The sequence below is a fragment of the Dendropsophus ebraccatus genome, chromosome 9, assembly GCF_027789765.1.
Source record: "Dendropsophus ebraccatus isolate aDenEbr1 chromosome 9, aDenEbr1.pat, whole genome shotgun sequence".
Taxonomy (NCBI): Eukaryota; Metazoa; Chordata; class Amphibia; order Anura; family Hylidae; genus Dendropsophus; species Dendropsophus ebraccatus.
Genome location: NC_091462.1, coordinates 76,551,312 through 76,623,400, shown reverse-complemented (window position 1 = coordinate 76,623,400; position 72,089 = coordinate 76,551,312). Strand labels below are relative to the sequence as shown.

At 42.2% G+C, this 72,089-nt stretch overlaps 1 protein-coding gene across 1 annotated transcript; it reads right to left on the bottom strand.

Annotated features, from left to right (window-relative positions):
• Window positions 1-14,632: 14,632 nt before the first annotated feature.
• LOC138801797 (uncharacterized) lies at window positions 14,633-69,278 on the bottom strand. The gene is made up of 4 exons (XM_069984894.1): window positions 69,087-69,278; window positions 19,976-20,070; window positions 18,339-18,485; window positions 14,633-15,521 (listed from the first exon to the last, which is right to left on the bottom strand). Exons 1-4 carry the CDS (start codon window positions 69,276-69,278, stop codon window positions 14,633-14,635), a joined length of 1,323 nt encoding a protein of 440 aa, XP_069840995.1.
• Window positions 69,279-72,089: the final 2,811 nt, after the last annotated feature.

The window sequence follows — 72,089 nt, the reverse complement described above, 5'->3', positions numbered from 1 at the left end:
GGTAGGAAGTAGAGGAGGGGTTGGTGTTTGAGACACTATTAATAAAAAAAAAAAAACAAAAAAAACGTTTATTCAAATTGAAACTACAAATCTACTTATTCCGTGGAAGGCAGTAGGTGCTAAAATGGTTAGCAGGGGGAGCATGCATGGATGCATTAAACATTATTTTTAGGTATTTTTGAAAAATAAAAAATACAGTCTTTTGAAGAGATCCTGAAAATTGAATGAGGACACTTTTAATGCGTTATTGAGCACCTATGACATGGCAAGTCTGCTAGTTCATGTCATGTGTCCAGCTTTGACACCCAATAGTTGAATGGTGCAGAATGATCTGGGACGTCGATGGTGCAGCCTGCTACATACTCCCTCACCATCTTCCAGAACTTGCCCCTCTTTTACATCCTGGGATGCGTATTGGTATGGTTAAGCTCACACTAACTGCATCGGCATTCACCATCTGGGTTCACTACTCAAAGTTTGTTAAAACCTCACATACTGTGTGTGAGCCATGCCCAGTCCTTGTTAGGGAATTCTGGCAGCTGACTGGCAAACCAACAGACATGTTGCAGCTGGTACTCTCTGATAACTCTCTGCTGCTAGCAAACCTTGGAATGTAGAATATGAATTTCCAGCACATGACCACATCACACAAGAGTAGGTGACCTGGCAAACCAAATTGCTGTGGCAGTGTTTTCAGGGTGGCCCAATCACTGGGAGATTTTAAGAAATGGGCATACACACACACACAATGCACTTTGTGGAGCAGCTCAGGCAAACCAGAGCATGCTTTTAGAAATTCTGAACCACAAGATTGAAAATGTGTGTGAGGCATGGAATGTGTATGAGGTTGCAGAGCTGCCACCAGTTAGCCCACAATCCTCAGGGTTGGTAGGATGTGCTCCAACACTGGGTCCAAATCGGCCCTTGCCTCTACCACGTTTACCTAGTGTTCTGTAAGGGAAATGTAGAGACCCTGGCCACAAGCACTGGTCCATGTATCGGTGGTTAAATGGACCTTCCCTGAAACTGCGTAGGTCAGGGCAAGGGTGATATTCCACATGCTGGTGGAAGGCTGGTATGGCACAGCATAAAAAATAGTGCTTGCTAGGAATGGATCAAGGGATGACTGTCTCCATGAGAATACCTCAGTTTTCACTAGCCTATATGGCAACATCTCCACAGAAAAGAGATGGCTATTCTCACGTTTATTGCCTGTGCATAAGGGTGGGTGGTAGCATATTTTTGAGAGAGCTGAATGCTGGGATTAGGAATCCTGTTGGATTATGCAGATGACACTGGAGACCACGTGTTATAGGGGGGGGGGAGATAAAAATGGCTGATTCCCGGGCAGGTGAAGGGCATGAGGTGCACATAACTGTGTCCAAGGAGGGGGTTAGGACAGCACTGCCAGCACTTAAAACAAGGAAAGACGCTCTGGTGTCACACACAAGTGCTGATTGTGGACCAAAGCCTGACGGCCAGAAGAATGTAGTGTGTGGAATGAGCGCAGCCCCTTTCCTCTCCCTTGGGACCCTCCACCATCTCCTCTCTTCAGGCTACCCCATCTGCTCTACGTACTGCTGCTGTCAGTCGGGACACAGGAGGAATGGAGGGAGAGGGGCTGTAGCCTGCACAGTGAGATTTTGGAGCAGCTCCTGGAGCTGTAGATCTGACAGCATGTGAGCTGTACCATGTGCTTTCTGTGTGTACATAAAGTATGTATGTGAATCTGTGTGTATGGTGTACAGTATGTGTGTGTGTGTATGTGTACTCTCTAGGCATATAAGTAATGTGCACTTACTTATATCTGTATATAATGTGTATGTTAGTACAGTGCATGTGTGTACTATGAATACATATACATAATGTGCATATTTTGTACTAGACTCTTTGACTCTTTGTACCAAAGAATAAAAGCATTTTCTATACTCTGGAAGCACAGACAAATATATTTAAGGTGTTTTTTTTTACTGAAAAGCATCTAACAGTGTCAGCAGTTTGGAACATGAATTACAGCTGACAGACTCCCCATGCCCCCTCGGGTCTCTCCCACAGCCACTGGAAGTCATTTTTGCCCCCTGCTCCTCCAGCTACAATGTCACAGATCGGCTCATGGATTGCCTACTCAGCTACTCAGTGACTGTAGTGGTGTCCCACCCCATCAGTCAATTCATTGGCTATTCATCAGCCGGCCTGTGAGGAGCTGCAGGAGGTCACGACTGTTGGATATTGTTAAGGAAGGACTTAAGAGGCACAGGAACTGGTAAGGATGCTTTTCTTATTATGTTCCTGAATCCCCTGCCTGCCTGAGGTTTGTTAGTCTATGGGACTTTTCCTTTCAAAAACCTAAGTGGAACGCTGTGCTCTGACAAATGCTGAGTGCTGAGTGACTAAAAAATTACTAGCAGTGAGCTAGCATCGCTGGTCACATACATAGCTCTGTGCAAAGTTGTTATAGTAATGTAAAAGGTTTTCCACTGGTTATATCTGGTGTATGTACGATGGGCCCCTGGATCCAAATTCCCTGGTGGGCCCAAGATACCTCAGTCTAACACTAGACACTGGTTAGACTCTATAACATTGTTGCTATACTGTATGGCAGATGATTTTTTTGTGATTTGCTTTCCAAAAAGGCATAAAACTAATTAAACAAACAAACATTTTTTTTAAGTTTTGCATAATAGTGAGTATATCTCTGACAACAAAAAAGTTTAGAACAGTATACAACGGCATACACTCATTCAGCACCACTAGACTATCAAACACTTGAAATAGAAGAAATCTTGAGAGTGCACTCACCATAAGGGTACAAACCCACTTGACGTATTTGTTGCGCGAATCAGTCTAAACCTATTCGCGCAACAAAATACGCAAGTGGATAGATCTCAATAGACTTCAATGGATAAGAAAAAGCGCAGCGTGTTGACGACGTATTTTATCGTGCACTAGGTAGCTGCGTATGTTGCTGCGTTTTTTTGTTGTTTGTCGCGACTGATTAAAGTTTGTTCAAGAACGTCATGACGTACAAACGTCAACAACGTCCCAGTGTTGAGAGGATCCTGAGGAAGAAGGAGCAGGTCTGTCCCCCTGAAGGCTGAGTTTAATCTGGACTGCGGCAATGACGACGACCTACAGTAGGATGGGGATAAACGTTACCAGGCTGATATCTTTGGTAAGTGTATGTGTTTTCTGGTGTATGTAATGTGTATCTATGTGTGTACCTTCTTTTGTCGTTTGGTCGGGGGGGGGGTGCAATTTGTTTTGGGGGGCTATGTTGGTGGAGTGGATTATGAGAGGCAATTAGTACGTTTGTGTGGCGGTGTGAGCAGGCACACCGATTATTGGGGCTACCTTGGCGATCAGGTAAGGCATGTAGAACGTGCTGACATAGTTGGGGCTGCTATTTTTTTGCCTAATTTTACTCTTTCGCATGGAGCATTAACTGGCGCCGTTTGGTCTGAGTATGTTTATTGTTTCTAATTTGTTGGCGCCTAGTTGGTGTGAACCGCTGTATATGTTAATAAGCTGCTCGTATGATTGCAGCCCAAACAGCACAAACCGGAGCGCCGTTAGTCCTGTGCTGCTGGCTGCTGAGGGGTTAACAGAATTCCTTTTGCAAAGCTCCAATTCCCCCTCCTCTCTCAATCTCTGTGACTGCCGCGGCGCCCCCCTCCTCTCCCCCCGGCCGCTGATCATCGCTGTGTTGCACTCTGTGTCAGTTTCCCTCACTAACAGCAGCGGTGCCCCCCTCCTCTCCCTCTCTCTCCTTTCCTCCCCCGGCCGGCACAGCAGTGTGGCATCTAAAGCACAAGTGTCAGGAGATGAGGGGGCCGTGAGTGAGGGAGAAGACAGTGCTGTGGCGATGTTCTGCAGCCGGGGGAGTAAAGGTGATAGGGGGAGAGGAGTGGGGCGCCGCTGCTGTCACAGAGATTGAGAGAGGAGGGGGCACTGGCGAAACTACCGCCATAGCTGCTGCAGGGGGCCCATGACGCAGGTCCCGTGCTCCTCTTGACCCGGCGACTCCTTTCCCCAACACAGGGGGTGACCGCATTAGTAGTATATCGCACCCTGTGCGCTCTCCCCTTGTATATGTCCCCCCTGTGCTCTCCCCCTGTATATAGCCCACCTGTGCTCTCTCTCCCCCTGTATATAGCACCCTGTGTTATCTCTCTCCCTGTATATAGCCCCCCTGTGTTCTCTCTCCCCCTGTATATAGCCCCCTGTGCTCTCTCTCCCCCTGTATATAGCCCCCCTGTGCTCTCTCTCCCTGTATATAGCCCCCCTGTGCTCTCTGCCCCCCTGTGCTCTCTCTCCCCCTGTATATAGCCCCCCTGTGCTCTCTCTCCCTGTATATAGCCCCCCTGTGCTCTCTCTCCCCCTGTATATAGCCCCCCTGTGCTCTCTCTCCCTGTATATAGCCCCCCTGTGCTCTCTGCCCCCCTGTGCTCTCTCTCCCCCTGTATATAGCCCCCTGTGCTCTCTCTCCCCCTGTATATAGCCCCCTGTGCTCTCTCTCCCCCTGTATATAGCCCCCCTGTGCTCTCTCTCCCCCTGTATATAGCCCCCCTGTGCTCTCTCTCCCCCTGTATATAGCCCCCCTGTGCTCTCTCTCCCCCTGTATATAGCCCCCCTGTGCTCTCTCTCCCCCTGTATATAGCCCCCCTGTATATAGCCCCCCTGTGCTCTCTCCCACCGTATATAGCCCCCCTGGGCTCTCTCCCCCTGTATATAGCCCCCCCTGGGCTCTCTCCCCCTGTATATAGCCCCCCCTGGGCTCTCTCCCCCTGTATATAGCCCCCCCTGGGCTCTCTCCCCCTGTATATAGCCCCCCCTGGGCTCTCTCCCCCTGTATATAGCCCCCCCTGGGCTCTCTCCCCCTGTATATAACCCCCCCTGGGCTCTCTCCCCCTGTATATAGCCCCCCCTGGGCTCTCTCCCCCTGTATATAGCCTCCTTGTGCTCTCTCCCCCTGTATATAGCCCCCTGTGCTGTCTCTCCCTGTATATAGCCCCCCCTGTGATGTCTCTCCCTGTATATAGACCCCCCTGTGCTGTCTCTCCCTGTACATGCCCCCCCACCCCTGTGCTTTCTCTCCCTGTATATGCCCCCCCCCCCTGTGCTGTCTCTCCCTGTATATAGCCCCCCCCCTGTGTTGTCTCTCACTGTATATTGCCCCCCCCGTGCTGTCTCTCCCTGTATATAGAACCCCCCCCCCCCCCGCCCCCCCCCCCCGTGCTGTCTCTCCCTGTATATAGCCCCCCCCTGTGCTGTCTCTCCCTGTATATAGCTGCACTGGAGCGGTCACTAGAGGCACTGGTGCTAGTGTGAGGAGACTCATATGTTTACGGTCAGAATCTGTGAATTTGTGGCTTTTTAGAAGGAGATGGAGAATTAAATGAAAAGGGATGAACTTAGATTATAGAAGACATCCCCTGTCTGTCACCTGATATGACTGTACTGTAATTTATATGCTGTATTGGACCTGTGTACAGCTGGGTGTGCTGATGGCGTAGTGGTTGATCGAGAGGGGGGGGCATCTAAAGTTTGCTATGGGGCTCACCCATTTCTAGTTACGCCCCTGGGAGGGGGGATAGGAGTTTTGCAGAATTAATGATGTTAACGCCTTAGCAGTCAGCAGCACAGGAATAATATCGATCTAGTTTGTACTGCTGGCTGCAATCATACCAGCAGCTTTTATGAGAGGCCATACGTATGACGCATACTGTGGGGATAACTAGATCTCAGTTACACATTCCCAGGCCCCGGCCCGGGAAGATGCAACAGTGACAGGGGCTGTGTATGATGCCAAAAGAGGCGTGATTACATCGAATGAGGCGCTAAATGCTTTATCTACATTAACGCCAACATGACTACATTCCTGTAGTTAACATATGGCGGGGACAATATCCAAATGTGATTTTTGGGGTGTGTGTGGCAGGGACCGACGCTACAGATATGTGTGTGAAGTGTGTTAGACAGTGCAGTAGCACTTATTATTGCCTTAACATACCTTAATATTGGTGATTGGTTCCCTTTAAGCCCTGACTATTGTGCAGTGTCATAGGTAATATGGGGCCAGAGTATGCTGTAGTAATGTGGGCCAGGGGCCCCGGACCCTAGGTGCAAACATGTGGTCAGATACTCCCATTGTGGGGGGCACTAATAGTGGTGAGTATAGTTGTATGATAAATTTGCCCTGCACAAAAACCCGCTCCCCCCTCGGTTGTCACCAGCCAGTCGGCCCACTACCAGTGTGATTGTGCCTGTGGCCATCCATCCCGCGTGTCGCACTTCAATTCCCCTGGCCAGTTGCTGCTTTCCTCCATTACAGCCTTCAGCCTGTCACCCTACAAACTGGAGCTACTTCCACATGCTCCTCCTCCAAATAGGCTGTTTCGGGTTGGGCCACTGATGTGTGACTGGCATCTCTGCCTATAATTATTCTGCCTTTCACCGTCTATTTGGTTTGGATGATGGTTGCGGAAGGTATGTCTGTGGAGTGACCTGTCTATGATGTTGTGAGAAAAGCTCACTGCCTGTGAGCAACATCAGACGCATGTACCCAGACACAAGTCATTTTGTTCTAATTAGAACATCCAAATGACACACCAACATTCATTATATGATAATGGAAGGGTGTTGATGTTATGTTTTATTATCGAAAATCCCATGATAGTAAAATAAGATGTTGCCCATATTATCGCAACGGTCATTTGGATCCTCTCATCACATGATGTTATAAGTAAAATGTTTAAATTTTTAAAAATCCAGTCCACATTAGCCACACGCATTCTTGAGGAGTAGCATGTATTTATTTGTGTGCTTGCTGACTGAGTCTACATGCAGTCTATAATGGTGTTCTATTTATAATCTGGTTGTTTAACAGGTGGAAGGGTGTCCTTGTCTGTGGGACCTCACACACCCTCGATACAATGATCGCCATCTCAAACATGATGAATGGACACGCATAATTCGCTCTCTCTATCCTGAACTGGATACTTTGCAACCACGTCTACAAAAGCAGATATGTGAGTATTTTTTTATCCTCTTGAGAATACCAACCACCCTGACCTATAATGGATAATGAGATTATTTAAAGGGGTAGTGCGGCTCTAAGGGATTTTTCATTGAATAACACTCTGTACAAATTTTTATACAACTTAGTAATGTATGTTATTTGTGTCAAGCTGCCCCTTCACTGTGTCCCCCCACCCCCGCACGTGTACCCGGAAGTGTTGCTGCATTATACATTACCTGATCAGTGCTGCGCCCTACCTCATCTTGTTCCACAATGGATTCTTTGGCCGTCCGTACAAGCTCTTCAATCTTCCCAAGTGCCGTCGACCCTCTGCCGCTTCATCCGATGCTCAGCCGAGATTTGCAGAGCATAACTGTGCTCAGCCAAATGCGGCTGCATTTCAGATGATGCAGCCACATTATCAGCCGCTCAGCAGTAATTGGCTGAGCACAGTTATGCTCTGCCAATTGTGCCAGAGCATCGGGTGACGCGGCAGAGGGTGGACGGCATTCGGGAGAGTGGCAGCTTTTCGCCGGTCGTCATAAGAAAAATGAACAAACTCAAGATTGGAGATGGTAGTCGGCACGAGACAGGTTATTATTGCCCAGCACACATCTGGGTACACGAGTGGGGGTGGTGGAACACAGAGAAGGGGGCCCTTCACAGCCATAGCAGACATTAAAAAGTTGTATAACTTTGTAATGTGTGTAATTCTGTGATTAATTCATTACTGCCGCACAACCCCTTCAATAATTTGTGGTGTGTTTTTGTAGAATAAATTTTTAATTTTTTATTATTGGTTAGCTCGAGATGTGCGTAACCGTTGGCGTTCTGTACGCGATCAATTTCGCCGCCATGACAATGATCTAGGACGAAGTGGAACATCTCCCAGTAGGCGGCAATTTGTCCATTATGATCAAATGTTGTTTCTACGTACGGGAAGAGAGTTGCGTGAGTAAGTAGTATGTGTGTAATTTTCTTGAAAAAAGGACATTTCACATCATTTACTGCTAGTAAATGTTGCTATTGCTAAGAATTGCATTACTGCAATGCTGAAGTTTTTTTTTTTTTTTTTTTTTTACATTGGCCACTAATATTTAATAAAGAATTTTTTTTAGCAAAATATTATGAACTAATTTGCTTGTGATAAAAATTAAATTAACATGTAAGGGTGTACATAACTCATCAATGGAGCAAATATAACCTCTTAGGCCCCATTCACACGTCCGTGTCAGTTTTTACTGTCAGGAAATCCTGATCAGGAGACCTCAAATGTCATCAGGATAGTATCAGGATTTCCTGACAGTAATCCGTTTTTACCATCAGGAAACCATCTGGAAAAACCTTCAGGATTTCATGATGAGATGGTCTAGTATGCCAACATAAATCACAGGTACCCACACCGCCCCTAGTGTACATGGATGGCCACAGTCTGCAGAACTACAACTCCCATCATGGCCTGCCAGCAGAGCCATTATGGGAGTTGTACTTCTGCAACCTGGATGGCCACAGTCTGCAGAACTACAACTCCCATCATGACCTGTCAGCAGAGCCATGATGGGAGTTGTACTTCTGCAAACTGGATGGCCACAGGCTGCAGAACTACAACTCCCATCATGGCCTGTCAGCAGAGCCATGATGGGAGTTGTACTTCTGCAACCTGGATGGCCACAGGCTGCAGAACTACAACTCCCATCATGGCCTGGCAACTCCATCAGAGCATGGTGGGAGTAGTAGTCCTAAAGGGGTAATCTCACCTGTCCTGGATCCTGCTCTGTCCGGGGAGCGAGGTTGAGGTCCGGGCCGAGTGCAGTGCAGAGATCCGGGCGGCGGCAGCGGTCGGAGGTCCGGAGCATGCGGCGGGCCGGTGGTGAGTTTCCGGGAGGGGGGGGGTTCGGGCGAGCGGGCGGGCGAGCGAGCCGGGCGGGCGATCGGAGCTTAGCGGAGCGGAGCGTGCGGGCGGGCGAGCGGAGCTTGCGGGCGAGCGAGCGTGCGGGCGGGCGAGCGAGCGGAGCTTGCGGGCGGGCGGTCGAGCGGAGCGGGCGGGCGAGCGAGCGGAGCGGGCGAGCGGTCGGCCCCGTGGTGAGGTCCTGGCTCTCTACCATTCCGGAATCACGGGCACTTTCCTGATATACATCAGGAAAATGCCAGTGATTCCTGCGCTCCCATAGACTTCTATGGGGGCGTCCGTGTCGGATTTCCGGACGAAAATAGGACAGGATCTAAAAAATCCGGTCCTATTTTCCAGAACGGACACCCTTCCGGAAAAATCCAGAAGGGTGTCCGTGTCCAATGTTAGCCTATGAGTCCGGAAATCCGTCCGGATTTCCTGATAGGAAATCCGGACAGATTTTCCGGACGTGTGAAGGGGGCCTTACAATTTCATTTAATTATTAAATTTTTACTATATTTCATTGCTTCTTTAGTGTTTGTTATACGACAAATTTAAAAAAAAAATTAACTTTTTTTTATACAGTCCCTATCAAAAACTAAAATCTTTCAAAAGTAAGCCCAAAAATTATGCTTTTTCAGATATGTTCATTACTACATCACACTAAAACCCTAAATTTTGGATAATATAAATCCATGAAAAAAACTTAATAAACTTGTTGTTACACTAATTAATCCATACTCAATAATGGTTCTCTAATGTTTTACTGTGAGGACCCATTTCAGGGCAACATTAAATGTATTTGGAAAACATAATGGCCATCATAATTTTTTTCGCTACACAATTTAAAAACACATAGAGTAATGATAATGTTTTGCCCAAACAGGACAGAAGGTAACATAGCTCCCACTGAGACGGAGGTGGAGGATGTGCAGCTAACTTCATCTGGCTCTGCAAGTGAGGCAGCAGTTTCCAATGAGGCGATAGCTGGACCATCTACTTTTTCCACCCCCACTGGGAGCCAACCTCCAGAGCGTGGTTCTAGGTTCTCACGGTCAAATGCATCAAGGACCAGGTCCACTTCAAGACAAAGTTTACCGCGTGCTGTGGAAAGAGAGACACTAGAGTTAATCCAACGTGTCGAAAAGGAGGATCACTGGGATCAGATCGGCTCTTCCTTAGCTGCACGCATTCGCCAAATGCCAACCCATCGGCAATGGGTTTGTGTGCCTGCTATTTTAGAGATGATGACCTTTTATGAGAGCCCACATCCTATACCAGAAAATGGTGAAATTATCATTGGTTTAAAAAAAATCTTTTGCCCAAATCTTACCCCAAGTGGTTACCACTATCCACATTTTTATCATCATCCTCCAAACACTAGCATTCCACATAGTGGACATAGAGCACCAACAGACATCTTGACCCATCGTGTTGAATCAGAAGAAGAAAGTTTACTCAGGTCAGGGGTTTCATCCCAGCAAAGCTTCTTAAGCTTACTAAATACACCTCCTAGCACCTCCACTCCACTGACCCAGAATACCTACTCCACTACAAGTACAGAAGTAGCGCATCGCCAAGCCACTAATGCCACCCAAGAGCATTACCCCCATTTATAAAATGCTCTTTTAGCAAATACACACTGCCATATGTTTTGCCACTATTAAAAATGCTCAATAACATTTAACACTATGTGCAACATATTTCATACACACTTTGTGATGGTTGATACACATGATATTTGTGGAAGTATGTCGCCCTCATGTCAAGAGTATTTTTTTATTTTTTGTACTATTTTCTTCAAGTTAAACATTAAAGTGGTTGTCCGGCGATAAAAAGATTATTCACAGAATAACACACATTACAAAGTTATTCAACTTTGTAATGTGTGTTATGTCTGTGAATGGCCCCCTTCCTCGTGTCCCACCACCCCCACCCGTGTACCCGGAAGTGTGGTGCGCTATACATTACCTGTCACGTGCCGACCACGGTCTCCGATCCTCAGCAGTGACGCGGCCACGTCATCAGCTGCTCAGCCGCGATTGGCTGAGCACAGTTATGCTCAGCCAATCGCCGCTGAGCTTCGGATGACGCTGCAGAGGGCGGCCGGCACTCGTGAAGATCCGCCAGCATCCCGAAGAAGACGTCACTGCTGAGGATGGGAGACCGTGGTCGGCACGTGACAGGTAATGTATAGCGCACCACACTTCCTGGTACACGGGTGGGGGTGGTGGGACACGGGGGATGGGGCCATTCACAGACATAACATACATTACAAAGTTGTATAACTTTTTAATGTGTGTTATTCTGTGAATAATTCTTTATCGCCAAACAACCCCTTTAATATCATAATTCCCCAAACAAAAATGAAAATAGTGGGAAAACAATGGTGGAGTTGCTTGTTTACATTTTTGTAGGTAAAATGGTGCAGTTTAAGATTCTGCCAATTTTAAAAAACTATGCTTCCATGTTGGACAGTTACCATTTTTTTGTGTAAAGAGTGCTTTGTGTAATTTTTCTACTTTGTTAACCCATACTGTTGCCAATGTCAAATGATATGCTATTGGTTGTATTAGCAGTACCCTCAGGAAAGTATGTTGAAAATCCTTAGGTTTATATTACACCCATGCCGCCTAGAGTAATGCTATGTTCAAGCCTCACTTCAACATAGTTCAAGACGGTCTAGTAGACATTCTCACTTTCCACAATCCGTTAACCGCAAGCCCATGTTAAGGGCCCTATTACACCTAACAATAATTGACCAAATGGGGCCCATTTTGCCAAAGTCTGTCTATTATATTTTGGTGAAATATGGTGCGTTTAGACAGAAAGATTTATCTGACAGATTTTGGAAGCCAAAGCCAGGAATGGATTTCAAAAGAGGATAGATCCCAGTCTTTCCTTTATGACCTGATCCCTTTTTATAGTCTGTTCCTGGTTTTGGCTTCAAAGATCTGTCAGATAAATCTGTCTGTGTAAACGCACCAATAGAGACAACAATCAGCCACTGATGAACGGGTCATTGGCTAATTGGTCATTTATGGCCTGATCTTAAATCCTTGTTCACCCACGGCCCAACACTATGGTTAAATAGGTGTGTGCAGCGGGCGAACAAAGATACAAGAATAAGCCACAGCAGAATACATTACCTGTCAGCAGGGTTTCTTCTCAGCGCTTTCTTCATCCCCCGGCCCTGACCAATCTATATTCTAAATGGTTGGTCAGCTGATGCAGCTCTCAGCAAATCACAGGCCGGAAAATCCATGGACTGTGATAGGTTGAGTGTGGCCTGTTATCTGACCAGCCTTAAGAAATATAGAGCGCCTAGGACCCGGGGAGGAGATTGAGCGGAGAACAAGACCTTCATCCAGATAATGTATTGCTGCAAGGGCTGCAAGGACATTGACAAAGATGTACATGTTGCCCTTCTTCAATAATCATTCGGACGTGGAATTGGCCCAAAACAGAAGGGCCCATTTAGGAGATCACCACTCTTTAACATTGTTGCTCTGGCACTCGGCCCGTGGAATAGGGCCCTTAGGTAGTACATGAAGGAACGTGGGCAACCCTAAAATGGAGGTTTGACATTTGGTGCATATGTGCATGGCCATGAAAGAGCACATTGTGGCCAGAACACATATTAAGACAATTGTGGATTTTTAACCAACATACAACTTATAATATACAACCCCGGTGGCCTTTAGCACTGTATGTTTATAGTTGTTAAATATGTTTACCTGTATTTAAAGGTGGTCGTTTTTTTTAAAATGAATGAATGGTTTTTTTTTGTGTTCCATTTCCAAAATGTTATGGTTGCCAATAAAAGAGGAATGTAACCTGTTGACAATTACAGTAAAAAAAATAATTTATGTTGGCTGCTGTATATTGGCAATACATGACAACTACAATTTATAAGTGGTAAGGTGTGAAGTGGCCTTTTGTACAGCAAAGTTTCTATTTTTTAAATAAAAAGTTTTGCAAACAATAAAGGTGTCGTGGCTAAATTGTTAGATTGCAGACTTTAACAATGTTAGTGGACAAACATGGATTCTAGTAGCGTAAATCCATTTACTTACTAAGGTACATGGGCACGACTGGTGTCACATTTCTTTTTATGATGGTGGTTTTAATTAAACAAAAGTTTAGACTTGGTGGTCACAGAAAATGTTTGCAGATAGTCTCCCTAAAAAAAAATAGCAAGTCATATTATGCTGTACTGCTGTGTGAGTTAATAGCAAACACACTATAAATTTATTATGATGACCATACCCCTTAACGACAAAGGGCGTATAGGTACGCCCTATTGCCGGTAAGGGTGTTCAGAGCAGGGCCGCGCAGCGGCCCCGCTTGGAACCGCCACGGTCCCCGGGTGCAGTGTGTAGGCCGGGGACCGTAGGTATTAGCGGGCACGGTTCGATCGCCGTGGACGCTAATACAGTAAGCAGATGCAGCTGTCAAACATGACAGCTGCATCCGATTACCGGGTACTGCGTCTCTCCGGTGTATGGTGGCGGAGATCGCTCCTATGGGATGTTATCCAGGAGGAGCGATCTCTGTTTCTGAAGCTGGCCAGAGACCGCTCCAAGATGGCGCCGCCCCCGGCTCGGCATTCGTTTGTGTCCGGCTGCAGCAGCCGAAAGCAAATGAGTACCGATCTCATGGATCTCTGCAGCATATCTATGCTGCAGAGATCTCAATGAGAGATCGGAGTGTATATACTAGAAGTTCCCTATGGGGCCTTATAGTATATGTGTGAAAAAAAAATTATAGTGTTGTTGTCAATAAAAAGCCCCCTCCCCTAATAAAAGTCTAAATCACCCCCCTTTTCCAAGGTTATAAATAAAAGTAAATTAAAAAATAAATAAACAAACATGTTTGCCATCACCGTGTGCGTAATTGCCCGAACTATTAATTAATCAAATTACTGATCTTGCACGTTAAACGGCATAAGTTCAAATCTAACCCCAAGTTCAAAAATGTGCATTTTTGGTCGCATCATATCCAGTAAAAATTTAATATAAAGCAATCAAAAAGTCGTATTTACGCAATCAAGGTACCTATAGAAAGAACACGTCATGGAGCTAATAATGACATCTGACACAGCCCCATAGACCAAAGGATAAAAGCGCTATAGGCCTGATAATCGTGTGGTTTTAAGTAACGTATAGTTCTTAACAACGGTTTGATTTTTGTACAGGCCATCCAATACAATATAAAATATACATGTTAATATATCGTTTCAATTGTAACGACTTGCGGAACATACATAACAAGTCAGTTTTACCCCAGGGCTAATGGAGTAAAAAAACACATTTCCCTCAAATAAACAAAATGGTTTTTTTTTCAATTTAACAACACTGTGAATTTTTTTCTGGTTGCGCAGTGTACTTTATGCAAAAAATTCAGCCTGTCATTGCAAAGTTCAATTTGTGATGCAAAAAATAAGGGCTCATGTGGGTCTCTAGGTGGAAAAATGCAAGTGCTATGGCCTTTAAATGCACAAGGAGGTAAAAACGAAAAAGCAACAATCGAAATTGGCTCTGTCCTTAAGGGGTTATATATATAAATATTTGCACTTAGCTAAGTTTAATGTAAAATGTTTAATCAACGTATGTTATTACCTTAATTATAATAGATGGTCTATTTTATGTTTCCCAAGACAGTATGATGCTTGATGGGACGATCATCATGCGATCTTCTTGGGCCCCCTTGTGCAGAAGCGACTACTCATCACCAACACAGGTATATTGCCAGGGCACGGCACCTTCAGGGGACATGAAGTAGTCAGCGTAACGATCCCGAATAGCTACTCCCAAATTGGATGGAGATGGAAAATCCCAGTTGACAACATTATCAATAGTGGCTTGCTGGTTCTCCATTATCTCATCAGTTGTTTCAGGACGAGTATAATTGTGGAGAACACAGCAAGCCTTGATAATGTTGTCAACTGTTCTCACATCCAATTTGATTGTAGTACCCAGGATCCTCCACTGACTACTCATGATCCCAAAGGTGCATTCCACAACTCTACGTGCTCTGGCCAGCCGAAAATTAAAAATTCTTTTCCTGGTATCCAGTTCCCTTCGTGGATATGGGCGCAGCAGGTTTGGTAATAGCGGAAATGCTTCATCCGATATCATCACAAACGGTACTGGATCTGTGGAGCCAGGCAAAGGTTCGGCTGCTGGGAGCTGATCGCCCGCTCGGAGAATTTGCAGCCCAATCTGTGATGTTTGCAGCACCCGAGAATCCCCAGTACTGCCATAGGCACCAACATCGATGGCAACAAATTTGCAGTTTGCATCAGCCACCGCCATCAGGACCACTGAAAAATATTTTTTATAATTGTAAAAGCGTGATCCTGAGTGCGGTGGCTGTTGCACCCTGACATGTTTACCATCGACTGCACCTAGGCAGTGTGGGAAATTGGCAACAGTCTGAAAGCCTGCTGCAACCTGCCGCCAAGTCTCCTCGGATGGGCTCGGCATCACCCTGGGCTGCAATTTCTGCCAGATGACGACGCATGTACACCTCACAATTCGCGAGATGGTTGTTACACCAACTCGGAATTGGAAGTGCAGGGATGCATAGCTCTCGCCTGTGGCTAAAAAACTGTATGGAATGACAGAACAGTCAGGTGGAATAGTACAGAAGACATACAACATAAAAGAAAACAAAAAAATTATATATTAGTGTTTGCGTTATCTCTCGGATTTTATCAATATGTATGTGCTTAACTATTATAAATACATTTCAAAAAACACAAGCCCCACAGATATGTGAGTCTGTATCCCTAGCTACTATAAAACCTAAAGGCCACAGGTTATAGTTAATAACGCTTAAATGATAACATAACAACGATCCCATGGTTATAAAAACTAGCCAATTTATTTCATCTCTTTGTCGTGTACATAATGTTGTAATGGAGAAAAAAGCAATATATGTCTTTTACCATTTTGACTGTGCTGTATGTCGTGTTGTAGCTTATTGTTAGTCTAACTATAGTATGCGAACCCCAGATGGTCAGTTCAACTGGTAGAGGGGGTACGCAGGAGGTTGGGCAAACATATTAATTATGTATTCCAGTGCATGGACAGTACTATCAAGCAGACTTGTTCAGCCACTTTGAAATACGGCAGATTTCTCATACATTCCCCCATCAGCATTCCAGTAACATTCTTTAGGGGCCAGAAGAAAGATTGTGAAAGTCTGGGTGATCTGGGTAAACATGCTCACCAGCGCAATGTGCCCCTGCATCAGCTGAATCATAAAATGACGGTATCACTAAACTGGTGATGGGATTTGACTAAGCGTGTGGGGTTGTGAGAGTAGTATAAACTGGGAGGTGTAGGCCAGCGTTAAGAAAGTTGCCCAGACAATGAGCCCTAAGGCATGTAAACTCCCAGTACTGGCCATTGGCAGGAGTGGAATGTGGTGGTGCAGGAGATAGGGCAGTCGCGTAATCCATGCCTGATGGACCTTATTGTGCCTGTTGGTCGTTGGCAACAGGGCTTCCCAATATTCTGTCCAAGCACATTGCACTCCTGTCACAGCAATGGATGGGGGAGTTATATGCACCATCATTTATTTCCACCTTTGTTCTCTAACAGCATTTAACTATCTGGTCGTACCACTCTCACTTCCCCCCATGCTTTAGCCACAAGAATCTTCTCCTCACCTCCACTTGCTCCCCCATCATCATCTTCCATCTCGCCCTCATCTTGTCCCCTCTGGCCCCCACCAATCAACTTGTCTCTGGCCCACACCATCTCATTCTCTATTATCGAATATCTAAATTTAATCCCTTCCTCTTCTAAACTTTTCCCCATCATGTACATAAAAGAATTGTTCCATATACTGTCCTCTCTCCCTTTACTCACATTCTATAGGACCCACCTTATTTGCTTCTCTAACCCATATCATTTTATTGTAAATGGCAACATCATATTGTCCTCTCACCGCCTTTATCTTCTCTTCTCTACATCATCTTCTCCTCTTAACCCCATCTTTTAAAATAACCCCTCTGCTAGTCTTCCCCCTTCACCTCCTCATCATATTTCTGGCCACAGGATGAGCTATTTGTCTATATGCAGAGGTAGCGACTTTCATAAAAGATGGTTTGTCACTAACTAGCATTTTGATATTCACAGATATTATGCTTTTTATTTACTATACTGTTGAAAAATATCTGCTTATTACCGAGTAGAGTTGTTATCTGGCTACATAAATGGAGCCGACTTGAGTACATGGTGTGAGTTTTATGTCTACATGGGGAATATGTTCATGGCCAAATGGATTGTTGTATCTATACTAAACTGTGTTTTTTATTGTAAAGCAGGGGAACATATCCATCTCAGTGTGATATATGCCACCTAATTCTCAGTTACCCAGATGACTGACTCCTGTTCTGCTTATCTGGGCACTGTGCCGTCTTAAATTCTGTTTGGTTGAGTGTGCTGTCAATGAGGCTATTTCCAGAAAAGGTGATAGAAGTAAAGGATAGGTAAGTATGTGCAGTTTTGCAGTGACATGACTAGTCACAATAGCTTTCTCCTGTTTATTTATTCCGGACACACATGCAACTCTATGCGCGTGAAAGATGATTTATGAAATGCCAATGATATTAGCTGTGACAATTTTTAATTTGTGGGTTTGGGGGGGGGGGGGGCAACTAGTATTTTACATGCACAGCAACGGCATATTTAGTTGAACTGATCTAGCACCGACATTTATAGCAACAAGAGTGACTTTACAACCTTGCATTGAATGTAGACCTGCATGTGTGGCCCGGATAGCTGCACCACCAATGCCCTGCAGCAAGAGTACAGGCCCATGGTGCTTCCAAATGCACAGATAACATAAAATTATAATTAAATCTGTTAGTAGTTTATTCACACGGACAGACTCGCAGCGAGATTCTCACTGGCAGTACAACATGTCCTGCCTGTTCCCACACACTACGTACTTGCAGCAGCCTGAGCGACCGCAGCAAGTATGTAGTTGAACCGTCCTTAACCCCTTTTAGGTTCTGGCTGGCTTCCCCGCTGTAGGCATACATTAACTCTCCTTGCTGCACGAGTACGGCATCCTGGTATCTCGTCTGGCCAAATAGTGTGTTGCCCAGCCACAACCACTAATTGGCCGAATGGAAGAGCAGAACACCAGACCCCTGCAGCGAAGAGAGGTAATGGATGCGTAAAGCGGGGGAGCCGGGCAGGGGCTGAAGGGGTTAAGGATGATGAAATTACTTACTCAGTGCAATCGTTCAGACGTTAGCTATTATGTAGTGTGTGGAAACTGGCAGGACCTGCTGAGGCCGCAACGAGAATCTTGGTACAAGTCTGTCCTTGTAAATATACCTGTAAGAATAAGGCAAAAAATTGGAGGCAGATAAACTGTCATCAACTCCAAACGCAAATGTCAACTAACCGCAAGGTGATGAGTAGCCTTTCCTCTGCACTAATAGCTCTTCTCATGGGGGTATCCTCAAAAGTCAGATCCACTGCCACAAGTTGTAATAAAGAGTCAAATTGGGCCACAGTAAGCCGGCAGAAGGCCTTAAATTTGTCTTCATATCTATAGTAGAAAGTATTTGCGTCATCAATTGTGTGAAAAATAATTTTTATTATGTGACCGTCTTAATCAGAATAAGCCAATTTGTGTCAAAAGCTAAAACTCATATTTTTTACAGGAGTAATAAAATTACTGGGTTAGCTACAATTTATAGAGCTGTAGTTTACAAGTTATACCTTCATAGGCACACAGCTCAAACTAAATTTGTTGGGTCGCTCCAGTTTTAATTTCAAAATCACTTAGATTACTAGTGTTATTAACCAGAATATTTGGTAATATTGAAATTAAATAAACAGCTTAAAATAATTTTGCCATTCACTAATTTTTTTTTTTTTTTTTAAATAAATCAGACATCTATTGTTTTGACCTTAGGATAATAAAGTACCAGCTTTTAAGAACTTGATTTGTTGGTTGTGACAGATATTCACGAATGCTTCAGAATAACTTCTGACTGGCCGGTCAGCTAACAGAGTGCTCAGCCAATCACAGGCCGCGGTGGTCCCGTCCTGTGATTTGCTTAGCGCTCCGTCAGATGACCAACCATTCTGACGTTTGACAGCCAAAGACCCGGGGACAGAGCGGAGGAGAAGAAGGCTGGACAGGTAATGTATTGCTGCTGCTTTTCCTCCTCAAATTGTCGGTCGGCCACCGGGCACCGATATTCAACCGTAGTGATGCGCGATCGGGGAACAATGATTTTAGGTCTGCCTATAAATGAACGATCAGCCGATGACACGATCATCAGCTGATCGTTCTCTCTATTTCACCGAACGATAATCAGCCAAATCGGTCCAAAAGGGCCCTATCCGGCCGATTATCATTACTGTGGAATAGGGCCCTAAGATTGCTAGGAGGATGGTTTGTACACATATTTTGATTGCCTTCAAAAATCTTAGAAGCCTAGCTTATCAGTATCTGTTGGCTATATTAATTGAATGACCATAATGGTTAGCTGTGACAAATATGTCAGCCCCATCGCTCAAGTGTGGTGCGCCATACATACCTGATGATTGGAAACCGTTCCCCTCAGCTATTTTCGGGTAAGACATCAATTTATGTAGATGTGGCAACCTGCTTCTGCGGTCCCTCCTGCCGTCCCACCTCAGCCGCGTCATAAATGTCCACAACCACAATTGACTAAGGCAGGTTATTGGGAGAAAATGGTGGCAGAACAGCTGATGACGCTGCAGATGGGGGCCAGCATGCAGAACAGCAGGAGTAGGGTGACGGGCATCCCCCTGATTACATCATTGATAGAAGACAGGGGTGGACACGCGTCAGGTATGTATCGCATAACACACTTCAAGTTACACGTGCAGATGTGGGGGTAAACCGGAGAAGGGTGCATTTAACAAATGTAACGTAACATTATACATTTGTATAACTTTGTAATGTATGAATTTGGAATAAATTGGTGTGCGTCACACTGAACCTTTAAAATTTGTAAGCAATTATTCTTGTTTATGTTTACGGGGAGAATAATTGTCACATACCGTCGTAAATCTTGATACAGATTGGTGAATACACCAGTCTGCTCACGATCCTGTAGAATTGGGTGAACCCAATATCGGTGTCTTTTTTTTTCCCTCTATCGTGTGGAAAAAAGATTACCATTACCATTTGCGTGCACACACACATGATATATAAAAATATACAGATACGAATATGTGTATACATAGGTATAATGGGAATCCCCCCCCCCCCCCGCTGTTGCTTTCCCAGTATTATATGGCCCCCACCCTGTTGCTCCTCCAGTAGTATATGGCCTCTCTCTTGCTCCCACAGTAGTATTTAGCCCCCCTGTGCACTCTCTCCCCGTACTATATATAGTGGCGGATTAAATGTGACATGACCCCCCCACCCCACCCCCCGGTAAATGGCGGATTATAATGTGGGTAGTTTGGGCGGCCGCCCGAGGCTCCGGGGGGCCCATGCCACGCCGCTCACATTATAATGCTGCTGCGGCCCGGCCCCCCCACACCACTGCAGGCTCTTGTGACCGCAAGCATTGTTTTGCTTGCGGTCACAAGAGTCCTGCTTTTACTGTCCCCCGGCTGTTACACAGCTGTCGGAGGTGTCCCGTTCTATCCACCGGCAGCGGGCGCATCACATAGCTCCCTGTGCGCCTGCCGCTGTGACTTTCTGTGCACGGGGAGCTCTGTGATGCGCGCGCTGCCGGGGATAGAACGGGACACCCCCGGCAGCCGCACATCAGCCAGGGGACAGACAGAGAGGCTCGATGGGGGAACGGGTTGTAAGGTGAGTTGTTTTTTTGTTTTTTTTAAATCTTCCTGCACGGAGGGGAGGGGGGGGGGGGTTGAAAGAGGGGGACCATCTATAAGGGGGGGAGAAGAGGGGGACCATCAATAAGAGGTTGAAAAAAGAGGGGGACCATCTAGAAGGGGGGGTGAAATAGGAGGACCATCTGTAAGTGGGGAAAATAGGGGGACAATCTATAAAGGGGGGGGGGTTAGAGGGGGACCATCTATAAGAGGGGGGGGAAAGAGGGGGGCCATCTCTAATGGGGGGGGGGAAAGTTGACCATCTATAAGGGGGGAAGAGGGTGACCATCTCCTATATCATTAGCACACTCCTCTTATGATATGCTCTGTGCTGCTGGGACGCTGCGACCTCCCCTATAAGATGAGCCCCCACCTCTCCTGACATCCTATGTGATGCTGTGACCTTCCCCTATAAGATCAGCCCTCTCCTATAGGATTAGCATCCTCATCTCCTGACCTACTCTGTGCGGCTGTGACCTCCCCTATAAGATCAGCACCCTCCACTCCTGACATCCTCTGTGCTGCTGTGACCCTGCGACCTCCCCTATAAGATCAGCTCCATCCTCTCGTGAAAACAGGTGGGAGTATGTTTATTTGGGGGAGTGGAGGTGGGGTGGACAGAGCTTACTGGGAGCAGCAAGGGACCAAACATTATGTTTATTGGGGCCAGCAGGGAGGGGAGGCCAGGTTGGGTGGACAGTCCGGGGCCCTGGGTACATTTAATCCACCACTGACTATACCAGTAGCCTCTCAGGATTGTCGAATCCCATCTGTAGTGTGCTTGAAACTATGCCTTAAAGGGGTAGTCCAGCCAAAAAACAGTTCTTTCAAATCAACTGCTGCCATGAAGTGACAGAGATTTGTAATTTATTTCTACTAAACAATCTCAAGCCTTCCAGTACTTATCAGCTGATGTATGCCCAACAGGAAGTTGTATAATTTCCAGTCTGGAGAGCAGAAGAGGTTTTCTATGGGGATTTGCTCATGCTTTGGATAGTTCCTGACATGGACAGAGGAGGAAACAGAGAGCACTGGGTCAGACAGGAAAGAAAACACCACTTCCTGCTGGACATACAGCAGCTGATAAGTACTTGAAGACTTAAGATTTTTTAATAGAAGTTGAATTAGAAATCTCTGGCACTTTATGGCACCAGTTCATTTGAAATAAATTTTTTTTGGTTGGACTACCCCTTTAAGGCCCTATCCCACGGAACGATTATTGTCCGTATTTGACTGATATCGGCCGCAACAGACAATACTCGTCCAGTGGAATGAACTGCAACGATCAGCCGACAATGTTCTGGTTGGATGATCGTTACAGGCGCTTGTTTTGTAAAATGTCGAAAATCAAGCGACTAATATAGCAGCGATCTGCTGCCGTCGCTCCGTTAAATAGGAGTGTCTGCAGCAGACGCTGCTATATACTAAGGCCTGCCTGGACCATCAGTGATTCTCCCAGCAGCGTTGTATAGCGGCAGCAGCGAGCGGGGAACGAGGAGCAAATGAGCTATACAAGCGCTCGTTTGCTCCGCTAACAACCAATGTAATAATAGCCCTTTTTTAAGCAATGTGAGAGAAATATGTTTCTCTATCTCAACCCACCAGAACGATTTACCTCATGAACCCCACCATATTTAACTGTACGTTATGGTTTAATATTTATACCTCTTCGTGCCGTCTAGCCAGCCTTAAGGCCAGGTGCAAAAGTAAATTTAAATATGGTCGTCTAAGACGAATTGGCTGCCTAGTCGACATTTCCACACTTATCAATGAAAACCGGGGATCCTTTTCACCTCAGAATACCTCAGCTATATAGTTCAGTCAGAAAAGGTGAGTTTTTTTAAACAAATCTTTATTCCACCCTCATCACACACATCAACAAACTTTAATGCAAAGCATCAGTTGTTAACAACCTGCGCGAAAAACGCATGTAGCTTAACGCTTCAATTACGTTTCAGTTGCGTATTTTAACGCAAGACAATCGCATAAAACCAACCTGCGTTTTGCCTGCGTATTTTTAGACTGATTCGCGCAACAAATACGTCAAGTGGGTTTGTACCCTAAAAAAGCTTTCTTTATTAGATGGCTCAGGGAAGAAACAGAGTGCTGCACATCACACCTATGGCTGATACTAGTGCCGCTTGGCTAAATAAAAAACACATCAGAATTTTGTGTATGAATTGATCAAGCCATACTGCCCCATGTACCTCGTGCCGGGGCAATATGGCTTGATCAATTCATATACAGACACTCTGGTGTTGATTTTTAATATAGGCCTAGCGGCATTAGTATCAGCCATAGATGGGATGTGCAGCGGTTCCATTCTCTCCAGTTCGTGTTTTGCAATTCTCCCTCTCTGAACAGCTAGCACTCCTTTATAAGACCCACATGACCAAAATTTGCAGGATATGCCTGTGCTCACATGTCTGGACCCTATGTTTTCCCCATTCTGTGAGAGCAGCAATGGTAAGTGTAATACCATATCCATACTTGTGTCGTTTGGGGGCAGCCTTCCCCGCCGGTGGTGCTGGCTGGATTTTGGTGGGGCTTTTTGGGTCTGGTCCTGTGACATTGGGGTTGCAGGGCCGTTCCATGGCCTCCCTTCCCTGCACGTGCACGCTTTGCGGGGTTGGCGGTCGCTGACCGACACGGTGTGGAGTTAGCGTAGGGACCCGTGTGGACCAGAGGACCTGCGCGGTGGTACACGGGGCAATATGGCTTGATCAATTCATATACAGACACTCTGGTGTTGATTTTTAATATAGGCCTAGCGGCATTAGTATCAGCCATAGATGGGATGTGCAGCGGTTCCATTCTCTCCAGTTCGTGTTTCTTTATTAGATCCTTAAAATCACAGACTTGTAGCAGACGACGGCACAGCACGCCAGCACCCTCCACTGATCGTTACAGCTGTTTCGTGCTAATCACAGCACTTCCTCTGACGTCAGAGGAAGTGCTGTGATTAGCACGAAACAGCTGTAACGATCAGTGGAGGGTGCTGGCGTGCTGTGCCGTCGTCTGCTACAAGTCTGTGATTTTAAAGATCTAATAAAGAAAGCTTTTTTATGGTGAGTGCACTCTCAAGATTTCTTCTATTTCAAGTGTTTGATGGACCTTTTTTTCGAGATGTTTGCACCACTTGAACAGCGTTCACTATCCGTTCCCCTATAGCCTGCAAAAATCCCGTCCCAGGTGTCCTGTAGTGCCGACCGCTTTGCCTATATATATTTTTTTTTCTGTTTACCACTAGACTATCACACCATAACACTTGTTTGACTGTATAACACTGGTACTATACTGTATCGAAGCTGTTCTTTCATGGTTTGTTTTCCAGAAAATAATAACACTATTAAGACACATGCTACTGTCAGCAAAAAAGTGTATCAAAGTATACATGGGCATATACTCACTTACCCCACTACACTGTAGAATAATCCCACTAACTAGATTGTTTAACACTGGTACTATACTGTACAACAGATGATATTTATTTTGTCTAGTCCTAAAAAGGACTTTTTGATAGTTGTGGATAACTGACTACTACTAGCTAAATGCGAGTATAATATTCCATAAAACACTGGTATATTATATCAAATAAGCTTTTTTTGGTCACTGACATTTACAGACTACTAGTCATTAAAAGGACTATTGGGTGTTTTTCAAAGCTAATTGCTTACCTAACTAGCCACACTAAGCCCTACAATTGCTCTGTCCCTGCCCTGACAAATAACAGACTGCAAGTGAGTCAAGTCTCTGGAGACCTGGGTCTATATACACCCAGGTCACCTGATGCAATCACTGCTATGACAGCTGCCAACATAGCTGCTGTGTATCTGGACCTCACAGCCCCTTCCCCACATGCTGATTAAAGCTGGCAAACATGTGGGGAGGAGACTATCAATGTTATTCAAGCACCACGTGGTATTTATTCAAGTATCAAGATATTTGAGTAAATAGTTTGCTTGAACGAGCATATTCGCTCATCTCTAACTGTAAAATCAGACGTGCATAATGATTTTATTAAAGGATTCTATTTTATTTTATAAAGTGATGGCATATAGGCTCTTCAGTACTACGTCTTGGCCTGCACATCGAGGGATTGGAAGCCACTGTGCAGGCCAAGACTAAGTGCTGAAGAGGCTATAAAATCAAAATTAAGACACCTGGGCAGGTGATGCAGTTATTGTCCTAACAAACAACTTTTAAACTTATAGTGGTGTGTCAAATTGGCGTGGCTTAGAGTACCCCTGTTCTAGGCTTGCACCGTCTCTCCATCTCTCCTCCCCACTCTCCTTCTTATTTGGAATGCCCCTGGGTAGGATTTCTCCTATTCATCACTTGTTTGAACACTGCACAGGTGCTGGATCGTTAAGGTCTATGTACAGTGTTCATTCAAGTAATGATAAGGAGAAATCATTAGGCATTCCTAATGGTGAAGAGGGTGGGAAGGAGGGGCGGAGATGTGGTGCAGGCCTAGGACAATGGGTACTCTAATGCTGCGTTTACACTGAATGATTATCGTTCGAATTTTCGCATAAACAATCGCATTTGAGCGATAATCGTTCCATGTAAACACAGCAAAAGATCAAGCGACGAGCGATAAAATCGTTCATTTTGATCTTTCAACATGTTCGGCGCTGGTGCCCTGTGCAGTATAGTATATTATAGTATCCATAGAAGAATTGTGGCACTCACCCATGAAGCAGTAAAAAAGCCTTTATTGTAGCGGCTCGGTAAAGACGCTGACAGATAACTGGGCTACAGCCGTTTCACGCGCATACACAGCGCGCTTCCTCAAGGGCACTGCGCGTGAAACGGCTGTAGCCCAGTTATCTGTCAGCGTCTTTACCGAGCCGCTACAATAAAGGCTTTTTTACTGCTTCATGGGTGAGTGCCACAATTCTTCTATGGATACTATTGGACTTGTTATGCTAATTTGTTGAGCAACACCACCAGCAGTATTGAGGGAATCCAATACCGGGGATACGTCTATCTGTGCCAAGCTGAGAAGGTAGTGGTGCCGGGAGAGATTATTCCTCCTTGATTGGACACATAGTATATTATAGGTTTAGTATATTACTAGGTTAGATACTTTTCACCTAGTTTCCCTTTAAGGTTATAATATGCTTGCTTTGGATTCATTGTAATTAAAAATATGTCATGGTCATGGCGTTTATTTTATTTTTTTTTACTGAATAAGGCTATGTTCACACTGCGTATGATTCCGGCCGTAGTGCGAACCGCGAATATACGCACGTAGTTTTGAGGTTGATGCGTTCGCTTGAAAGTATACGATATACGCCCGCACAATGCACACTATGTATGAGCTTACGGCCGGATCGTATGGGGCGCCGTGAAAAATGAACACAACCATTGTTTGAGGACGGAAATGTTGAAACTCACAGCCGTGGATTGCCATGCGGTCCCATACGAAGTACTTATTTTAGCCAAATTGAACTTGATTTTTCGATCCAAAAGGTTCTGTGTGGTTTACGGGGCTGGGCGAAGATTTCCAAGTAAATGACCTGTTTCAGATCGCTTCGAAACAAGCTAGGGAAGCATAAATGTACTACGGGCGTATGTTCGCGGTTCGTACGCATCCGGCCGAATGTCTATTTTTCCCACACCCGTAGTTTCAGCCGCACATGTTCAGCGGCATAAGAAATATGGCCGGACTCGTACGCAGTGTGAACATAACCTTAGTCGTACATTATTGTTCAGGCTTTGCTTATTTGAAACAACACAATTAATAAAAAAAAAAGAAGAAGAAGAAGTAAAATGAGCTTTAAAATGCATAGGTTACAGGTTAGGTTACAATTTTGACCTCAGACATTTAACATAGCAAGAGGGAATTGAACAGCTATACATGTGAAGTGAAATAATTTCTTAATTCAATAAAACTAAATCACATTTTTTAGCATCTGCAGAGAAAACACATTTTAAGTCAGACAATGAATCTAGTCAAGAACATCTGTCTCAGCTGTAATATTGAATCATGTATTATAATTATTTATTATTTCAAGCAAATTTTTTCTGGAATACTTCCAGGCATTTCTGGATGAGTACATTTTTCTGTCAGCCTTTTGAGTTTGTTTGCTAATTTATCAATGAAACTTGTCTTTGGTTGCAAATACTAAGGATTCCTTGTTTTTCGCTACTTCCAGTAATTCACCATAGTTGCTATCCATATATAGTGCAGAAGAAAGAGTACATTTAGGGAAGAATCAAATAAGGTTAAAAAGAAATCTAGGAAAAAGTAATATGCTGTAAGAAGAAATATATGAAAAATAATATACAAATAATATACATAGGCATAGATAATAACTTTAGTAATACTCTATCTATCTATCTATCTATCTATCTATCTGACTCTTGAGTACTCTAGGTGACAAAATGGCAGGCACAGACACAAGACAAGGCAGAATGTAACAAGTAGTACTCGATTGCTAAAAAAAAAAAAAAAAAAAAAAAATTGTTAAGTGGTGCCTGGAGCCACACTGGATACATGCCGGGGCTGAAATTTGACACTTGACCATAAATCAAATTGCACTAATTATACACCTTGTTACAGTTTGTCACACAGATTCTAATTAAATATATCTCTGGAATGGGAGGGCATATTTTTTTTTTTTTTAAAAAGGTATGTTCACACGCTGTTGAAATTTGTTGGATGGCCGCCATATAATGTTAAGTAATGGCCATTATTTCAAAACATATAAAACAAATAAAAGTTATACAAGTTACATATCTTTGTAATCGTACTGACTTGAGGATCATAGATAACATGTCAGTTTTACCATAGGGCAAACGCTGTAAACACAACCCCCCCCCCCCCCCCAAAAAAAAAATAAAAAAAAAATTGCATTTTATTTTCAATTCCACATAGACTATAATGGGATTCGATATTTGTTCGAATATACAAATATCGGGAGCTTTTCGAATCAAATTTAGAATCATCAAATATTTCAATATTCGCTTTTCTCTAGTTGTTATGCCAATTATTACATAGTTAATAAGGTTAAAAAAAGACAAGAGACCATCAAATACTATACATAACCCTACTGTGTTCATCAGAGAAAGGCAAAAAAAACCCTCATGAGGCAGACGCCAGTAGCCTCATTAAAGTGAGAAAATTTCTTCCCGACTACAAAATGGCAATCAGAATAAATCCTTGGTTCTACATCCTATAACATGACCCCTCGCACCCTTAGGTAAAATAAGGGAAAAAATTTAGAAAAAAATAGAACTGCAGTGATGTATGGTAGCAATCCTTTATGCAGACGTCCGGATGATCAGTAGAGGTGTGAAACTGGTAAGTGGTGTCCTTTCTAATCCCCCTTTCATGGCACACTCTGCACTTCTTCTGAGATCTCCCCTTCTTTCCAGTGCGGGGGACATCACCTGGAAAATGTTGTCCTGGACGATACAGGATCCTTCATATACTGAAGTGGACCCTGGGGCCCGCTTCATGGCTGCCAAATATTAGGGTCTTGATTACTGCTTCCTGGAAGTGAAGTTACAGTATTTCCCCGGGTGGCCGACACATCGCTACAACACAAAGGCGTTGTACATTGTCTTTAGATCAGGTGCACAGCCTCCTTTTTGTACCACATTCTGGTTTTCCTCGTGTTGTCATATGGTTTGAGGACTTAATCTGAGAAATCAACTCCTCCCATATACTGATTGTAATCTACAATACAATCAGGTGTTTGTGGTACCTTGCATAGAGACACCCTGTATTGTGGTCAAAATAAGGACATCATGTTTGTCCTTATACTTGACCAACAACATATTTTCAGATTTTTTCCTACAGTCCCTGGTCCTAAGACTTCCATCATATATCATCCCATTTCATTGAGCTGCTGGAATATTAGGAACTTCCAAAGAATATACTACTGGTGACAATGACGTGGAGTAATTATACACCAATATAGAACATCAACAGCGAGTAAGAACAGTGGTCTCTTTTTTTGACAATCCTTTAAGCTTAATAACATAGTGGTTTTCTACTTAAACTTTTAAACTTTGTCCTAAATCAAAATTACTTTGTATTCAATGATGTCTACTGGGACGGCCATGGGGGCCCAGTGTGCGCCCTACTATGCCAACCTCTTTTTGGGGTGGTGGGAGGGCATGCATGTGTACAGTACATTCTGCTGGCTTTCCAGGGAAATGTAGTTAAGTGGATGCATTAAATTGACAATATAATCCTATTGTGGTCAGGATCCAGAGTGGGTTGTGAAAACTGAAAACAACTGAATGCGAACAACTTTAAAATCTATCTAACCTATCATATCTTGTAGAATACATCCAAATGTTTGAAATTGAAGATTGAAGGAGAACATATTCATACCTAATTATATCACCAGAAGATGGCAACCAATAGCCTACTACTTTACCAGAGCTTTCATCCCTAACACCAATGGGAGGGTATACAAGTTGGATTTGCAGATGAGGCATGAAGCCTCACTCAACATTTTGTAAGAAGAGGATATCCAGAAAAGACCATCTCCAGGGCCTACCAGAGAGCCGGGGACACTAATAGAATGTCATTTCTCAGACCTAGAAGATGGTCCACAGAGAAGGGTAAGGATCAAAACAATACTCAATAATCAATGGCACACTGGTGGACAGAACATGTAGGGTTCCTAACACCCTGTCCTGTGACTCCCTGCACACTTCATATTAGTGATATCCTTGCCTCCCCCTGTTTAGCACTGCAGTTTTTTATGTCTATTTTGTTTGTGTATCACAGGGCACAGTACCATTACAGTGTTTTACATATTGTGTTTACACTGTGCATTTTGCACTTTATAGATTTTTCTCATGTGCTGCTAGGGCAGGCTTGGCTTTGTATATATAACTGAGTATACAGTATTTCGCAGGGATAGTCGTTTAATTTTTCCAGAATGGCGTGTTGGTTGCTACTCCCTTAGAAAATGGTGGATAAGGAGTTTTTTTTTTTGAATTTTATGGGTTAGGGCACATGTTTACTTTATTGTACTTTTTGCTATTACTTGTACATTATTAATAAAGATTGTGTATTTTTTGTCTATATCTTGTGGTGTGCCAGGTTTCTATATGTGCTTGCTGTTTAGGTTGTTAGGCAGACAGTTATTGGCTGCGCAGACCAAGACCCTCTGGCTGTCACTCTCTACTCAGCCAATCACTGACTAAGAATGGACAGCACCACTACTAGTGATTGGCTGTCATTCTATGTCTCGAGAGTGACAGACTGCTCGTCCAATCACTGGTCGCTGCTCGGTCTCCTCTCAGTCAGTGATTACCTGAGCAGGCTCAAGGTGGCTAAAGACATACTGGAAAAGGACACCAGGGGACTGCGAACAGCTAATCAAATCATATTTTTTTTAACCAAATTTATTAAGGAATTTAGCTAAAACTTGCTTCACTTCTCTGGATTTACCTCACTCATCTCTAGTCCTTAGGCAATAATTCTGAGATAAAAAATATATTTGTATTTTCAATGTAATAATGCTTTCCATTAAAGTCCATGGTAAATTGACCAGCATTACACTCACTGTATAGAATAACATTCTTAATTGATAAGGAAAGTTTTATGGACTGGTCACAAGGAAGCAGAACAGGAGACAGTGGCCCCTAAGCTTAGCCCCAACCAATGTCCCTACCTACATGCCACTGTAGTGTCCCAGCACAGGGTGCTGTCTATTGCACTTGAGCCAGTAACTCCCTCAGGTTCACACAATTGGGAGATGGTGGATTGGTGTGTTTTCCCCACTAGGTGTTACTACTGACTTTGTCTAACCTTATGCACAGCTGAAGGTACTACAGGGTGAACTGTTTTGTAACATTTTCTTACCACTTACAGGTGCGGGTCCTGTCTTATCTATCCTATCCTGTCTTTTTCAACACGCACACAGCCCCCACCACTCACAGGAAGGTTTAGTTAGCTGTAACAATTGTATTGCACTAGACTGTATCCAGATTTCTGTTTACTTGTATTGCACAATGGTTACCTTCAATAAACTGTTCTATTATTGCCAACGCACTTGACTCTAGCTTCCTTCTTGCGCACCTGCACTTACACACACACATGTACACTTGGGTTACCCTTTCTTACTGTTTCTTACATGCCAACTGTCTGGGGTGGGTCCAATACCACTCCAGGCTACCATGACAAGTGCCCAAGTGACCCTAGACCCACTTAGCTACCACACCACAATACCAGTTTACTCAGTGTGGCAGGGCACCACACCACGATCTGCCCTAAACACCAGTGAGCAACTGTGCGACTGTCCCTGGCCTTGGCAAGTGTAACGCAAAATGCAGACAAAGCACACAACACAATATATGATAGTCCGGGTCAACAACAAACAGGCAGCACAGTAGAAAACAAGATCCAAAAGGTCAGAAATACAAGGCAAAGGTCAGAAAAATCACAGAGAATAGCAAAAGCATTAGCAGCCAGAGACAATAACTGGCAAAGAGAGACAGATTAGCTCACACTATATAGTAGATCAGAGGTCTGACCGTGAAGCTGATTGGACCCCTGATCTCCACAGAACAACTGGGGCAAAACAGCACAGCTGCTGCTTTATTTGGTTCCCATGTCAGTTAACTGTGAAATCACCAGGCAGGGTAAGTTACTAGATACCAATAAAAGAACAAATGAACCTCTAATATATTACAACATATAGATTTTATTGTTAAAATTACAATACAATGGCAAAATAATAGATAAATACACAATGAACCATGGCTGACAAAATGTTAAAAACGACAAACATACAGTGAGGGGGCTGCTGCAGATGGACTCAAGTAAATAAATAAATAAATAAATGAATAAATGGTAGACTAAAGTGCTAGATATAGTACAAAAAGAGCTATGAGTAAATGATTTTATAGTAAACAAGCTAAAAAAGTGCTATAAAGAATTCATAGATCTCAACTGATGTAAAACTACTAGAGTGTCATACCATAAATGATAGAAGTCAAAGTGTCCACCGGCGGCCCCCACCCCAACGCACGTTTCGGCGTAGCCTTTTTCAGGCAGGAACGTGAGTTGGGGTGGGGGGCGGCGGTGGACACTTTGACTTCTATCATTTATGGTATGACACTCTAGTAGTTTTACATCAGTTGAGATCTATGAATTCTTTATAGCACTTTTTTAGCTTGTTTACTATAAAATCATTTACTCATAGCTCTTTTTGTACTATATCTAGCACTTTAGTCTACCATTTATTCATTCATTTATTTATTTATTTATTTACTTGTGTCCATCTGCAGCAGCCCCCTCACTGTATGTTTGTCGTTTTTAACATTTTGTCAGCCATGGTTCATTGTGTATTTATCTATTATTTTGCCATTGTATTGTAATTTTAACAATAAAATCTATATGTTGTAATATATTAGAGGTTCAGTTGTTCTTTTATTGGTATCTAGCTTGCTACTAGAACCCGAAGTTCGTAACTTAATACCCATCCCCCATACATTAGAGCAGTACTGGTAGCGTCTTGTATGGTGGAGTTCTACAGACTTTATATATGTGTTATTTAGGGTAAGTTACTAGTCATGCTCATTATCTACCACCCACTTTAAAAAAAAAAAAAAAACACAGATTGCTTCATTTTTACTCAAAATTAGGAATAAAGTCCACTAATGTTTTGTTTTTTTTTTTTAGAAATCGGAAATGTTTATTTGCTGTTTCCTAGATTAACCCCTCAACGATCGCCGTGGCCTGCTAATTAACTATTCAAATGCAGCTGTGAAAGCTGACGGCTGCATTTGGATAGTATATGTGCCCCCTGTCCCTGGTGTCTAGTGGGGGATTCCCCCCCCCCCCCCCCCCCCCCCGCAATGCGATCAAGGAGGGGAGATCCGTTCTAATAAGCCGGCTGGGGCTCAGCGTCGGAATGACGCTGATCCCGGCTCGGCAATCTATGTAGATGGTCTGCAGCAGACCATTATAATAGAGAACCGATCTGATGGATCGGTGCTCTGTTATATACACAGCATTGATCTCAATGGGAGATTAGTGCTGTGTATATAGAAGTCCCCCTGAGGGCTTCTAATTACTGTATGTGAAAACATAATAAAGTGTTTTCATTAATAAATAACCCCCTCCCCTTATAAAAGTCCAAATCACCCCCTTTTCCTATGTTATAAATAAAAATAAATAAATAAACATGTTTAGTATCACTGCGTGTGTAATTGCCCGAAATATAAATTTATTTAATTCTTGATCCCTCACGGTAAACGGTGTAAGCGTAAAAAAATTCCAAAGTGCAAAATTGTGCATTTTTGGTTGCATCAAATTCAGAAAAATTGTAATAAAAAGCGATCAAAAAGTTGCATATGCGCAATCAAGGTACCAATAGAAAGAACACATCATGGCGCAAAAAATTACACCTCACTCAGTCCCATTGACCAAAGGATAAAAGCGCTATAAGCCTGGGAATACAGCGATTTTAAGAAACGTTTATTTTCTGTAAAAGGTTTTAATTTTTTCTGAGCCATCAATTAATATAAAAGTTATACAAGTCGTTTTAATTGCATTAACTTGAGGAACATATATAACATGTCAGTTTTCCATAGGACACATGGCGTAAAAATAAATCCCTCCCAAAGAAAAAGAATTGCATTTTTTTTTTTTTTTCAATTTCACTGTGCATATAATTTTTTTCAGGTTTAGCAGCATATTTTATGCAAAAATTCAGCCTGTCATTGCAAAGTACAATGAGTGACGCAAAAAATATGGGCTCATGTGGGAGGAAAACGAAATGAAAAACGAAAACTCAAAAACGAAAATTAGCCCAGTTCTTAAGGGGTTAAACAACTTACGTTGCCACTTAAGGATACATTGTGGTACCTCAAAAAAGATGTTGCAGGCACTTTAGGGATGCTCAAAATAGCAATATGAACCCTTTGTGATTCCCATAGGTTGAAGGCATGCCAACAGAATGGTACCATCCCATGTACCCATGCTACAAGAAGACATTGAGCATGAAGGGGGGGGGGTATTTGGGGTTCATGTGGTTAATAAAATGGATATGTTCTCTATGTTTGGCCATATTTAGCAGGACACTGCGTTATCCTAGAGATGTATTGTTTCCTTTGACTTAATGGTGAGTACTGTTTTTCCACCTATTTTGAATATTGTTTTATAAAATTTAAAAAATATATATATATATATATATATATATATATATATATATATATATATACACTACAAAAAAACATTACAGTCATATTTTGGTATTATTTTACTGTGTCTAAAAATTTCTTGAAGGAGTCAATGATGTTCTTAATTTTCTATATAGGCTGAATAAGGTATGTTCATCTTGACAGTGTGAGATTATAGCCTAAAGCTATGGGATTTTAGTTTAGAATGATGCTATCTATTGATAATGACAAATGCAAATAATGATCATGAACATTATTTGCAACCATCGTTTTGGGATAAAATCCAATTGTGGAAACATAGCCTATAGATGTGCACTTGCAAGTTTGTTCTTGAGTATGGTCATATAGCTCCTGACTTATTTAACCACAACTTTATATTTATTGAGATTATTCCATAAATTTTTTATTCATACTACATCAAAGAGAGACATTTTCATCTGCATTAAGCTTCACTGAAAGGTTCTCATCTAACCATGGGTTTGAATCTTGTGTTTAGCTACAAATAAATATTGATGCTGTTAATAACTGAACATCATTGCCCCCACACCAGTAGGGGGTAGCTAATACTGTTTTATATATGCCTTCCAGTTATTTGCCCCTAGTTGTGTTTGTTTTCTGTTCTGAAAAAATAATAATTAAAATTTAATGACATGTTCAGAGTTTATTTATTTTTTCCTAACTCCTTTGGCTGCCGACTGTGCTGCCTGCAAGTGTTTGATCCAGGTCACTTCTAAATTAGTGTCATAATTGTTCATTCAATAATCTGGTAAAGCATGTACTTAGGTAATAAATATATGAGCAAAAATCTTAAGAACTATTAAACAAAACAAAAAATACTCTAAAGCAGGACCGAGACAAAAAAATTCTAAAATTTACAAATAGCACCAGAAAAAACGCCAAAAAATCAAATCAATATTTTCTGCAAACACTTTTAAAGCTATGTTAACATATTTTTTTTTTTCAGTCGTATTTTTGGAGGGCTGTAATATTGAGGTGGTAATACTGTCATATTTTTAAACTCGATGTTAGGGCTGTATTTTTCTTCATTTTACACTGTGTGAAAAGCTATACTAAAAATATCACTGTTAATAAACAAAGCCAATGATTACCAAAATACGGCTGTCATGCTCGTGCCTGAAAAGGCATCAGTCCCACCCTCTGCGGTGAAGATCCAACCTCTGCGTCAAAGACTGCGCTTTTGGCATTAATCCGTTCCTGGTTTTACTGTGTTTTCTGCTTATGTCATCTGTGTTCCGGTCCATGTTTTCTTAGTTCTCCCTGCACTTTCCTTTCTGTGGTCTGTTCACTGATTGTTATCTGCTGTGTTGTTATGGACAGGTCTCCTCACCTCTGGCTTTCTGTGATTTCTTGTGTGTTTCTCCTGCTCCACCTATTAGCTTGGAGTTCGGGACTTCTGATCCCTTATACCTGTGCCTCTCCCTTCACTCAGGGCTCTTGATAGCTTTGTCCAGCTTGTCTGTTCTGCTATATCCTGCCTTTCCTCAGATTGTCTGTATTCCTGGTTTCCTGATCCCTTGCTTGTTTATTACCTTCTTTGTCTTTTGGTTCAGTGTTCTCCTTTAGTCCTCAGTGTGCCTTGCTTGTCCTCAGTGTTCCTTGCCTCGTCCTCTAGTTACCTGGTTATTGTCTCTGGTTTCTGTTTCAGTGTGTGCCTTGTTTACTGTCTGTTATTGCGTATAGTTCCTTGTACCTTTTCCTTGTATCTCCGTTCCGTGTTTATTAGTGTCTGACCTTGATTTCGTGACCTCGACTTTGCTTGTGGATTCAGACTCTGTACTTCTGCTGCCCGCTTGTTGCCAACCTTACCCGCCGACTATTCTTTATTGTGTTAGTTTGTCTTGTCTTTTTTTGTGTTTGCACTTACTGCAGCGTAGGGAACGCCGCCCAGTTGCGGACGGTCATTTAGGACCTGCACTGCAAGTAGGTAGGGACAGTGTGGGGGGCTGTTAGCCATAGGGCCCACATGTCCTGTGTCTTTATTTCCTGGGGCCCTGACAACGGCCTTATTTTCCTCTCAAAATAATGTCTGTCCAATAATGTCTGTCCTCCTGTTACTAGGATACTGGACGCATACTCTCTCTAACAGCCAGCAGGAGCCTGCAGCTGCTCAGGAATTGATTACACTGTTACCGCTATAAACATTCATTTATTTATGTTTCAAACCCCCTTTTCCTGCCTGTTTATGAATGAATAGATGTCAAACAACTCATGCTTTATATTGTAAACCACACTCTTTGTTCTTTTGGTCCAACCACACCTCGGACCTTCTGATGCATTATGTTACTATTGCTCACTGTTTACTATTGCTTGGCCCCGCCCCCTAGGCAGGACTGGCAGCTTTTTTCTGCTCATATAAACAAGCTGTTTGGCACATGGCATACATGCAATCTGATGAAGGGTGATGCAACTCCCGAATTGCCTAATTACTTATTTTATGTACATTTTTACCGATTTTATCCAATAAATCAGCCATTTTATTTTTTATACTCCACTCGTTGTGAAGGAATTTTTGGCAGCGCCAGGATACCTACCCCGGTACTTTTTTCTTCTCGCCACTGCATGAAACCATGGGTTCCGACACTGGAAGAGTCACGTTTTAATTCACACATTTTCAAGTAACAGGATAACACAAGGCGCCACCCTCCCAGCTCCTTTTTTTCATCTTGTCTTATGTCCAAAAAAAAAGGCAGAAGACAAACATTCTTCGAACATAAGGTAGCCTTATGCAGATGTTGTATATCACTGGCTTTGTTCAGCTAATTTATGTTGTTACTATAGCTTTTCGCACACCATAAAATAGAAGAAAGATATAACCTCAATTTTGAGTTTAATATTATAATATTGTGCTCCATTATAGTCAAGTGCACACCGTATAGAATAATGGTCATAATTGATTACGACCATCCACATAATAAACATGCTCGATATTTACCTTTGTTTTTCCCCTTTTTTTTACACTATGGGGGAGATTTATCAAACTGATGTAAAGTAGAATTGTCTTAGTTGCCCCTAGTTTACACCAGTTTGATAAATCTCTCCCATTGTCTTTTATTTAGTGACTCATGTTAAGTTATTTTTTACTCTTTTTTTTTCATAGTGAACTGACTAACGTTTTTCCCCCACAAAAGTTTTATTTAGTAATTTGGATCATAATCAATAGTGCACAGTATTTACTGTTATTTTAGCAATTTTAACTTTTAATGAGTGAAGAGGAATTCTCTGGAACGCATGGTAATGAATATATATTTATATATATATATATATATATATATATATATATATATATATATATATATATATATCCTTCTTTGTCCTTCAAAGCTACAGCAATTTGTCATAGTATTGATTTCACAAGGTGTTGAAATTGTTCTGTAGGAATATTGGAACATGCAGACAGAATGGTTTCTTCCAGTGGTTGGTAATTTGCTGAAGTTTCTGCCAAGACCAAGCTCTGAACAACACATTCTACCTCTATAGGACAAAACGGAGAAATTGTGTTCCTGGAATCAATCCATGATTATATGATATGCATCAGGCTGTACTGTCCTGCTTAAAGTGGCCCTCTGCCATAGGGTTAAGAGCTACCACAATGCTTATACAAGCAAAACTGCCCATACTTTTCAGATATCAATACACAAGTAGTCTGGGGGGGGGGGGGGGCTGAGACTGCTGTCACACACAGCTTTTTTTTAACACTACCAATGCATTTTTTTTTAGCTAAAGCCAGAGTTGGATAGAGCAATAAACATTTGCTTTTGAATCCATTCTTTTTTTTCCCCAAAGGCACAGCAGCAAAAAAAAACTGATGTGTGTTTGACGACAGCCTTACACTCCCATCAGCATGGTGCAACAGAAATATGGATTTATCTAACCAGACCATGCTTTTTTTTATTTTTTATTACTATTACTTTTTACTATTACTATTCTTTCCCTGTTTTATACAAGGCATAGGCATTGACTCAGAGTCAAATATAAGTCAAACACAGGAGAGTCAATGATCAAGAGGTTAAATGATCAAGAGATTAAGTCAACTGAACTGGGATAGGTTACTACACAATATAAGATACAGAAGCATCCTTTGCTGTTAACAAAAGGAAACACAGACATAAATGAGCAGGTAGAATAGGTGGTGCTGGAAAGGGACAATTTTGGACATGTACACTGTACCTTTAAGACACAGAACGGACATGAACACACTACAGTCAATAGCAAGAACTTCAACAGTGTATGGCTATCTGAGGTCTCTAAGGCTGAGTTTACATTCATCCAGCGATCCACAGCCATTTCCCTCTGGGGCTGTAAAAAAGCATCAGTTGTGGTTTTTGGCATCAGTTGTGTTCAGTTTCTGGGGAAAAAAAAACAAATAAACCTGAAACAGATGCAACTGATAAATGTAAACCCATCCTAATAGTTCAGTTCTCATCTTTTAATATACTCGGGTGATATAAAAATGAAGAGTGGATACTAGAGATTAGCAAAATTTTTAAAAGTTTGGTTCATTGTCACATTTTCAAATTACTTGTAGAAGAAGGACATAATCTGTGAGCAGTTTGTATGTTCTTCCAGTTTTTGCATAGGTTTTCTTTAAATACTCTGGTTTACCTCCAACAATATATTAGTAACATAGTTAATAGGGTTGAAAGAAGACCAATAAGGTTGAAAGAAGACCAAGTCCATCAGGTTCAACCTAGGGAAACCCTACTGTGTTAATCCAGGGGAAGGCAAAAACCCCTATGAGGCAGATGACAATTGCCCCATCACATGGAGAAAACTACTTCCCAACTCCAATGGCAACCAGAATAATCCCTGGATCCACGTATCACCAGAAATCTAATGCCTGTAACTTGAAATATTATATTTTTCAAGAAAAGCATCCAGGCCTCCCTTAAACTTATTTAATGAATCAGCCATGACAACATCATGTGGCAGAGAGTTTCACAGTCTCACTTCTCGTACAATGAAGAATCAGCCTCTGTCTGATGGCCTTCTTTCCTCTACATGTAGAGGAAGATCCCGGGTTACAGACCTAGGAGTAAAAAGATCAATAGAGGATGCCCCATGGTTACAAACCTAGGAGTAAAAAGATCACTACAAAGATCCCCGTACTGTCCATTCATATATTTGTACATAGTGATCAGATTGCCCCTTTTTTTTCTAGCGTAAATAACCTGTCTTGGTACAGTACCCCACCCATTTCCTTAATGACCTTTGTCGCCCTCCTCTGCACCAGCTCCAGTTCAATGGGAGTGTGAGCCCCAGTGTGGACAGGGATTGATCTGAGTGCTATAAAATATGCTGGCACTACATAAATAAAACAATTATTTTTAATTATTATGTTTTATGTTTGTTACTGTTTAGATTTTTATTAAAGGCTTGTCATCTTGATAATGACTTAATAGATGTAGGGGACATTTATAAAGACCAATGTACAAGTATGCCTGTCTTAAATTAGGCACCTCCCCTTTCCCACGGCTGGATCCTTTTAGTAAACCTGGCTGGCCCTGCACACGGCCCTGCCCCTGCTGCAATAAATCTGTACCTGCTTCTAGCAGGTGTAGATTTCTATCATGATTTACGCCAACACCCCCTCCCTGATGAACCCCAGGGGCGCAATAATGATAATGATTTTCCCATAGTGTTTACTGTTGTGTTGACAATTTACAGTTAATACTCTTTCACTCTCTTATTATAATTTCTTTTTTATCTTTCTTTTTTTCTTTTATAATTTCTTTTTTATCTCTAAAATAATTGGGGTGATCACAGAGGAGTAATGACAGGATCAGCTTATATGCCCCACTATAGCTTGGTGAAGCCTAGAAGAATAAGAAGAATAGCAATTTTTTTAACTGTTATCTTATTTCTCTATTGTCAATGCCTTGTGCAAGGTTGAATCCTTCTTTTCAGCAAAGAACAAAGCTGTCGCTTCTGGGTATGTATAATGTAAGAAAAAGAAAAAAAATCTTTCTTTATATCCTCGTTTAAGTACCGTTAATTCTGGCTTGAAAAAAAGGGAATAATTTTGCTCAAAGGGTATAGTTGCTTCTGGTACCAATTCTATAGGACGATCATTAGGATGATAAAAAGGCAGTTGATCAGCATTTTTCTTGGTGAAAACATTATGAAAATGCCGGAAATGAGGTGATAAGTTGTCATACCTCTGATGAAAAATGGACACTTGCCATTGCTCAAAACAGATAGATTTGTGTGGCAATTGAAAGGGAAGTTTCTATCCTTGATTCACCTTTGATAGAAGAATTGTGAGTTGAAAAAAAATACATAGAATACATAGAATTTATGGAGTAGAAATTGGAGCAAAATTAATAATTATTTTAGTGATACAGGCAGCAGAGCACAAACAGCTCTCCTGCTCCATCAATGATTGCTTTCAATCGGAGAAGACATTACGTATTATTCACTGGATGTAACTGTGCTGTAATCACTCATACGTTCTGTATGTTCTTTAGTTATTATGATAGTGGTCATGATAATTGGGGGGCCCTAATAAGTCAAGGCCTCCATACCTCAAGCTGGCACTGGACAAAAGCTGCAGCATTATAAGCTTATATAAACATGCTGACTTGCACCACTTTTTCCTATATTCTTAGGTATCCTCATGATGTCTTTAAAAATTGGCAAGATTGTTTATTTGCCAGGTTACAGGAAGCCTGGCCTGACACATTACATGGTGATTTAGTGTGGAAAGAATCATTCAGTCACAGCATTCCTGCAATGTTGAGTGTTACCCAAGTACATCTTATAATTTTATTGGCAGTACATGCCGCTTGCCGTGTACTCAGAATGAGGTTTATTGCATAATCCTGTACCAAGGCTATTGTTACACTGCATATGAGACCGGCCGTTCCGTGACCCGGTCGGGTCACGGAACAGTCGGTCTCTGAAAAGATCATCCCGGCCGGTATGATCTTTCCGGCCGCAGGGTTCGGATGCGATCCACATCAGAACTCCTCACGGCACACAATGAAGCAAGTGGCCGGAGCCGCTCGCTTCATTTTGTAAACTGATAGGTCTTACTGCTGCCGCAATTCACTGAACTGACATGTCAGTTCTATGCGGCGCCACATGGGATCCTGGCTGGAGTGTATACGATGTGTGTACGCTCCAGCCGGGATCCCATAAAAAAATTGGCAGTGTTCCACACGGTACAAAGTATGACCATTGTTGACAATGGCAACAACGGCCATACTTTTATGTTGTGTGAACATAGCCCAAAACAGAAATGTTTGACCATGTAGGCCTTTGTCAAGCATACTGCCTGTATCTGTCAATCAATTGACATCACTTACTGTGTTCATAATGAAACAGCCCTAATTGTTGCCAAATATAATGTTTCACAAATGGGCCTGAAAGGAATCAGGATAGACAACCTCTATCGATGAAATGCAGTTTTCAAAGATGTATCATGTAGCTAGAGCTAACATAGTGGGAGGTGTGCTTCAAGTAAATAGTGTTGTTTTTTTTGTTGTTGTTGTTGTTGTAGAATTATTGGGATATTCCAGGATAAATTTACTTCAACTGACTCTGAGATGCAGTACCCTGTTGCCACTACCACACAATGAACAATGCACATCTTGTTTCATTTACAGTGTAGTGTGGGAGCTACGGCTCTCTTAAACTGCAGATCATTGATGAACAACTAATGCTTTAGCCTGAGGATAGGCCATCAATTAATTTTGAATTCAAAAAATGATTGATTGTAGCAACTAAATGAGATCACATTTAGTTTCCCAGGGAGCAATGCACCTAATATTTAACTGCAATGAGCGCTTTCATCGGCAGCTGGCAGTGTTATCATTTGGCTGGTCTCCCTGAGATCAGCGATCTGTTTCTCTTATGGCTTTACTAGGCATTACTCCCACCTAGCCAGAATCCTGCTCCACACTGATGAGGGGAAACACCCCAAAACAGCTGTCTGTGGATGGATACCTGGTGTCATGAATGTGCCTGTGCTAAGTTCTTTGCGCCCCACGGGTCATGCTGTGTGGCCGAGATGGAGCTGATGTTCAGTATTTTTGTATGTTGGTGCAGTGTCCTGAACCTTGTCTGAACACTGCTCTATTCCTTCTTGGTTTGTTCAACCACACCGGCTTTGCCAGAGATACTTCTGGCTACTCCGGAGTTAACTCTGATGCTGGTTAGCTAGTCTGATAGACTGTTCTCCCTGCCAGTCAGGTTGCTCTTGCCCCAGGTGTTCTGAGGAGATTAGGGGTCTGGTCCAATCAGCTTCTGCACTGGATCTCTGGTCTCCTATATAGTATGTGCCAGCCTGCCTCTCACTGCCCGATATTGAGTTTGTCTCTGCCTGGTTCTGTGTTTGCTATTCTTGCTCTGTTTATTCTGACCCCTTTGCCTGTATTTCTGACCATTCCTGCTAGCTGCCTGCCCCGACCATATTGCCTGTTTTTTTACCTTGCTTATTGGATATTGATTTTCACTGCGCTGCCCGATTGTTGTGACTCGGACTGTTGCCCATTCTTTATTATGTTGTTTGTCTTGTCTTGCTTTGTGTTCCACCTAGCCAGTGCAGGGACCGCCACCCAGTTGCTCACTGCCATTTTAGGGCAGATGGCGGCAAGCAAGCAGGGACAGTGGGCTGGGTTCAGCTTAGGGTCCACTGTTTGAGTCCGCCATCTTGTCTGTCTGAGTGACCAGTCCTAACGCCTGGCCTTGGTTTTTCCCTGTCATTAGATTGACTTATAGGGCCATTTATTTTGGTGGCTTTGGTGGTTTCCCTACAGGAGCCACCCCTTGGCTGGGTCCTTCCCAGACGGGTATCTGGCTATTCTTGTGTTTCGAGACTCTTAAATGATACTCCACTGGCTCTTCTTTTACATAAATGAGATCAGATGTCTACAAATTACATTTCTCAAAATATGTATATTTTACAGTCTATCTCGTATCTATCTATCTATCTATCTATCTATCTATCTATCTATCTGTACTTACCTGATAAACAGAAAATGTTGACCAATAAAAAAAAAAGTGTGAATGCATATACACAAAGTAAAATTTGAGGAACAGAGAAAGGCTCAACTGGTGTTATACAGTGAATTTTAGTTTCTTCAGAAAAGTCTGAATTTCTCAAGTTACCTGACTGCTTAAAGGTTGCCTAGCGAGCAGAAAAGGTCTGCTCCCCAGCTCTTACTTCCTCCTAGGATCATTTTAAAAGTATATATTCTTCGAGAGGAGGCAGGTGCATGTTGCAAATGGCCAGAACGTTAGTGCTGGGGAGCAAAACAGGTAAGACTTTTTCTGATCTCTGGACAACCCCCCCTTTAATTTTATTACTTGCCTTATGCAGTTGAGAATATTTGAGAGCTCCATATTATACAGATTTCAAATATGGTGTTAATTCATTTCACTGGGGACATGGGGTACATAGCAACACATAAAGATAAAGACAAAAAAAAATAGCATATTCAGATGCTATGTATCAGTCCTAGTTTCCTCTTTGAAGCACTGATTTCCGTACATAAAGCAGAAAATAACAGATATGTCTATAATACTGTACAGCACATCTAATGGAATGAAGTACCTGAAATACAGTTCTAGGCTATGTTCCCATACAGTATTTTAGCTCAGCATTTTTCAACCAAAACCAGGAGTGGGTTAAAAAAAACAGAAAGGCTATGTTCACACACTATTGAAATTTAGAGGATGCCCATCATTTAATGGCAAATAATTGCAGTTATTTTAAAACAATGGCCGTTGTTTTGAAATACGGCCATTAATTTCATCCTAAAGTTCTATTGTGTGACCTGTCAGGCTTGTGCAGCCGAGATAGCGGCTGCACAAAACTGTCATGTCAGTTTTCGCTGTGGCCGTTAGGGATCGCGGCCGGAGTGTATACTATGTGTATACGCTATGGCCAGGATCCCATTGAATGCAGTACAAGGTAAGTTTTTTAATAATCATGGCTGTTGTTGCAAATCGGCAACAATGGCCATGATTAATATAAAACATGGTGTGAACACTGTGTCTTTATTCATAGCATAAGCAATACTGCAACATTGTGATTACTGCAATGTTCTAAATATTGAATACTTCTAAATATTGTTGGCACTGCTGTAATTTAAAATCATTTCATCTGTATATATTTTAAGCAGGCAAGTTTTACAAAAAGTCTTTTTTTGCCTCAGTTTGTGTCCTAATTATCATTCTCTACAAGAAAAAATATTTTAAAAAAAAATGTTACTGTAGCTGTTTAATGTTAATTTTACTCCCTCCCATTTCATCACATTCATGCTTTTTGTTTCTGGCAATCTCCATATGCTAGACTTTAATATTTAATCAGTACAACTTCACCGGGAACACTGCTGGCCCCATTAGATAATTAATGCATTTTTGAATTTTATTTGCTTCAGTTGATAAATATGCAGCCAGTAATTAGAGAAGGAGTTTATTAGGTACACTGTATTTGTTTATTCAGGAAGCAGTTTCTTCTTTGATTGAAGCCTCTGGGACTGGCATATTTAGACCGTCTGTCTTCTCATTCAGTAGGGTTCCATTGTTTATACTTCATGCTACAGTTTTGCAACACTGCACATCCTAGACATTCCAAGAACAGTTGGTGGTTTAGGTATTACTTCTATAATTTAAAGTATACAGTAATTGGGTGAATCAGAAAAGCAAAACAACACAAGGCTACTGTAGGAAGGCAGAAAATCTGGCTGCTTTATATTTATGTTGATTTATATCAACACAGATCTACTTTACCCAACATATCTCCTAATCTAAATATGTTAACCAGCAACAATGTGGAAATACAGTTCACTATAAATATTTTGTAAACAACATCAAGTATTTTTTTTTTATCCCAATATTTACAGATTTTATTGGTGCAGAGCATACATATATATATATATATATATATATATATATATATATATATATGGATCTACTTGCCTATCACAGAAGTATAGAAAAAGAATTATTATATATAAACAAAAATTAAAAAAGAGATCACCCCCACCAATATAAATTATTGTATAGCTATAGTATAACTATGCTTGGCATCTTCCTTACCAAGATACAGTATTTTGTGAGTAGCTCAAATGAGCCAGGGCATTTTTTTACATCATGTGTTGATTGGTATCAAGATAATCCAACTGATTATGCCTATGACTGTATCCAACATAACATTAATGTTATCCTTACTTTTTGACCATGTATATGATATTAGGGTGCTTTCTTGTATAGTTATTGGTCTCCTGATGAACTTGATATGGGAAAAGCGTGTAGAGACCGAGGTGACAGATGATTGGCTGTTACAATTTTCTGCTGTTTAGTGACTGAGCAAATGTTGTTCTTTTTTAGGTCAACATTTTTGCCTTTATTACTGACTGTACAGGCTTACTGCTGTGGTGCATATTATTAAGTTATTGCACACTTGATAACCCACATCTTGCATAACCTATATAAATATAGTTTTCTGCACCTATTTTTATGCATATCCAACAAAATATTTTAGTTTAAAGTTGTTTTCAAATATGTTTAACCCCTTAATATCAGAGACAATTTCTATTTTTGCGTTTTCGTTTTTTCCTCCTTGTGCTTAAAGGGCCATAGCACTTGCATTTTTCCACCTAGAAACCCACATGAGCCCTTATTCTTTGCACTACTAATTGTACTTTGTAGCGCTTTTATCCTTTGGTCTAAGGGGCTGTGTGAGGTGTCATTTTTTGCGACATGTTGTTTACTTTCTATCGGTACCTTGATTGCGCATATGCGACTTTTTGATCGCTTTTTATTACAATTTTTCTGGATTTGATGCGACCAAAAATGTGCAAATTTTCACATTGGTATTTTTTTGCACTTACGTTCCGTTTACCGTACGAGATCAGGAATGTGTTAAATTAATGGTTTGGGCGTTTATGCACGCAGCAATACTAAATATGTTTATTTATTTATTTTTATTTATAACCTGGGAAAAGGGGGGTGATTCAGACTTTTTTTTAGGGGAGGGGTCTTTTTATTGACAACACCTTTTTTTTTTTTTTACACTTATACTAGAAGCCCCCCTGGGGGACTTCTAGTATATACACTCTGATCTCTCATTGAGATCTATGCTGTATACCTGCTGTATGCAGCATAGATCCATGAGATAGGCACTTGTTTGCTTTCGGCTGCTGCATTCGAAAACAAACGAGTGCCGAGTCGGGATCAGCACCATTTTGGCAGAGACCCCGGCCGCAAATACGGCGATCTCCGCCACTAGACACCAGGGAACAGCTGCATACGGTTACATTACCTGATTAGCGGGCACGGCGATCGGTCCGTGCCTAATAGCTGCGGTCCCGGGCTACATGCGGCAACCGGGATCGCGACTGTTCAGAGTGGGGTCGCCGCGCGGCCCTGTTCTGAACGCCCTTACCGACAACAGGGCGTAAATATACGCCCTTTGTCACTAAGGGGTTAACAATGATTAATTTGTTCATTCAGTGATACCTAATTTAGGAAATTACTTCTATAATTTAAAGTATACAGTAATTAGGTGAATGAGAAAAGTAAAACCACACAAGGCTCCTGTAAGAAGGCAGGAAATATGGCTGCATTTTATTTACATACATTTATATCAACACAGATCTAATTTACCAAACATATATCCTAATCTAAATATGCTTGCAAATGGGTAGAAGTCAGCTCTGCCGGCACTCCCAATGTCCATGTGCTCGGACGAGCCCAAATCTCAGCTCACAAGAAGAAAAGTATTTTTAGTGAGTCCAGCACAACAGGACCAAGTAGGGCTTCGTTTCCAAATTCTTCATTGCAAAACCATAAAACACTGAGAAATATAAAAGGCTAGTAGACGCGTTTCGGCGTAGACAAACGCCTTGTTCACAACTTAATCTGACAAAGACTATCACACTCTGCTATTTATGGCATGTGAGACACCAGATCGCATGGTTACACAATTAAAACCAAATTACAAACACATGATTAAAAAGCATGAGCTGGAACAAGCAACATGGGAAGAAAATTCATTAGACGAACTGCACATAGTTTAAACACAAACCGAAGTTATCAGAAATATGATGAAAAAACATACACATATATATATATATATATTCACTTTCCTAATTAGTTATGCTAAGATTGTACAAAAGAATGAAATGCTACAAAGACCTCATAAAAACCACACCACAACTAGTAGGTGAGAATTAGGTCATGTCTTGAGTTCAGACCTAGTGGTGCCCTAGTAGCCGTTATGAATATCTGAAAAGGATTCCCTATTTAACAATTGTCTCCTATGGCAACCACCTCTTCTCGGTTTTCTGACTTTCTCTATGCCCATCACTCTCAGGGATTGAACTTCACTCTCATGTACTTCTCTGAAGTGTTTGAAAAGTGACAAGACATTGAATACTTGTCCACTACTGTCAGATATGTCTCCGAATCCTACTTTTTAAACTGTTTGTGGTACATTCCACGTACTGAATTCACCGCAATTCACCGCAATTCATTATGCTTTTCAAGTGTGTTTTATTTTTTTATTTTTTTAGAGTTAAGCTTATGTTGGATGATTATCTTCTTTCCATGTCTCCTCTTGGATTATGCACCTCCCTTTGACACATGGTTTTACCATATAATGCCAAAAAATAAATCACTCAGTGGGATGCCTTCCTAATTAACAATGCTCTCAACTGTCTAAAAAAAAAAAAAAACACCATCAGCCACTATGAGAATGGCTGTTGTTTGTACAGCGTGTGAACATAACCTAAAGGAGTATTCTTAGTTAGATTAATTTATCCCCTATCAACAGGATACAGGAAATGTTTTTAAGTAATGTTTTGAGTTAGCAATTTTGTAACTCTGCTGAGTATTGCCATTAACTTTTATAAGTCTACACTCATGCCCACAGACCAGAGCATAGAATCATCACAGGTGATGTGATCCCCTGTGTCTTACAGTTTAGAGGGGAACTATCGGAAGGTTAAACTCGCCCCCCTTGGTAGCAGTCTTGCGTTGTTAGTCAGGTTAAACTTTTCTCAGGAGCACTGTTAGGAGCACTGGCCAGCCATATCTAATGAAAATCAATGGAGGGGCAATGGCAGTACTCCTAAGGGTTCCCCAGAGCGGGACCGATGCCGAGGAGGAAGGAAAGAAACATCTTCCGCCTCCGTGTCCCCGGCACTATAGGGGGCTATCAGCAAGTAAGATTTTTCTAACCTGCTGATAGTTCTCCTTTAGTAAGCTTGGAAGACAGATTTTTCCCAACATATTAGATTTGGAAACTCTCAACCATTACTTGACTGATTCAAAAAACAAAACATCTGGTAAAAAAAAAGTTCTTTCCATGGTTGAAGGGGTTAAAAATGGTACTTACATAATCTTGACCGCAATACATTAATCCTTTAGAAGAAAAAAACGCATAATGAACCTACAAGGTTCCAATGGACAACATCATTAGCGATTTTTCTGCGATTTTTAAACATTAGCATCTTTTGTCAGGTGATGCAGCATTAAAAGAATTCACCCAAAGTAGGCCGATAATAGCCTTTTGCCGCACCTAAAATCTCTGTGATGAATTGGTTAAGGGGAGATTACAAGTGAAAGATAGTGTGGAGAATAAAAAGATGTGGCTTGGAAGAAACAATGAATTGAAAGATAATTTTTAAATGTGAACCCCAAGACAAAAGGAGTGTGCAAAACAAGAGAAGAAGCATACCCAAGTAGTGAATAATAGGTAAATCTTTATTTAACAAACATAATAATTGGTATCAAAAAACAACAAACACGTTTTACACTTTTGGATACTGCACTTTATATATTGGTGTCTCTCACGTTTTTTACATATAGGTATTTATTTGACAGGGAAGGTATGATATGAATTTTTAATTGGGATGTAGGCTCGGGAGGTTTTTAGTTCGCCCATGTTGTTTTGGATTTTAAGTTGTTTTTAATCATGTATAGGGATTCTAGTCTGTTTGCTGTTTTTTGATACTAATGACGTTTGTTAAATATTTACCTATTATTCACAACTCGGGTGTGCTACTTCTCTTTTTTGGCATACTCCTTTTGTCTTGGGGTTTTTGATTGTCGTCTTAGTAAGCCCCCCAGTGGGTAGTGCAGTCCCCCTCTAGCTTAGTGTGCAGTAATTTTAAATGTGGACATTGTAGGCATTGTGCCCAATTTGATGATGATTAAATGAGGTCGTACTAGATGGAGAGTAAGGGCCCTATTCCACCAGTTAACAATTAACTATCTCAAACGACCGCTATTGCGAAAGACCTGAAAACATTCACTCATTTCCATGGAACGATAATCGTTACTTATGATCGTATTTGCGTTAGTTTTTTCTTCTATATTTATTCGCTTTTGCGTTCGTATCTACTGCAAACGAACGAACGATGTCTTATTCAATGCGAACAATTTGCGAACGTTTTGCGAACGAGCAACGATAAAAACAGGTCCAGGTCTTATAAAGCGATCAATGATTTCTCGTTCGGTCGTTAATCGTTAACTGCATTTCAACCGAACAATTATCGTTTAGATGCGAACGATTTAACGATAATCTGAACGATAATCATTCGGTGAAATAGGGCCCTAAGGGACTTTATTACCTGTAAAACACCATATGTGGTCTATACTATTATTTACACTTGTACTATAGGAAGACTTTACGCCCCATGCATTTTCGTTTTTCCGAACATGTGCATTCGGTACGTACAGGTAAAGGTTGTCCAAAATTAATTGAACATATGCGAAAGATCCATAACAGTAATATCTCAGAGATGTGTTTTATGGGTTTGGTATGTCTAGTAGTGATGTCACGATGAGTTCGATACCGATACTAACTTTTTTATTTCGATACTCAATACCAGTTCGATACTTAGTAAAGTATAAAAAAACAAAACAAAATACAGTGGTAGAAATATAATACCCCTGCACTATTACAGTGATACCAATTTTTGGACTATTTTTATTTTATTGTGTTAAAAATAAAGTTTGTGATATCTGTCTAAGAAAGCTCTGCTGCATCAGCTATCACGAAGACAGCTCTGCTGCATCAGCTTTCACTAAGACAGCTCTGCTACATCCGATATCACTAAGACAGCTCTGCTACATTAGCTATCACTAAGACAGCTCTACTGCATCAGCTATCACTAAGACAGCTCTACTGCATCAGCTATCACGAAGACAGCTCTGCTGCATCTGCTATCACTAAGACATCTCTGCTGCATCCGATATCACTAAGATAGCTCTGCTACATCAGCTATCACTAAGACAGCTCTGCTACATCAGCTATCACTAAGACAGCTCTGCTACATTAGCTATCACTAAGACAGTTCTGCTACATCAGCTATCACTAAGACAGCTCTGCTACATCAGCTATCACTAAGACAGCTCTGCTACATCAGCTATCACTAAGACAGCTCTGCTACATCAGCTATCACTAAGACAGCTCTGCTGCATCAGCTATCACTAAGACAGCTCTGCTGCATCAGCTATCACTAAGACAGCTCTGCTACATCAGCTATCACTAAGACAGCTCTGCTGCATCAGCTATCACTAAGACAGCTCTGCTGCATCAGCTATCACTAAGACAGATCTGCTACATCAGCTATCACTAAGACAGCTCTGCTACATCAGCTATCACTAAGACAGCTCTGCTGCATCAACTATCACTAAGACAGCTCTGCTACATCAGCTATCACTAAGACAGCTCTGCTACATCAGCTATCACTAAGACAGCTCTGCTGCATCAGCTATCACTAAGACAGCTCTGCTGCATCAGCTATCACTAAGACAGCTCTGCTGCATCAGCTATCACTAAGACAGCTCTGCTACATCTGCTATCACTAAGACAGCTCTGCTGCATCAGATATCACTAAGACAGCTCTGCTGCATCAGATAACACTAAGTCAGCTCTGCTACATCAGATAACACTAAGACAGCTCTGCTGCATCAGATACCTTGACTGCCCACACAGCTGCTATCTGCACCAATCACCAAAATTGCTGAGGAAGAGGAGATCACACATGATCGCACACAGACTATAGCCAGAGCAAGGCCGACCCCCCCTTGTCACCCCCCACATCACTGATGTCTGCTCCTCACAGCCCCGTCCCCTCCCCCACCTGCCAGCCGGCTCTATCCTCACATGTGCTGCACATCCACCCGCCTCCTCCGTCCTCCTCTCCGGGACCTCCTGCTCTCAGTCTTCTCTCAGAGAGACATCGGTAGCGGGGGTCTGCTACACACAGTAGCCGACCCCTGCTGCATACGGAGTGGTTAGATGCCGCTGTCAGTGTGACAGCCGCATCTACATAAGTGCCGGCTATTTGAAAATGGCGCCGATGGGAGCTGAGGGAGAGCCGCGCAGCGGAGGTGACCGCAGGGGGCAGGGAGAGGCATACAGAGAACACGGCCGGCGCTCAGATAGCCGCCGGCCGTGTTCTCTGCACTGTACTTTATGCACTGCACTATTATGCAGCGTAACATGAAGTATCGATACCAGGAAATCCTGGTATTGAATCGTTTTTTGCCTGAAATATCGATAGTAGTATCGATATTTCGGTGCATCGTGCATCCCTAATGTCTAGGTAGTTCAACAGCAGGGGGAGATAGACAGGTCCACTTATTAAAAAAAGGAAATTAATTTATTATTACAAATGGACTCTTTGGGTCCGCTTGGGTTAAATGGCCGGTCTTCAATTCATGGTACCTGCTGGTAACGCTATATTGTTGCTTACATTGTATAGGAATGTTCTTAGTATATACCTTGGTATTTAAAGATAAATACATTTTATACAGTTTCAGGCTATGTTCACACTGCGTAAACTTACGGTCGTCATTTTTCACGGCCGTGGATTTGTGTTAGCACACACGGGACTTTCTCGTGTGGGGACGGAATGCGTGGGGTTCTGTGGACGCCGACATGGATCCTTCTATCTGGTGATACACATTTCTTTAAGCCTCGGATTTTTTCATTTACCATGCGTCACTCTTGTACTTGTGTCCATTTCACTTTACATTACTTTGACCAGTGAGGATCCCTCATACACACATGTCGGCTTGTCCTTGTGCCGTGCCTACTGTACACGGTACAGTGTTTGGTCTTGTTTGTGTATTTTAAGTGCTTTTATCTAGTGTGTCTCACTTGCTTCTTTGTACCAATAAAGTATACCTTTTTTCATCTTAATTGATTTATTTCTTTATACCTCTTATTGGAAGTGCCACCGATGTTTTTGGCATGCTCTTTCTTGTAGTACTATATTGTGCTTTTCTATGCTAAATCGGGTTTGAGCACTCCAGGAATTATTGTTCAGTTCTTTATTAGTTATATTAATTTTCATGGTAGTGCCTTGTCTGCATTTGTAGTTTTGGGTGATATACCAGCACATTTTCTTATCATTAGGGGCATACTCGGCGTGATTGATTACCTTTAATCCAGAAACACCTTCAGACAGCAGAGATCATATTGTGGAGAGTCCAAGGGAAGCGGAGCATAGTGGTGCGGGGGTCTGCCTCCTTATGCTGGTTTAAAAATGGTACTTACGCCTTAGTGTATCAGTGAAAAAGAGGTTTTGGTCCTATATAGGACGATCAGTGGTGCTCGATTTTAGACTCCATTTCTTAAATGTCTTTTGGGGAAGGCCATATGTTTTACCAACTATATAGTCCTTATCAGGTATATAAGATTCTTGGGTTTTTGCAATGTATAGGGATTAGATTAACCCCTTAACGACAAAGGGCGTATAGGTACGCCCTATTGCCGGTAAGGGCGTTCAGAGTGGGGCCGCACGGCGACTCCGCTCTGAACTGCGGCGGTCCCGGGTGCCGCTTGTTGCCCGGGAGGTATTAGGGGGCACGGTCCGATCGCCGTGCCTGCTAATACAGTAATCAGATGCAGCTGTCAAACATGACAGCTGCATCCGATTACCGGATCCAGCGTCTCCCTGGTGTCTAGTGGCGGAGATCGCTCCTCCGGGATGTTATCCCGGAGGAGCGATCTCCGTTTCTGAAGCCGTCCGGGGACCGCTCCAAGATGTCATGGATCTCTGGATCTCATGGATCTCTGCAGCATATCTATGCTGCAGAGATCTCAATGAGAGATCAAAGTGTATATACTAGAAGTCCCCTAGGGGGGCTTCTAGTATATGTGTAAAAAAAAAAATATAGTGTTGTTGTCAATAAAAAGCCCCCTCCCCTAATAAAAGTCTGAATCACCCCCCTTTTCCCAGGTTATAAATAAAAGTAAACAAATAAATAAATAAACAAACATGTTTTCTATCGCCGCGTGCGTAATCGCCCGAACTATTAATTAATCACATTCCTGATCTCGTACGGTAAACCGTGTAAGCGCAAAGAAATCCCAAAGTGCAAAATTGCGCGATCAAAAAGTCGTATATGCGCAATCAAGGTACCAATAGAAAGAACACATCATGGCGCAAAAAATGACACCTCACACAGCCCCATAGACCAAAGGATAAAAGCGTTATAAGCTTGGGAATGGAGCGATTTTAAGGAATGTATATTTGTTGACAATGGTTTGAATTTTTTACAGGCCATCTGATACAATATAAGTTATTTATGTTACATATCATTTTAATCGTAACGACTTGAGGAACGTGCATAACAAGTCAATTTTACCCCAGGGCGTATGTCGTAAAAACACATTTCCCCCAAATAAACAAAATGCGTTTTTTTTTTCAATTTCACCACACTTTGAATTTTTTTTCTGGTTTCGCAGTATACTTTATGCAAAAATTCAGCCTGTTATTGCAAAGTACAATTAGTGACGCAAAAAATAAGGGCTCATGTGGGTTTCTAGGTGGAAAAATGCAAGTGCTATGGCCTTTGATGCACAAGGAGGAAAAAACCAAAACGCAAAAATCGAAATTGGCTCTGTCCTTAAGGGGTTAAACTCTAGTGCTGATACAGTATGTTGCACCTACTGTAATATGGAGCTGCCTGAATTTCAACAAAAATTGTGCATTAAAACTTTTTTAGTCCAAGTACTCAGAAATCTACATTCTTGGTATTATTATTATTATTATTATTATTATTATCTGTGCTATGTCTCTTTATCTGTGAAATTTCTGTTTATTTATCACTGGGAAAATACAACCTGAGTTTAATATGTACAAATCTACAAAAAAAAAAAAGACCAAATATAACAGTATATCTCCCTGTCTTATAGTAATAAAACCAAGAAATTACTTTTTATAAGATTGTTTTACAATGTTGAAACATTGTTGGTTTGTTTTAACTTTGTCAAAATAGCTTTACACAAGTGGAAATTTTCAGTATTGACCCTAGAGGATAAAAGGATCAAATAGTGTCAATATAGACTTTGCATTTATAATAGAAATGTCTGCCCTTCCTCTATAACACAAAAGTGATTGACTGCTCAAAAGTTTATAAGCATAGGTCATCAATGTTTTAGTCCCTGGAAACCCCTTCGATAAGCAATGCTTTTATAATGATAATGTTGAGAGCATTATGTTTAAGCTTATTCTTGTCAGTCATTACTCATTCATCACTCATAAATCACTCATTTATTACTTAATGTCTCAGTATACCTTATACTTATCTGTTGCTCACAGCCATCATTGTAAGGTGTATGGGTCTCTTCCAACCAGCCATTCACAGGATATGTCGCTAGAAATAGAAGTCGGGCATGATGGAAAAAAACTTTCCGAACCCTTTGTTCTCTGAGGGATAAGCAGCAGTCATAGCAGTTTATTCCTTCCCTCTCCATAAAGAAGACAGAAGCGCTAGGTCATGCCCAACGTTGCTGTGTATATGAAAGATGGGCAGAGGACGGGAGAGATTACTAGCCACTTACTCACTTAGTACCCACCCTTTCAAATCTTTTTAGAAAATAGACAATTTAATTCTAATGAATGTTAATGTTTGCATTTGACAAATTATAATCTAATTATAACCTAAGCATGGGAAATGGATAAATAATAATGTTCTAAAAAAGAAGGTATTAAAAGGGAACTATAAGCAGTTTAGATTAATCTAACCTGTTTTGTCCCAGGAGACACAGAGACCATTCTAGTGCAGTTAGTTGTGTTCCTTTTTCTAAACTTTTATCTCAATTTCTGCAGCAAGGCTCATCTTCCTGTCCAACCACTAAATCAATGACTTCTCCTGTGCCAATCAGGGTATTGGTTGCCCACTCAGTTTAGAATATCATTTAAATATCTCACTTTTGCCCACTTTTGCACTTCCAAACATCTCGTTCCTAAATCTGTCTACCATCCTACCAGTGCTCTACATTCTTATATTGACCTAAAACTAACTTCCATAATCTGAACTTCTCACTACCATCTCCAAAAATTTGCTCATGCTGCACCAAATCTTTTGAATTCAACACCCTAAACTATCAGATTTGTATCCAACATCCACATTTTTAAATGTGCCCTAATAGGTATTTTTACATGCATACGTAGAACATTCCCTACTATCACTACATTCTGCCCCACCCACAAACAAGCACTTTTATTCCTCCTACATCCCTTTATGCTTCATGCACTCTTATCTTCAGAGATTGGTTGGGGACTGGTTCATCCACCTAGGCTGGACCATTGGATAAATAATCCACTTTCTGCTTTTTGTCTTCAATGTATTTCTCAGAGATTGTAAGCTCTTGTGAGCAGGGCCCTCACTTCTCTATTGTGAAAAAGAAATTAGTATATCATTCTGGTATTATTATCGCTGCTGCTGTTGTTGTTGTTGTTGTTTAATAATATTGTTATTAACCCTTTTAGGACCAGACTGATTTTGTCTTTCAGGACCAGAGCCCATTTTCAAATCCAACCAGTCTCACTTTATGCGTTTGTAGCTACATGTTGCTATAACTTTTCTTTTTGATTCTGAGGTTTTTTTGTGACATATTGTACTTAAGATTAGTGGTAAATTTTGTCCGATATGCAAAAAAAAAAAAATTGTGAAAAATGCAATTTTTTCTTGAAAAAAAAATAGTATTATTTTAAAATTTTCTGCGGTCGCTGCGCAGATTTAATCATGTAATAATTTTATTGTCAGCTTTATTACTAAATATGTGTACTTTTTTATTTTTAAAATTTTTCAAACATTATTGTATTGGGGGCTATTGGGATTATATATGAATTTAAATTTATTATTAATATTTGTTTGTGTTTTTAATTTTACGTTTTTATTTTTATACTTTAATTTATTGTCCCCCCATGGGGAATTCACTATGTAAATTGCCTGATTACAGGCATATTGCATTGCAGTGCTGATCAGCACTGCAATGCATAATGCCTGTAGTAGGCAAAGCTGATCACTCAGCCTTTGGCTGAGCCTGATCAGCCACCGTAGCTGAGATACCAGGAGGCATCAGGCCTCTTGACGTCACAGCAACCATCGAGGCTGTGCGATCTCCCAGGATTCTCCCTTCTTGCAGCACTATAGGTGCTGCAATCGCACTGATCGCAGCACCTATAGGGTTAACTGCCCGACTATCACTGTAAGCCACCCCCTCCCCCCGCACGCGGATGACACGGGCACAAATCATGCGCCCGTGTCATCCCTGTCATGTACTGCTCACGTTTACGCCATGCAGAATTAATCTGGCAGGAAGGGTTTACTATTATTGTGCTGGTACTACTACAAGCTCTCCATATCCTGAGTGAGACAGTTTTTTTTTATATATATACAAAAAAGCCATTGCTTCTTAACTCCACAAAGCCATTGCTTCTTTACTAAGGCACTCTTTTATATATGTGCTACTTCTAAAAAGAGGAACACTTTATTGACCACTTAAAATGTAATAATGTAATTAAAATGTAATAGCTTAATCGATTGCAACATTGTGTATAAACACAAAATAAAGGATACTTTTTCCACCAGTATTTAGAAAATCTATCAATTTTGTTATTACCAGCTACAATTTGACATTTAAAATGCTGGCTGGGGATTAAAGAACTTGACAAAATTGGATACACTCCTATGAGACCTCAAAATGGCATACACATATTGGACCAAATAACTCCAAAGACCTATTGGATTAAAAGGTACCCAAAGTCGACTTTGCGAAATTATTCTATGTTTCAGAAAAGTAAAATTATCATTCAGTATCGGGTCTAGTTAGTCATAAATGTACTGTTTTCATTGTATAGGGAGCATTTCCTGGGAGAACATATAAATACATTTTGGCACCCCTGACATTATTTAACATATGTTTGTGCACTAATCGTCTTTGTAGTTAAAAAACATTACATGTTGCTACATATGTTCAAGCATCTCATACACATTGGGACTCTTGAAATTGATGTAAGTAAATTATTGCTTTAAGAAAGAAATATCCTATTTTGCATAATTAAGTGGAGAATAAAAAGCATTCTAAGAAAGACGTGAGCATCTGGCTTTACACTGTAATAATGTTTATGATAATATGTTATAATTAGGTTACATTAAAGATTCTTTTTGTCAATATTTTTCATTTAGGTATAATTTCTTCATGTATAATGATATCTTAGGGAAATCAACTAAACATGAATCATATATCAAGTCGGATCCTAATTTTGCCTATTTATATGAACGTTTCCATTAAATTTCACTGAGACTTTATCATAAAATATAACGTGAAAATTGAAAAATAAATAGATAAATAAAAATGTTGGTCGGAATGGGAAATCTCTGTCTCTTTGTGGAGTTTCACTTTTAGGCAATGTTCACACAGTGTACTTTCTATGAAAAGAACAGCCATTGTTCTCAATTAAAACAACATCCGTTCTTTTCTGCAATGATTTCCATTAAAGTCAATGCAAATAACAGCCGTTGTTTCACACAGTGTATATTGAACAACGACTGTTGAAGTAATGATCATGTTAATTGTTTCTGGCCATTGTCTATAGACTTTAATGCAATTTATATTCAAAACAACAGCCGTTGTTTAATCCTCAAAACAAATAACGGCCAAATAATGGCCGGCGTGATGAGAATGCCGGTGCGCTGCCGAACGCTACAGCATGCCTCTGGAGGATGTCACAGCCTCATTGGAGTTTGAATAATGCCCCTCACACCCAGAGGGGCGTGATTACATCTCTGAACTGCCCAGGCGACCATGACTACCTTCCCACAGCACACCGCCCAGATGACTACTTGGCGGTGATTACCATACAGCGCGCCAGTCTGTAAAAGTAAGATTTTAAGTTTTCATTTGCAGGGACGGAGGATGGGAAGTGTGCTGAATGATTTACCAGAATACTTCCTGAGCTTAATAGCCATTTTTAACGTAATTGGTTCCCTTTAAGTACAAGGTTAGGAGTATATTCACACTGCAATAACAAAACATTTATGATTTATGTTTGTGTACTCCTTGACAGAAATTCCATGAATATATACTATAGACAATGAATATGATTTGTGGTAATACAGATTAGAATTTTTATACTGCAATTTTTTAGTTGTAGTTAACCATACCGTATAGGTTATGGCAATGAACTGCCTTTTGGGGCAATTATTAGAGTTATATATAAATTACTATAGTTAGTAAATAGCTACATTTTAGCACCTTGAATTTTTATTTTTATCTGGTTGGCCTATGCCAATACGGTATGTAATTTGTTAGAACAAATTCTACCTATACTGTTAAAGGTTTCTTTGGTGTGTTTTGATGGTGGAATGTCAATATAGTGTGTTTTATTGGTAATTAGGCTTTTAGGGGAAGATTTATCAAAGGGTGTAAAATATACATTGGTGTAAACTGCCCACAGCAACCAATCACAGCTCAGCTTTTAGCCCTGGTAAAATGAAAGTTGAGCTTTCACTAGAGACTCCATATGCCTTGTGCACATACGGTACCTTTATGCTACATTCTAGTTACTAAAACCTCGCACAGTGTTTTTCAAACATCCACTTATGACTAGGGATGGTACGAACCCGAACCCTCTGTAATGATTCCCGCTGTCTGCCTGCTCCGTGGAGCGGGTGTATCCAGCGGGAGGACCGCTTGGAAAACTAGGATACAGCAATAGCCATAGGCTGTATCCCAGTTTTCAGGGTGTTACTCCCGCTGGATCCGCCCACTCCACCCAGCGGGCAGACACCGGGAATCTGCTGCCGAGCGTTCGGGTTCATACGAACCCGAACCTCGGCAGGTTTGGACCGTCCCTACTTATGACCATTACTCGTTCTCACTGTTCATTTACTCGTGGGTCTACAGCACACTTATGTTCCATGTCACCAATGTTGTCCATTTGGATGTTGTTTCCCTTGAGTAAAAATCTACAGGTTGAAAATGTGGTTTTATTTTGTACTTTTTTTAACATGGTTTTGTGATAAAGCAGGATTTTCACTAAAGGCCCTATTACACCAAGCGATTATCGTCCATATTAGGCCAAGCTCAAGGTAAAAGTCAACTATCAGCCGACGCGCATGATGTCAGTTGATCCTTGTCTTTCAACAGGTTGAAAAAAATTTGACCAATAGCCATGGTCTGCTGGCCGAGGAGCCGAGGCAGCAGACCGCCGCTAACTCCTATGGGCTCGCTAGGTGATCTGAAGATTGTCCGGGGAGCCCCTCTCACAGCTCCCCACGGCCCTCCACTCTTACCCGCTCGCTGTCTGTGTGTAATAGCTCCAGCAGTGAGCAGCGAACAATCAGATCGTGTAATAGGGCCTTAACTCTGAATGCTTAATACTATCTATATTTTTTACCATAAAATACAAGCTAAAAAACAAGTGATAAAGTACAATAACTGCATCCAAAAAAAGGGTTATGTATATGAACACAAATGATCGATAGATATAGAGAAATTTGCAATATTAAATGCAATCAAACACCTACTAGCTTTTATATGTAGAATAGACAATAAAACAATAACTACTTGTAACTACTCTGATCATAGTTAAAAAAAAAAAAGAAAAAGTAAAATGTGCAGGTGCTATATTAAAATTGGCAATACTAAGATAATAACAGTCAGGAGACAAAACTATTTAATAGGCCGATAGTATGTTCAAATGTGAGTTAATAAGCTATATAGATCATAATGATAGCAATTAAAAAGGGATTAATACTAGATTTCATTTTAAACCATGCCAGCTATAATTTGCTTTCTTGCATGATTCAAGGTAATAATTTAATTCAGCAGACAACACTAATTCCTAATCAAGTATAAGCCTCAAGTTTTAATGTTTGTTGTATTAACTTAGGTTTACATTGTGTGAAAGCACTCTACAAAATAATATAAAAGCATATACCTCCATTAAATTCTTATAAAATACTAAAGCAGCTTATACATATTAATTATTATTTAAATTTATTAAAAATTATTTAAATAGGCAAAAAGACACTATTGATGATGATGATAGAAAAGTAGGAAGAATAGATAGATAGATAGACAGACAGACAGACAAATAGGTAGAATAGATAGATAGATAGATAGATAGATAGATAGATAGATAGATAGATAGAAGTATGGCCTCTGCCTTTCTCAACCTACATATAAAGAGAATAAAGAGCAGCCTGAGTTAAAGGGTCTTATGGGCTCTAAGAAATTAAATCCCAAAACAGCTGTGAACAGTAGTTTCTGTCTCGGCATACATCCCAAATAAAGTTTTAAGGTAGCTTCACGCATACCGGATCCGCAGCGGATTTCACGCTGCAAGTTTGCAGCAAAATCAGCTGTGGATCCTGTACTTGTGAAGTTACCTTTAGGTTACAAACCCACTTGGCGGGTCTGCAGCGAGTCTCCATGCTGCGTTTTTGCAGCGAGACTCGCTGCAGATCCCGGCCCTATGCTTTTAATGGCAGACAAACACGCAGCAGGGATGTACATCCCTGCTGCGAGTTTGTCTGCAGCCCACCCCATTAACCCCCCGGAGCTGATACTTCACCTGATCCCGGCTCTGGCGGTTCCCGATGTCTTCAGCAAGCCGGAGCGGGGACCAGGTGAAGTATATGCTCCAGCCAGCCGCCCGCAGCCCCGGCCGCCCAATCGCCCCCCCGCAGCCCCGGCCGCCCCCCGCAGCCCCGGCCGCCCGATCGCCCCCCCCGCAGCCCGATCGATCGCCCCCCCGCAGCCCCGGCCGCCCGATCGCCCCTCCGCAGCCCCGGCCGCCCCCCCGCAGCCCCGGCCGCCCAATCGCTCCCCCGCAGCCCCGGCCACCCGATCGCCCCCGGCCACCCGATTGCGGGGGGGCGTGCGATCGGGCGGCCGGGGCTGCGGGCGGCTGGCTGGAGCATATACTTCACCTGGTCCCCGCTCCGGCTTGCTGAAGACATCGGGAACCGCCGGAGCCGGGATCAGGTGAAGTATCAGCTCCGGCGGCCGGGGGGTTAATGGGAAGGGCTGCAGACAAACTCGCAGCAGGGATGTACATCCCTGCTGCGTGTTTGTCTGCCATTAAAAGCATAGGGCCGGGATCTGCAGCGAGTCTCGCTGCAAAAACGCAGCATGGAGACTCGCTGCAGACCCGCCAAGTGGGTTTGTAACCTTAAAGAGGTTATCCAGCGCTACAAAAACATGGCCACTTTTCCCCCTCTCTTGTCTCCAGATTGGGTGGGGTTTCAAACTCAGTTCCATTGAAGAAAATGGAGTTTAATTGCAAACCACACCTGAACTGGAGACAAGAGAGGGAAAAAAGTGGCCATGTTTTTGTAGGGCTGGATAACCCCTTTAAGATTTTTTAATAGTCATCAATTTCAAGGGAAGTTACCTCTAGTAGGTGGCACTATGGAGATTTTTTTCCCCCCTACTGGAAATTACTTCTTCATTTTTCAATAGACAATGGTGGGCGATTTATCAAACTGGTATAAAGTAGAATTGTCTTAGTTGCCCCAAGCAGCCAATAAGCTTTCACTTTCCTTTCTTCACAGATTCTTTTGAAAATAAAAAGGTGAACGCTGATTGGTTGCTTGGGGCAACTAAGACAATTCTACTTTACACCAGTTTGATTAATCTCCCCCAATGTCTTTTATGGGTATTTTCCATCTGTAAAACCGATAAAAGTAGCTTGTTCTATTTCTATAATACATACAGACATGTCTTTTCTCAACTTTTATTTAAGTGATTACATAGATAGCGAATAGAGATGAGCAAAGCTAGATTCACTGTGAATCATGCTGCCAAAGCAGAGCAGTGTGCATTTAAAACATTGTGAAGTGTGCTTCCAAACCAGTCTGTGTGGGCTTCGGGTGAAGTTAACCCAGTGTTGCTGGTCAGTGGGGTCCCTCCTTAGTGGAATTACTGGATAGTCGGTTCAAGCAAACTTCTTCCAACCCCTGTCCAATAAATATTCAACCCCACCCAACTTTTTTTTCTTGATGACTTTGCTGTTGCAACAAAACATGTAGAGAGGCAGCATTCATCCAGCATAAGCTCTATATGTTTGGCATAGTAGCTGCAGGCTATGCCGAGACACAGATATGAAGATAATTATATCTCCAATAGATTAGGATATTGAGCTAACATCCTCGGTGTATTGTGACTTTAACTTGTTCACCTATTATTTTAATATATATGAATTAAAAGTTATATTTTATTTATTGGGTGGTGTTGTGTAAAGGGATATTGTACCCCGGGCTTCGGCCTGAGGGTTTAGTGTTTTGTATACACATAGTATATGCGTGGGTGCGCTCAGATACGCCAGCATCAGAACTTTGCAACATGAAAGATCATCCGGCCGGTACTGCAGTACCGGCCAGGATGATCTTTTCAGAGACCGGCTGTTCTGTGACCCGGCCGGTCACGGAACGACCGGCCTCTCACGCTGTGTGAACAAAGCCTAATGCTATGCCATGTCATAGTATAGATCAGTACTAACGGCACACTTCTCATAGAGCCTGCCTGAGGGCAGACTCTATCAAAAGATTGCTAATCCAACAGGACGGAGATAAGGGGAACTCCTCTATCTTTCAGTCCAAGTAATGCGGGTGTCCCAATCTGCCAGTGACTGGTACTTAGCCTATTTCTGACTACTTTAAATACAATTGTTATAGATTGCAGCATATAAGGGGTTAGTGACAGGCAGCTACGTTATTACCTCCAGCTCCAGGGACATTGATGAATGCAGGGCCACTCACAATGATACCACTCCGCACATATTAAAAGCCCCTTCATGGCAGGAACATCTATATATGTTCCTACTGCACAGGGCATCTGCAGTAGGATTGTATATAGTAGTATGGCGGTCGTGAAGGGGTTGATGTACTTAAGGGGTTATTCCACAAAGAATATAATATTATTTAAATAAAGCACCAAACAACAATTTTTATAGTGAAACTCATTAAAAATGTTTCTATTAAGAGATGCATCAGGAAACAATTAATCTTTCCCTGACAGCACTGTTGCCGCAGCTTGAGCCCTAACACGGCTCAGTACACAGCAGTATGCTTGGTATAAGAAGAAATATAGCTTTTCACCATGAATGAAATGTTACTTAGACCTTGTAAGTGAACTTGGGTCAGGTGGTATGGTAATGTTCTGCCGCCCGCCCACAGTACACTAACAGATACAAAACCAATGGGCTCATAAGGTATGAGAAAAGGCTAAAACATGAACTCTGTTTTCATTTATAGAGCTTTAATGCTTAAGGGTATGTATGCTCTTTGTAGGCTGGGTGATTTCATGGGAAAACGGGTTAAATACAAAGACTAGGTCTTTCAATATATATATATATCATACAGAATTTACAATTTTACATATAGCAATTTTACAAATAGCACCTGCAAAGTACACTGTTGTGTTTACTTCACAATATAGAGTCTTTTTTTTTTTTTTGATCAGTGTTGAGATTAAATCCATGGAATGCTAGTATAGAATAAAATATGGAAAAGCCCAAGGGAGGTGTCAATGCGCTTAAAAGGAACTGAATAATGTATAACTTTATTTACCTTTACGTATGCAGCAGGAACAATACAAGCAATATTCCAGAGCAGTCATGTGAGATTTACATTATCAGTGACTATTACCTAGGCACTGTTAAATATAGATCCAGTTTATGATGCCAGTAATCTGTAAGAGCTACAGAGCTTTTTCAGTGTTTTGAAGGACATTTCAACAGTTCCCCTTCTAAAATGGGCTACTTAAACAAAACGATGTATACAATAATCAATAGATATCAAATATTTAATAAATACATACACATATGTGTAATACCATGTCGACATGTTGAGAAGAGCGCCAAAAGGCATGTGAAGAACATATATACTCCAGTGGGAATTTAGAAAAAAAAAAGATATGAAAAGTAGCTGTCTCTCAACCGGAAAAAGAGTTGCATACCTTGAAATCAATGCTTCACTCTTACAGGAAGGATCTCTGAAAGGTGGCATCAGAGAACGAGCTCCTTTTCAATTTAGGAGACTGCTACAATGCATATTCTTTTTAGCAATGGCAATTAAACACACGTTCATCTCTAGCTTATACCTGTGTTTATGATTTCTTTTTGATTGACTAGATATATATATCATGTTCATATTTTTTCAGGTTGCATCTCTACCATTCTGTAAGCAACCTCAAGTGCTAAGGGAGTCCATTACCACCTTTTATATCCATCAGGCTCACAATCTTTAGTTTACAAACTTAATCAGACAAGTGTAGTTACAATTTGAGAGAAAAACATATATACAGTATTCCATAGTATAACTGCATCATATCATTTTACACTGATGGCAACCGCCCCTTCCTAGCCATGATTAAGAGGTGAAACCTTGCAACGCGTCCGCGCTGATGTTTTTATTAGCTTGTTTGTTATTTTAAGATGCTCGTTTAATAAAGTTATAAATTTTTTATAGAGCTGGGAGCCACCACTTTCTGTACTATGGTAGAATACATGTTTTTAAATAATCGAATACTTGTTCACATAGACTTTAATGGGATCGAATATTCAAATATTCAGGAGATATTCGTACGAATATCGAATATTCGAATATTTCACTATTCGCTCATCACTAATATAGATATAATTGTTGTCCGTTTGCATGGCCCTTGCAAGCCGCCAATTGTTTAAATACAGTGCTGGCAGCAGGGATTTCAGCATCTACTGCATATTAAATGGGATGTTGGATAGTTGATCTTTCATTGAAAATTCATTAAAAATTCATTAAATAATTCTCTGTTATTTGTGCTGTTTGTAATACATTAAGTGGAGAAAAAGTATGTTGGTGGAAATCCACCTCTAACCAGTCCTGTATTGTTCTTGAAGTCTATGGCCGTAGATGCAGAGGATACAGTATGTGAGATAGGCTGTGGCTATACATGAGCAAACCGGTCCGACCGGTTTGGGAGTCCGATCGGATTCGGATTTTTGGAATTCCGTTCAGATTTTTTTTTCTTGCTTTTTAAAATGGCAGCCGCCATTCTAGAAAGAAGGGAAAGAAGAAGTGCAGTGACCAAGCTGTTAACACTTTACATGCCGCATCAGCACTGTAAGCCACCTAGCTCTGGCAGAGTCCAGAGCTGCTGACCTGCAGGTCACCTGACCTATTACTTAGGAAAAATAGCTAGAAAAGAATATTAATAATAAATAGAGGATAAGACACTGCTAAAATTATATGAATAAAACTATGATCAATCAAAAGATAGTAAAATATAAATATGAATTAAAATTCAAATCATTTATATGTCTACATGTGCGTGCTTGCATGTGGGTCCGTGCAATATAAACACAAGTCCCCACACACGCACATAATTGATAAAAGAATGTAAAATAAAGGAACCAGAGATAAGAAACACAAGAACTAAGAAACCCCCAAAAAACTCAAATAGAAAAAAACTTAAAACACACACAACACAAAAAAAACACAAAAAGAAAAACTCAAAAACACACACACAAAAAATAAATAAGTAAAAAAAACACTCAAAAAGAAAGAAACAAAAAAAAAACTAAAAAAACCTAAAGAAATAATAAAAAAAACTAAAATAAGATAAAAAAAAAACTAAAAGAAAAACACACAAAAAAACCCCAAAAGAGTCAGGTGGGTCCGGTGACCTGCAGGTCAGCAGCTCTGGACTCTGCCAAGCAATGTTGGTCAGTGTACTCTCCAGAGCTAGGTGGCTTACAGTGCTAATCCGGCGTGTGAAGTGTTAACAGCTTGGTCACTGCACTTGCCCAAGCTGCAGGACCTGAGGCTGGAAACACTTGCTTAAGTTGCAAGATCTGAAGCACGATCTAGCAGACAGTGAGTTAATAGCTTGGAATTCCTTTCACTGACCTCAAAGGAAGTGAAGTCTCAGAGGTGCATGGCTTGTAGTATGATCACCTAAGCCATGTGTGGATGTGAATACTCTGCTGTGAGCGGCTTTCTGTAAGTTTTTTTTTATAGTTTATGGAGATGTATGGTTTGAGTTCACTCAGTTTACTATCTTTTTTTCTGTATTCAAGTGATTATATAGATGTTATGTGTAGGTCAGGCAGTATCATCTCTCCGCCCAAAGGTGGGAGGGGACATAATCATATGGAGTGTATAAGAGTGATCCCTTGTATACATGTTACAGGAGCTTGATAAAGGCGGCAGTCCGTCGCCGAAACGCGTTGCTCAATAAAACAAGTTATTTTAATAATACATTTAGAACTGGAGAGTGCATTCTACAAGTCCAGCGCTGAGGCTCTATCAGCTATCTACAGTCCTTTCTTCAAGTTTCTGCGAGCGGTGACATCGAGACGGGAGACGGCGGCTGTACACTAAATTCCTGGCTGCGGACTTTCCATTTAAGCACTACTAGTGTTGTGCCTATTGTTTGCACAACATTATAAGGTTAGTTTTATTCTTGTAAGGACATTTTGCTCTATTTTTTATCCTGAATACTGCACTATATAAGTGCCCTTCTGTGTCATTTCATGTGTCCGTTCTTTGCTCATCTGACATCCTCAGCAACATCCCAGTAACTTTTGACCCGCCGCCTGCTAGGGAACTGTTGGCGTCTATGAGCAGCGAACTGCTCTTTGATGATGATGAGCACGTGGGGGAAGAGACAGGGGACAATCAAGTGCAGGGCATAGCTGTGTCAGAGGCGATATCAGAGCAGGCCAATGTTAGGCCTGGCAGGAGAGCAGTAGGCAGTAGATGAGAGGGGGCTGGGCAAGAGCCTAATGAGGATGATAGTATAATTTTGGAACAGGATGATGCTACATCGGATGTTACATGGGATCCACGGCAAGATTTGGCTTATTCGATGGATTCGTCAACCGGTAATCCGTCCGTCAGCAGGCCCGCCACAACTAAAGAGCAGACAGGCAGCAGTAGTCAACTAACAAGTCGGAAGCATAGTCGGGACAAGCAGATGACCACTGGGGAAACCTCCTCCACTGCAGGTCCTAGTATCGGCAGCGCCCGCCCATCCTCACAGCCTGTCGATACTAGACTCTACACCTCTCCTGTGTGGCAGTTTTTTAAAAAGTGCCCGGAGGATACCTATGTAGTCATCTGTCGCCATTCTGGCACCAGCGCCATGGCTGCCCATATGAAGCGCCACCACCTTTCCGCCTGAGAGATAGTGGGTCACAGCAGGCCCAGGCATACCCGCGGTCAACAGCAGCAGGAAGCAGCAGTAGTCAGGGGGGCCTTTCACAGAGTCAGACCTCCTCTGTGTTGCTAGCAGTAGGCAGCCTGTCATCATGGAGTCCCTATACCGGAGGCAGACATATGCACCCAGCAATCCCACAGCTGGCACCTTTCCATGAACTGATCTCGTGTGCAGAGCCACGGTGGAAGGTGCCGAGTCGACACTACTTTTCCAACACAGCTATCCCGCCCATGTATAGCTATGTTCGCGAAAAGGTTGCTGACTCGCTGAGCCATTCAGTGAGCAGACATGTACATTTAACCACAGATATCTGGAGCTGTAATTACGGGCAACGGCAGTATATGTCCATTACTGCTCAGTGGGTAAATGTAATATGGCCGGCGGAACCCCAGCAACTTGGCCAGGGAAGGGCGATGACACCACCCCATTGTCACAGCAGTGTTCCTGTGTCGCGGTCCTCCTCCACCTCCTCCAGTAGGTCCAAAACCTCCTCAACCACCAGTGTTCCTCCCTTGTACCACTTGGATGTAGCACGGAGGTGTCACGCTGTGCTGCACCTAGCCAGCCTGGGTGAAAGGAGACACACAGGGGAAGAGCTGCACCGCCTGCTCGAGACAGAAATCCTCTTGTGGCTGACTCCACGCCATCTTAAAGTTGGGATGGTGGTGAGTGACAATGGGAGCAACATACTCTCCGCGCTGCGTCAAGTAGGTGTGAGGCACGACCCGTGTATTGCACATGTTTTAAACCTAGTAGTTACACACTTTCAATGGCTCGAAAGCTGTGTAACTATTTCAGCCATTCAAGTCGCTCTCACCACGTCCTCCTCGACCTGCAGCTGAGGAATGGTCTTTCCAACCATCGTCTTATTTGCGATGTAGCCACGCAGTGGAACTCCACCCTCCACATGCTGGACCGGCTCTATGAGCAGAGGAAGGCCTTGACTGATTTCCTCTTGATGCAGACGGACACGGCGACTCCCCTGTGTAACCTGGAGCTCAGCCAGTGGCAGCTCATACGTGACACCTGCCACTTGCTACGACCCTTTTAGGGGGCCACCTTTCTGGTCAGTGGCCAAGACACAGGACTGAGCGCCATCATACCTATGCTTCATGTACTGGAGCTGATGCTGATGCGACTCAGTGGTGAGGGGGAAGAGGTCTTGCCACGGTCGCAGCCTGGGTCTCTGGGGAACAGCTTGGCGGAAGAGGAGGGAGAGGAAGTTGAGGAGGAGGAGGAGGACCTGAACGCACAGGAACTTTTAGGGGAGACAGGTGGAGGAGAAGGAGATGAGTCTTCCTGCCAGACCAGAGGGGGGCCAGAGGAGAATATGCAGGGCTATGAGGAGGATGACGAGGATGGAGGCAGTACCCATTGGCAGTATGCTGTGGAGTCCCAGGAGAACCAGATTGTCCTGCGATAGTGTGGAACGTCTGACTTTCATCAAAATGAACACCACATGGATAGATAAGGACTTTGTGACACCTGCTCCTGATACCACAGAGTAGGATAAGGTCCTGTTGTCACCAAGATGTAGGACCTTTTCTGCATCTATTACGGCCTATCTGTAAACTAGACCTTACTTGTCATTCCACCATTCCTGCTGCTGCTGCTACCTCTCGCCTGTCCATGAACCTCATTATTCTGCTTCTGCTGCTCATGTCACCCCATTACAACTGCTACTCCTGCCCTGGCCTCCATCTTGCCTAGTGCTTGGCCTTCACTGGCCTCCATATTGGCTACTGCTGGGCCTTCACTGGCATCCATGTTGACTACTGCTGTGCCTGCCCTTGCCTCCATGGTGACTACTGCTGCCCTTGAACTGGCCTCCATGTTGACTACTGCTGCTCCTGTACTGGCCTCCATGTTGACTACTGATGTGCCTGCCCTTGCCTCCTTGTTGGCTACTACTGGGCCTTAACTGGCATCCAGGTTGACTACTGGTTTGCCTGCCCTTGCCTCCTTGTTGGCTACTGCTGGGCCTTAACTGGCATCTAGGTTGACTACTGGTGTGCCTGCCCTTGCCTCCTTGTTGGCTACTGGTGTGCCTGCCCTTGCCTCCTTGTTGGCTACTGCTGGGCCTTAACTGGCATCTAGGTTGACTACTGGTGTGTCTGCCCTTGCCTCCTTGTTGGCTACTGCTGGGCTTTAACTGGCATCTAGGTTGACTACTGGTGTGCCTGCCCTTGCCTCCTTGTTGGCTACTGCTGGGCCTTAACTGGCATCCAGGTTGACTTCTGGTGTGCCTGCCCTTGCCTCCATGTTGGCTACTGCTGGGCCTTTACTGGCATCCAGGTTGACTACTTGCCTCCATGTTGACTACTGCTGGGCCTTAACTGGCATCCAGATTGACTACTACTTGGACTTAACTGGCATTCATGTTGACTACTGCTGCTCCTGCCTGGCCTCCATGTTGGCTACTGCTGCTCCTGCTTGTCCTCCATGTTAACTACTGCTGCTCCTGCCTTGCCTCCATGTTGGCTCCTGCTGCTCCTGCTTGGCTGCCATGTTGGCTCCTGCTGCTCCTGCCTGGCCTTCATGTTGGCTACTGCTGATCCTGCCTGCCCTCCATATTGATTACTGTTGTTCCTGCCTGCCCTCCATGTTGGCTACTGCTGCTCCTGCCTGGCCTCCATGTTGGCTACTGTTGCTCCTGCCTGGCCTCCATGTTGGCTACTGCTGCTCCTGCCTGGCCTCCATGTTTGCTACTGTTGCTCCTGCCTGCCCTCCATGTTTGCTACTGTTGCTCCTCCCTGGCCTCCATGTTTGCTACTGTTGCTCCTGCCTGGCCTCCATGTTGGCTACTGCTGCTCCTGCCTGGCCTCCATGTTGACTACTGCAGCTCCTGTACTGGCCTCAAATGACTATTGCTGGACCTCCACTGGCCTCCAATGACTAATGCTGCTCCTTCACTGCATTTGTGACTTTTTTCCTGCATAGACCCTGTAATGGTGAATTTCCTGCATAGACCCTGTAATGGTCAATATTGAAGTAAAAAAAAAAAATGACTTTGAGATATTGAAAAGATAACAATGTTACCTACATGTAGAGCCCTAAATTCAACCAAATACACTACCCCCGTATCATATAGATGCTTTAAACTATGAAATCCGAAGAAATCAGAAAATTGGTCAAACCAAACTTTCCGAAAAAATCCAAAAGTCCAGTCGGACCGAACTTTTGAAAAGTTCGCTCATCTCTAGCTGTGGCCTCCCAGCTCGTGTCCGAACACTGATGGATGCTTCCTCCTGCAGTTTGCACAGCGAAGCTTGAGCAATGGAGGCTCACTGCAGCCAGGTAATTCAACCTCTGTTGGGCATTCCTCCCATAGATGAGATGTTGGGAGTGATGAAAAATGCTCCACAAGCCAGGGATTGAATCTAGGATATATGCTGAGAGTTTAGCGTAGTATAGTAGCACAGTAATGTATTCACCACTAGTTGCAACTGTAATAGACGCGTTTCTGAATAATCTTCTATTCTTTCCTATTCTTCCCCCCCCCCCCCCAGAATACTGAGGTAAGAATAGAGGATTATTCAGAAACGCGTCTATTACAGTTGCAACTAGTGGTGAATACATTACTGTGCTACTATACTACGCTAAACTCTCAGCATATATCCTAGATTCAATCCCTGGCTTGTGGAACATTTTTCATCACTCCCAACATCTCATCTATGGGAGGAACACCCAACAGAGGTTGAATTACCTGGCTGCGGTGAGCCTCCACTGCTCAAACTTCGCTGTGCAAACTGCAGGAGGAAGCATCCATCAGTGTTCGGACACGAGCGGGGAGGCCACAGCCTATCTCACAAATCCTCTGCATCTACGATCGCAGACTTCAAAGATGTCAAAGATGACAGCTGCATCCGATTACCGGATCCAGCACTTCCCTGGTGTCTAGTGGTGTGCGATCCACACATCTGTACCGGCCAGGTGTCTCCGCCAAAATGGCGCTGATCCCGACTCGGCACTCGGATGCTTTCGGCTGGTTTTTTTTGTTCAATTTCACCCCGTTTTGAATTTTTTCCTGGTTTCACAGTGTACTTTATGCAAAAATTCAGCCTGTCATTGCAAAGTACAATTAGTGATGCAAAAAATAAGGGCTCATGTGGGTCTCTAGGTGGAAAAATGCAAGTGCTATGGCCTTTTAAGCACAAGGAGGAAAAAACGAAAACGCAAAAACGAAAATTGGCTCCGTCATTAAGGGGTTAAACAATTGGTGGCTTGCAAGGGCCCTGCAAAGTTGCCAAGGGACAACAATTATATCTATATTTATATATACAGTATTCACCACAAGACTTTTTATGTTAATAATATAATATTTTATTTTTCATCATTTTTTATTTTTCATGTTTTTAACAATTTCTAACACTAAGTTTATTGCTATATACTGCTTGTCAATGTGCATATAATCTATTTATAACTTTGTTTTACTAATTTTTTCTACACAAGTAAAGGATATAAATGTTAAATTAATCATACTTAATGTAGTTCTTTTACACAAAGGGTGATTACTAGAGAGCCTACCACTTCACACATATTTATCCGGTACAGAGGTGCCAACCAGGTAGTGCACTCGTAATATACCCACAATCCCATCTGCATTATCAGGTTCTTACCACACCAAAACCAAAGGTGAAAATTAAAATACACTTTGTTTTCGCTTGTTTTTCTCAG

Bases quoted from the DNA above. Each gene is read 5' to 3' on its own strand.
- LOC138801797 (XM_069984894.1), bottom strand. From the start codon at position 69,278: ATGGAGGCCAGTACAGGAGCAGCAGTAGTCAACATGGAGGCCAGTTCA. The intron at 18,486-19,975 runs GTATGTGACAAT...TTTCTACTATAG, and splicing joins CTGTATCAAGATTTACGACG to ATATGAAGACAAATTTAAGG. The intron at 15,522-18,338 runs GTTAGTTGACAT...CATTCCATACAG, and splicing joins AGGCTACTCATCACCTTGCG to TTTTTTAGCCACAGGCGAGA.